This window comes from Halichoeres trimaculatus, unplaced genomic scaffold (assembly GCF_033239565.1).
Source record: "Halichoeres trimaculatus isolate MK-OKI-2021-1 unplaced genomic scaffold, fHalTri1.1 fHalTri1_scaffold_7, whole genome shotgun sequence".
Classification (NCBI taxonomy): domain Eukaryota; kingdom Metazoa; phylum Chordata; class Actinopteri; order Labriformes; family Labridae; genus Halichoeres; species Halichoeres trimaculatus.
Genome location: NW_027437185.1, coordinates 37,621,812 through 37,693,900, shown reverse-complemented (window position 1 = coordinate 37,693,900; position 72,089 = coordinate 37,621,812). Strand labels below are relative to the sequence as shown.

Below are 72,089 nucleotides of genomic sequence, written 5' to 3'. Positions count from 1 at the left end.
ACCTATACTGCAGCCAGCCACCAGGGGGAGCAGTTTTTGAGCCGACCTCACTTCAAGCCGAGCAAGATGACGTCCATTTCTTTAACAGTCCATGATTCCAACATCTCTTCACCTTCAGTTTTGCACTATGGGTGTGTGTTGAAGTTGATGTGTGTGTGTGTGTGTGTGTGTGTGTGTGTGTGTGTGTGTGTGTGTGTGTGTGTGTGTGTGTGTGTGTGTGTGTGTTTTTTTTTTTTTTTTTTTTTTGGGGGGGGGGGGGGGGGGGTCTATTTAGTGAGATCATTTTCTGTTTTTTAAGCTCTTTATGTCACTTTATGTGCATGAAAAGTGGTCTTTCCATAAAGTCTGATTAACACAGTGTCTTCTTTGTTCAATGGTCTCCTTCGCCTTACTGCCCTCTACTGGTGTGGTGGTACTTTGCAATTACGTTTAATTTCTCTCCATACATAACTGGCCTGATTTTGGCCTGTGGAAGAAACACAAACAAACAATTGGCCACAGGATCCGTGTAGTTCCTGAGGAGTAAAATCACCTTCACTTTAAATCTTAACGTCCCAGTAAAGTTATCGTCCTTATCTTTTCTGAAACGATTTCCTCTCATTTGATTTAAGATTTTTAAATTTCAGATACAACATTTATTTGATTGAACCTTTGCTTATAAAAGCCAATTTGCGATAACAACACAAAGCATTTACTGTCAGTGAAATTTAATTCATTTTTAACTGGTGAAACTTTTGTGTCAGTGAATGAGGAAGTTAACAGGAGATGCCGTTAATGTCCGGTCATCCTTCGTCCTCGTTAAGTTTAGTGTTCTCTCCTGAATTAAAGGCTGAAATTGGAAAGCAGAGTGTGTAAGCATGCGTGTTGTTTCCCTTAAACTAATTTAGCACAAATGACCCCGGAAAGGATCAGGACGTCCGTGGTGCTGGTGTGGACTGACGGGAACCAGAGCCCAGCTGTAATGTGATTTACTGCTCTTTATCTGTGCGGCTGAACACTAAGGATTGTGGGAGGAAGAGTTTCTGCCTTACAGTAAGAGAGCAGAGAGCTTCCGATTCATCATTTTGTGTCACATTCCTGTGCACTCTCCGTGTGAGCACCTTCCAGCGAGCGTGGTTCCTTACGCCTGGCTGTGTTTTATTCATGGCCGCCCGCTCTGCACCATTAAGCAGCCGCGCCGCCGCCGCGCTGGGAGGACGTGTTGGGAGAGGAGGTGAGCAGGTACAGAGAGGAGGAGCGTCACACTGCCGGGGAGCAGGAGTAGATCATGTCAGGGATCGTTTTATTCACCTGTAGATCTCTGAGGAACCATCACATCCGAGGCTCAAGGTCAACAGCTAGTTCATGACCGAGGAATCTGATTGGACGGATCCGAACAGCTGTTGTTATGTTTACCTTCATAGCCAGACACGGTTGTTTACAAAATATCCTGACGTAAATCATTTTCTTATTACCTTATTCCCTTCATATACAAAGTCCACTACTATCATCTTCCTACAGAAAAGTACAGGAACCTCTCCTCACCCCATTGGCAGATTGTTTTACTCTTTGCAACAACTCAGGCATCATTACCATCTTTTAATAACTTGGAATAAAACATTTTACAGACTGGTCGGGTGAATGTGGCTCATCTCAAGTCCAATAAGACGCTTTCTACTCCCTTACACTTGCACAGAGTTCAGTTCTTGAGTGCAGACAAGGTTTGGGTACCTTTCACATTTGAAACAACACGACACCGATGCCCCATACCTGGCAATCGGTACCAGTACTCAATGGTACCAATTTTCGGTACTTTTTTGTGCTTATCTGGTAATAAATATCAATTTTTCAACATTTAACATATTTATTCTTCAACATTTTACCTTGCAATGCTGTGTTCATGTCCAGCATGGGAAACCTCCAACTCTTCCACTCCCTCACAGTCACAAGGATGGGTTTAGGTACCTAAACATGGTACCTTTCCGTTTTACATGAATTGATACCGGTACTTTTGACAGAATTTGGTTGGTACCTAAAAAACTACCTCATTCGGTACCCATGTCCAGACAGTAGCTGCGTTTCCATGCAGTCAATTTTTGGGTTAAGGTCAATATTCTCGTTTCTGAAGCATCCAGAATAACTCGTTAACATGTGTGAGTGAACAGAGTTATTCCTCTTTATATGTTCCCAGGGATGGGAACTGAATTAGGTACTTTTATAGGTACCTACCAAATTCTGTCTGTAGTACAGAGTACCAGTTCATGTAAAAACCAACAGTGCCATGTTTAGGTATCTAAATGCATCCTTGTTACTGTGAGGGAGTAAAGAGTATTTTCCACGCTGGACATGAACACAGCATCGCAAGTTTATAAATTGAGAAATAAATATGTTAAATAGAAAAACTTTACAAATTTGTATTTATTACCACGTGAACACACAGAAAAGTACCGTAAATTGGTACCACTCAGTACCAATACTGACGGCCAGGAACCAGATATCTGTACCGTATCATTTTAAATGTGAAAGATACCTGTCCCTAACAGCAACACATGGAGAACATCATGACACAGTGCTGTCATTACCACTTCTTCTTCCTGTATCCATAGCAACAACAACAACAACAACATCAGCAGCACGGTGGACTTCCTGTACTCCAAAGACCAAGATCCCTTGCGAGCAGAACACAGATAAAGTGTTCTTTGGATGGAGATAACCTGATAGGCGAATACATGACCATATATTCAAGTGAGGGAAGGAGGAACCCAGGGGGATTTTCAGGTTTTAATAAACCAGGATATGAGCACATTCCAGTTTTTGAAAAGAGCTATTTGTTGGCCGTGCTCAACCAGGTTATTGCTAATATTCCCAATATGAAAGGTTTAATGACCGCATGTTAACATAGTGAGTGTCTATGCAGTGATTTCCTCTACAGAGTCATGTCACAAAAATCACAACCATCCTGTTTTGTTTTCAGCTTTGTTCTTGTACGGCGTTTTCTCTGGACTCTCAGACTCTTTCCATAAAACAAATTCTGACATTGAACTATTTGCTCACACAGTCTCTCACAGGTACGTTAACCTCTTCTCTTCTTTACCTTGTCCTCTCCAGGAGCGTCTTTTACTTTTTCAGTTATCTGGCTTTTTTTGTGCTGGAATAAGACACTGGATGAATCGGGAAACAGGCTGGACTCAAACCTGGGCCACCCGTTCGAGGTCGAACCCCATGTGGCGCCAGGTCATCAGCGCTCTGAGGAACATCTTTACACCTTTTGCTGAGAAACTGAGTAAGTACGCAGATGCTCCTCCAGGTATTCAAACTTTTGTTCTGTTTTCCTTAATTGTGTTGCTGACATCAGCATGAAATGAGAATAACTTCTCCATCAAACGACTCGGTGATTCAGTTTCAGCGTTTAATTTGCTGACTTTGCTCTGCTTTCAGTAAATAAAGGCTTTGAATGATTACACAGCACTCCTCCTTTTTGGAGGTATCCCCCAGCGGCCTCATGAAGTCTGTGTTTTTCATCTTTGGTTTGATGAAGACTGAGCTCTAAACTTGTTTCGTGAAGAATCAGAAACAAGTGGAGGATCCAGTTATTGGACTCTAAAAGTCTGCCTCTGGAAAGTTTAGCAACTTTTTAAAGGAAGCGCTGAAATGATGGTTGAAGGGCTCAGAGTTCTGAGCTGCGTTCTGTTAAACCGTCACTCGTCAGAAAGAAACCTGCTCCAAATTGGCAGCTAGAAATCCCGCTCTTTGAGAAAGTGCAGAGACTTTCTCCGCCGTGTGTCATAATATTGCTTTCTCCTTCTATTACACCTCACCCTTTCCACAGAGCTGCAATCTGAAACTACCCACCAGCACAGAAAGTTCTCATCGTCTGGGCGCTGAAGGAAATCAGCCGATGAGATTATTTCTGCTTGAGCAGCTGAGAAATGTTCCTGATTGTGAACTCACAGGCTGCGGCTTACAGCTGCCCACTTTTCCCATGAATCTCCCCCTGATCACTTTATGACTGGACTCATGTTTCTGTTAATGTCCTGCTACAAGACTGTTTATGAGATGTTTTGATTTGCTGAGTGAACGTGTGGAGGAGGAAGACGGGAAAAGGCAGAAATACACTGTAAATGTCTGCAGATTTAAAGTAAAAATATGTAGTTTTAGAGAAAAATACTGTTATTGAACAGATTTTCAAACCCCTTCAATATAGTGACAATGCAAAGAGTTTTGCAGAAAATTACAGTTATTTTACAGCAAAATACTTTTTGTTGTGATGGTGTTTTGAAACCGTGAGTGAGGAGGGCACACAGAGGATATAAGACTCTGCTGAACATTAAAGTATTGCATTGTGGGAAAACGCTGCCTGTGCAACACTGCATGGACTGGTTGTGTAATTCAAATATTATTGTTAATAAAAATTTACCAACAGAGCAAAGACCATCAACACATCTCGTTTATCAAAAACAAAACACAGTGTAAAAAACACTGAGTACAGGGTCTGCACAATGGAGCACAGACGGCTAGTCCACTCCATGGAGCACAGACAGCCGGTCCACTCCATGGAGCACAGACAGCCGGTCCGCCCCCTGGGACTCATATCCATAGTGTGTCCTCCTCACTCACGGTTACAAGCACTGTCACAATAAAAATGACTTAATTGTGAAATAATTGGAAAATAGTAGATGAATGAGAGGAAAGTGTTTTTAGGAGAAAGGCAGTGTGTTCTTTAAGGCGTTTTTTTTAATTGTCTCTGATCAAAAACAATTAATTCCTGTATTTTTACAGTTTTTTTTTTTTCACGCAAGTCTATGTTACAGCGTTTGACTGTAATTTTACGGTATTTGTCTAGAAAATTTGCTGCCAGTTCTTTTACCGTTTTTTTTTTTTGTTTGTTAACAGAATTTTATTATACAGTGATGTCCTGCATTTTTACAGTTATTTCATGTGGTTCCATGTTTTTACAGTGTTTGACTGTACATTCACCGTATTTGTCTGGAAAGTTTTGCTGCCTGTGCATTTACTGTTTTTTAACACTTTGTTTTGTTTTCTACAGTGTATTCCTGTATTTTTATCTATAAATTTATCTTACAATATTCTACATTTTTTTACAGTGTGACTGTAATTTTACAGTATGTGTCTGGAAACTTTGTTGCCAGTGCTTTTACCGTTTTTTTTTTGCCATTTTTTTTTATACCAGTAAATTGCAACCGTGAGTGAGGAGGGACGTCCAGGATGTCATTTTACAGGTATTTTCTGTAATTTTACAGTTTTGTGTAATGTTTTTGAAAAACAGATAAATAAACAGGACAAAATGACAAGGGATGCATGAGAGGAAAGTGTTTTTAGAAGAAAGGCAGTATGTTCTGTTTGGAGTAATTTTATTTATTTATTTAATTATTTTTTAATTTGTCTCTGATCAGAAACAATTGATTCCTGTATTTTACAGTTTTTTCACCTCGTTCTATGTTACAAAAAATATATATATTTGTCTGGAACTTTTACATTTTTTTTATTATTATTACTTTTTTATTTGTATTGTTTTCTACAGTCTAGTCCTGTATTTTTTACAGTTATTTTACGTTGTTCTACATTTTTTACAGTGTTTGACTATAATTTTATGGTATGTGTCTTGAAACTTTGCTGCCAGTGCTTCAAATGTTTTTTTTGAACCATTTTTTTTTATCAGTAAATTGCAACCGTGAGTGAGGAGGGATGTCCAGGATGTCATGATACAGGTATTTTTTTTTGTAATTTTACAGTTTTGTGTAATGTTTTTGAAAAAACAGAAATATAAACAGGACAAAATGACCAGGGATGCTTGAGCGAAAAGTGTTTTTAGAAGAAGGGCAGTATGTTCTGTTTGTTTTTTTTTCTTTTATTTGTCTCTGATCAAAAACAATTGATTCCTGTATATTTATTGTTTTTTTCAGCTAGTTCTATGTTACAGGAAAAATGTAATTTCACAGTCTTTGTCTGGAAACTTTAACTGTTTTTTTTTATTATTTTTTTTTTTTATTTGTTTTGTTTTCTACAGTCTAGTCCTGTATTGTTACAGTTATTGTACGTTGTTCTACATTTTTTACAGTGTTTGACTGTAATTTTACGGTATGTGTCTGGAAACTTTGCTGCAAGTGCTTTTACCGTTTTTTATTTTTTTTTTTAATTTTTAATTTTTTTTTTAAATCAGTAAATTGCAACCATGAGTGAGGACGGTACAGGATTCTGCTGGTATAATACTAAAACAAAAACATTCACGATGTCATTTTACAGATATTTTCTGTAGTTTAACAGTTTTGTGTAATGTTTTTGAAAAACAGATAAAATACTCTAAAAAATGACGGGTTAATAACCGTAAAATTCTGATTTTCTTTTTCTGACTGTGTAAAATGACTGAAATATCTGTAAATCTACCAGCATTTTGTTGTTTTGTAAGAAAACAGGGAGAAATCTGTTAGAAATTACAGAACATTTCCTGTAATATTATTATTTTTTAACAGTGTAGGTTTTAAAGGGAGAGAAAAGAAGGATGGAAGAGACAAAGACGCCTGCACTGCCTGCACGGCGAGCACAGCTGAGGATCTGTCTCATGACTGAAACATTCAGGGGGATCAAACGTGCCCACGCTGCAGGGATTCTTTTCCCAGAAAAACTTGCAGCTTCAGCAGCAGAGGGGCGTGCATCAATGGGGTATTGTATCGGCGTGTTGTGCTGCCTCACGGAGCCGCAGTAATCACGCTGGAATAATGGAGAAAGTGGTAAAACAATACCTTTGATTCTCTGCGTATAATGAGCGTCTGCATACCATGAGCCACCGTGATTCACAGGAAGAAGAAAAGCCCGCGGCTCCTCTCACAGATGTGCATTTCTTCACTGTCAGATTAGGAGGATTCCTGTAAAATAGATCCCTCTGCATGTTTCTGGCTCTGCTGCTCTCAGCTTACAATCAGTGGAAATGCTTCAGATACCTGACTCGAGTGTTGTCAGAGGAACGCTAACGCTGGTCTGACAGAGTCGGTGGGATCATGAAGAACAGGAGAGACTGGATTCTGTTGTTTGGTCAAACAGAAAAGAAAATAACTTCAATCAACTGAAGTTTTTGATAAGAAACAATAATACTCGCAGCAGCTTTTTGTCCTTGAAGTCTGTCACTGCTTCCCTTTCAGGAAGAGACAAACAGGAGTGTTTCATTTCTTGGCTAAATATTTGGATTTCTTCAGGATAATTCATTTATTGAGACAGGAGCCCGACCACAGGTGCAGCAAAAGCCGTCTTAAAACTTACTGATTGATCTTCTTCTTCTTCTTTTTCATGCCACTTTAATCCTAAATTACGTAGAGAATATGTTTTTAGATCTAATCTGAGCCACATTGACCTGACCAGTCCAGAAAAAATCTTTTATCTCAAGTTATTTAAAGACAAAAATGAACTCTGAATTGGTAAGAAAAAAAAATGTTAGTGAAACGAGAGAAATGTGCTCGTCAAGTTTCTTAAAATTAGAAAGAAACTTTTCTCTAAGCCCATTAGCAGATTTCCTTTTACTTGTTATAGCAATTCAGACCTCATTTTGTCTTTAAAAAACTTCAAATCAGACATTTTTCTGGACCGGTCAGGTCAATGTGGCTCAGATTAAGTATAATAAAATAATTTTTACTTAAAATAAAATAAAAACACTTGATAAGAGTTCAGTTTTTTGCAATGCACCAAATTCAGTCATGGCAAAAAATTTATGAATCTGGTGTTTTTGTGCCAACATGGGCTCCCCAGCGCCTATTATGGGAGAAAAATGCAGATCCCAAGGTATGAAATCTTTAATCTGTTACCAGTAATTTGATTTAATGAAAATCCTCCTTTTAACAGTTTTGATAATTCTCCTGTTTTTCGTCACTATCATCTCTTCCTTATTTCTCTCCTCTAGTTATTGAGCATCTTACGATGTGTGAAACAGCGCCCTCCTAAATGTTCTGTGGCGAATGCGTGGTGAAAATACCATATTGGACTCTGTTGTCCGCAAGGAGGCCAAGCCGAGTCGGCGTCCCTTGGTAAAAGAAACAAATATGATTAACCAATCAGATGAGACTGCGGTCATGACACTGCTCATCTGTGATTGGCCAAGACTGTGTCAAAGGAAGCCACAGTATTGTCGTCATCAAGCTACTGAATGAAATCAGGGAGATTAGCACGTTAGCAGAGTGCATGAAGCGGCTGGTTGTGTGTTTGAGTCGGAGGTTGAGTAAATTAACAACATATTCAAGATAAGTCAAGAGGACGATGTACGTGTGTGAATGAGTGACTGAGGGTGGGAGAGTGAAAGGGTGTGTGTCATACAGATAAGAGACTTTGTCTCTTGGCTTCCTCAAAAAAAAAAACAAAGAAAAAACAAAAAAAAAACATGCCACTGTCTGTTGCGTCCAACTATCTGTTGTACAAGCAAGTTAGCTTAGCCCCTATGAGATTTAAACGAAACTCCCTTAGTGCAAATAATAAAATCTAATCAATTTTTAGTTTTGTTTTGATCTTCTTTTTTAGCTCAAATTTTCTTCTCGTACATGATATGAGCCACATCCAACTGACCAGTCCAGAAAAATATCTTATTTCTAGATAATACAAGACAAAAACTAAGTCTGAACTGGTTGTAGCAATTTAAAAAAAAATCAGTCAATCAGGTTAGAGAAATGTGCTCGTCAAGTCTCTTGAAATAAGAAAAATGTCTTAATATAAGTAACTTTTTTCTTGTTCCATTGGCAGATTTTTTGTTGTTTCACTTGTTACAGCAATTCAGACCTCATTTTGTCTTTAAACAAGCTGAAACAAGACATTTTTCTGGACTTCTCAAGATGCCACTGCAAAAAAATGAAATCTTACCGAGTGTTTTTGTCTTATTTTGAGTAAGAAATTGTCTTATTAGACTTAATCTGAGCCACATTCACCTGACCAGTCCAAAAAAATGTCTTATTTCGAGTAAGTTAAAGGCAAAAATGAAGTCTGAACATTTTTTTTTTTAAAATCTTTAATTGAAAAAGAAAAAAATGCTTGAAAAAGGATAATTTCTTAATGCAACTTTTCTCTAACCCCATTACCAGACTTCTTTTAGCTTGTTACAGCAATTCAGACCAAATTTTGTCTTTAAATTACTTGAGATAAGATATTTTGCTGGACTGGTCAGGGGAATGTGGCTCAGATTCAGTATAATCAGACATGTACAACTAATAATAAGACAAAAACTCTTGATAAGATTTCAGTTTTTGCAGAGGCATCTTTGACTACTCAAGGATGACGCTGGATATTTACACATTAAGACAAAAAACATTTGGTCTTTAGTGTCCGTGCGAAGCATCAACAGCCAAATGTCCCAGCGTTGACTTGTTGTGTGATCATATTGTTTCTGTCGTCTCTTTACCATAAAGGATTTTATCACTGGTGTTTTGGGGTCTGGACCAATCAGAATCCAGTTTCTCCCACAGCCAGGTCGTGGTCTCAGTGAGCTCCAGTGCAGAACTTTCAGACTCATCTGGACTCAGCTGTTGTTGTGTGAGAGCCGAGGACCTGCAGTTTGACTCCCAGAGGCTGCTTCACTCTACATGAGACGCTCAGAGGACGCTGCTCTGATGGTCCGACTGTTCTTCCCTCTGGACACGGACACATCATCACGTTTGACTCACTGCGGCGTTGAAGTCATTTTTACCAAAGCAGGGGTTGGTACAGTGTCTAAAGGAGGCGTGGGACAGTACGTCAGACAGCGCTCGCCTGCTGCTGCAAACACTGGACAGAAACTGGAATGCAGCGAAGGTCAGATTCCTCCAGAGCCCACTTACACAAGCCGGGGTGGGTGGGAGGGCACAGAGGACGGCTTTCACCCGCCCGCCTCGCCAACTTCACAAGCACCACAAATTCCTCAAGGGTATTTATCTGTAGCCAGGTGATTTCCAGAGCCCACATCATCAGATCGAGCTTCGAGGGGAAGGAGAGGCACGTAGAGGGAAGGAAAGGAGAGAAGGATGAATGGAGGAGAGGAGAGGAGATTATCTGCACACAGGTGATCCTCAGTTTAACCTCAGAGCAGAGAAAAGTTCCTGTGAAGTGTTTCTCGTTTTTAGGAAACTTACAGGAGGTACTAAACCAAGATACTGACCAAGAACCAGGAAGAGGAGAGTTTATCTGAGCTCAGGATGGAGGAGAAGAAAGAGCTGGATCGTTATCAGCTCTAAGATAAATCTGAAGATAAAAATACAGAAAGAGTTCAATAACAGTGAGTGTAATCAAATATCCAAGCCTCAAAATTCACTTTTCTAATAAATGAAGCTAAGCTACAACAGTTTTCAGAAGTTAATGAAGTTCTTTTTGATAACAGGGGGAGGTCTGAAGAGGTCTGATAAAGTTTGTGAAAGTTTAACCAAGATCCACTCAAAGAGGGAAAAGTCGCTCAGTGAAATGTAGTTTGTATTTATCAAGGTGCTACGCTAACTAGGAGGAAGGAAAGGAAACAAGACAGGAAGGGAAATGGAAGGATAACTAGAGGAGAAGGGGAGGATATAAGGAAAGGATGTGTTAGAGAAGGGGAGGAAATAAGGAGTTAGGATTTATGAGAGAAGAGAAGGAGAGAAATAAGGAAAGGATATGATAAGAAGGGAAGGAATTAGGGAAGGATATCTGTAAGAGAAAGAAAGGCAATGAGGAAAGGATACATGAAGGAGGGGAAGGAAATACATGGAGGATGTATGACAAACAGGGAGGAAATAAGGGAAAGATTTGTAAGGAAAGGGAAGGAAACAAGGAAATTATATATTAGGAAAGGGGAGGGAATAAGTAGGAAGTAATTGTAAGGAAAGGGAACAAAACAAGGAAAGGATATATCAGGAAAGGGAAGGGAAATAAGTAGGAAGGATTTGCAAAGATAGGGAAGGAAAGGATATGATTAGAAGGGAAGGTATTAGGAAAGGATATGTGTTAGAGAAAGAAAGGCAATAAGGAAAGGATATATGAAGGAGGGGAAGGAAACATGTGGAGGATGTATGACAAACAGCTAGGAAATAAGGGAAGAATATATGAGTAAAGGGAAGGGAATAAGGAAAGGATTTATCAGGAAAGGGGAGGAAACAAGTAGGACGGATTTGTACGGAGAGGAAAGGGAACAAGGAAAGGATATTTAAAGGAGGAGAAGGTAAATTTGTAGGATATGACAGAGAGAAAGGAAACAAGGGAAGGATATATCAGAAAAGGGGGGAAATTAATAGGAAGGATACATGAAAGAAGGGAAGGAAATAGGAGTGAAGATCTTTAAGAGAGGTAAAGGAAGTAAGGTAAGACTGTACAAGAGAAAGGAAGGAAACAGGAGAAGGATATATGACAGAAGGGAAGGAAATAAGTGAAGGTCATCAGTGAAGGATCAATGAGAGAAAGTGGGAAAATAGAAAAAGATATGTCAGAGAAGTGAGGGGAATAAGGAGTGAGGATCTATAACAGAAGGGAACAAGGAAAGGATACATAAGAGAGAAGGAAAAAGGAAAAGATAAATGAGAGAAAGGAAGGGGAAAAGGAAAGGAAACAAAGACGGAAAGAGGAGGAAAGAAAAGGAGTGATAGGACAAGGGAAGGAAAAGGAAGGAGTGAGTGATTTACAAACCCAATGAAAAATAAAAATGTTTCCTCAGATTAAAAAATAAACGAGTAAACAGCCTCAGAAACTCAGGAAGGAAACCAAAACATGCTGCAGATTCAGGGGATTCACAGGTAAGGGTTGAAAAGAAAGAGATGAAAGGAGGAAAAATGCAGGTGAAGGAAACATGGGACGGGTTAAAGGAGACAGAAATGTGTTGATGTGTTTTTTTTTCATCTGAACGAAGGACATAAAGGAAGGAAAGGAAGCAAGGAAAAGGGAATGGACACAATTATATGCTCAATAAACCATAACGCATTTCAGCCCAATCATAAACCTCACCCTGACCTGCACACACACACACACACACACACACACACACACACACACACACACACACACACACACACACACACACACACACACACACAGGCTGTCACTCCCTGCTCTGTCCTTGTGTCAGAGGATACAATGCTATCTCTGATGTCTAATCCACAGCAGCGCCGGGGCCGTGCTGCTACTGGAGGCTCATGACACAAATTGAACATTTCTACACGGAGCAAGGACCGGACTTAGCCTATCAGAAATCTAAATGACGCGTCCTTTGTGCCAATTCCAGTGTAAGTTCAGGAAATGGGACATGGGATTGTGGGAGACATCTATTTTATGTTGTAAACCCTTCAATAAAACTCGGGCTCCTTTTATCCCCCCCCACCATCCAAACCACGGCGATAACAAAGGAGCGTCTCTGTTTGTGGAGCCGACTGCGCCTCCAGTTTGATGCATTGAGACATTAGCATTTAGATAACCCCTCTGAATATGGGACGTGAGGGAATTGAAAACAGGAAGCGAATAAATACTGTGAATAATCAGAAGTTACATTTTGAATTAACATAACTTTGTTTTTATCCTTTAGAATAAGAGGAGAGCAGAAACAACAGCTGGAACATCTGCTTTGTTTTGCTCTCGTGCTGCTTTCCTTTCACAGCGTATAGAAAGAAACGCTGCAGGGGAAGCTAACCCAAACAACGGGTGTTTGGTTAGCTGCAGGAACACTGACCGACGCTTCAGGTTCAGATGTGCTTTTAGAGAATCACAAAAGATCTGCAGACCTTCTCCATCATACTAATAAAAGACTTCAGAAACCAAAGTTATAAAACTGGAGCATGAGTGGGTGTGTCATATACAAAATGGTGCATGCTAACTGCTAAGGTCTAAATAAAAACAACCTCCATGCTTCATATTTAGACACTCTGGGATCATGTTCATATGTTTTTTTTTGGATCACTCCAATGTCCCCAATCTGCCTCCAGTGCTGTGCCATTTGTGTATGAATGGGTGAATGTGTAATGTCACAGTGCTTAGTGAGGTCTAGTGACCAGCTACACTAGGGGTCTGCAACCTGTACTTTGATAGGAGCCATTTGGCCTCAGCTCAAGTGGATTGGAGTCATTCAGGAGCCACAAAATCTTCTTTATATTCACAATAAAAACAATAAAGTGCTACAAATTTTATACAAAGTTAAAATATAGCCATTATTAATCAAAACCAGACGTTATTTTAGAACTTATGAATCTGTACATGTGATGTCTTGATTTTTTTATTTGTAAAAATTTGAAAAAATTAATAAAGATTTTTTTTTTAAATGTATTAAAAAAAATTAACAAAAACTTTAAATAAATAAATAAAAAAATAAAAATAAAAAATACGTAGAATACAATAATAAAAAATAAACAAAAAAAGTTATAAATAAATAAATAGAAAATAAAAAAACTCAAAATGGATACAATAAAATAAATAAAAAATAATAAGGAATAAAGAATAAAATACAATTTAAATAAAATAAATAAAAAAATGTTAAAAAATAATAAAATGGAAATTAAATGAAATACATTTAATAAATTTAAAAAATTAAATAAAATAAAAAGGTAAATAAACAAATAAAATTACAAATAAATAAATAAAAAATAAAAAACACTAAAAATGAATACAATAAAAATTAATAAAAAATCATAAAGAATAAAGAATAAAATACAATTTAAATAAAATAAATAAAAAAAAATGTTAAAAAATAATAAAACGGAAATTAAATGAAATACATTTAATAAATTAAAAAATTTAAATAGAATAAAAAGGTAAATAAACAAATAAAATTAAATAAAGTTGAATAAAATAAAATAAATGACTCAAAAAATTTGCGAAAGATTACAAAAATTAAAAAAAATACCGGATTATCTCTACCCTTCTCACCAACTTCCTGTTCCAGGGTTTAGAATGAAGCATTCTGGGAGTACACTCTCTTTCAAATAACTGTTGCATGGCTCTAAAGTGAAGCTGTGCAGATTGGCAGACCGGTGATGGAGCTGAGAGGTATTGCAGCACTCCCTGTGTGTATTAAAATTAAGTTTTCTTTTTTTATTGATTTCTCATGAACTAAGAAAAAAAAATCCTCAACTAGTGATTAAAGCCTTTTTTAAATGTCAGTGAAACATCTGGCGAGGGGTTGGTGTCAGACTTCACAGGCCTCATGAAGCATTTTCCCAAAACTCTTCAGTAAAGATTCTTTTACAGTGATACGTTTGAGTATTAAAGAAAGCATGATGAGATATGGGATAAAATCAACAAAAACTGCTTTGTCCACAGGGGGCGCCAAAACTGTCACAGACAGAAGTTCTTCATTGGAGCTTTAATCAAACCATCTAATCCGCTTCTTTCTAACTCCTAAACAGTCAAAGAATGATTGATTGGTTGTTGATTTTAAAATAATCCTGAAATCTTCTTTAAAACCTCATTTTCTCCACACATCTGTTAGCTTGGTCAAATCTCTAAAAAGAGACATGAAGCTAACATCCAAACTTCAGGAAACTCCAGTGATGAGGACCCCAACGTCTGTAAAAGAAGTTTGGGAACCCATTGTGCTCGCCGATCTCACGGGTCTGTGAGTTCTGCTCTGATTCATCACTCATGATTCTCCCCCTGCGCTCATACATTATTTTCACATCCAGGCCCTTTATTTGATTTGAGCCGCCAATCAGGGTGTGATGAAAATGGCTGGAGCCTCACTGAGATCAATTGTAGCTTCACGCTGAGAGAGACATGGTCAGAATTTTCTCTCGAAGGGGCAAAGCGCTGATGTCTGCTCCGAGGATGTTATTCAGCTCCGACGATGAAGCAGGAAGCAGGGCCTCTGAGCTTTATCAATTAAAACCTGGAAACATGGAGGTGATGCTTCTTTTCTTTTGATCACTCTGAGTTTTTCCTCTTTAGGAGAGAAACTCACATTTCATCTGATCCGCGGAGGAGAAGAGAGCGTGTGCTGCAGGGAGACCCCGAGGCGATCAGTATTCCAGTCACCTGCTGCACAACATAAAGAGCATGCTAGCAAGCTGTGGACAAAGACAGCCAAACACACAGCCCACCAGTGCATGTCAAGCCACACACACACACTCACACACACACACACATGCTTTCAAAAAAGCTTCATTGAAATAAATTGCAGCCTCCTCTGCAAGCTGCACCTACAGCACTTTGTCGGCTTCTGCTGCCCGCCCGCTGCAGGGGGAGGTGGGGGAAGATTTGGAGATCCAGCAACAGATGATTAAAGCTCACCAAAAGGTGAGGAGACGTGACGACGAGCCTGCGAGTCAATCAGCAGGGCGCAATACGAGCACCTCGCCTGGATTCCAGGTAATAGAGAAGAGGAGCGAAGAGGAGGAGGAGGAGGGATGAAAACACGATCAACTTTCAGGATCCTCTTTGAAGTCCAAATTTACTCCCCCTGAAAAAAAAAAAAAAAAAAAAAAAAAAAAGCAGAGGGTGTTTTGGACAACACTAAATGGTGCTCTCCCCCGGAGCGCTTGAATAACAACAAACCAAATCAAGCGTTGGAAACGAGCCGGGGTAGAAGCTCCGAGGATCGCAGGGCCTGTAGCGATGGCAGGTGGTAGTTAACATTTCAAAGTGTAAAACCCTCTGAATTCCTCTGATATCCTCCTGTTTTTGGAGGAGGAGAAACAAAGAGAAGACTCCAGGTAGACAAAGACTTCACCTGAATGGAAGGTGGCGTTGTGGTTGTGGTTGTGGTTGTGGTTGTGACGGCGAAAACAGCTCATGGTGTCATCACAAGGACGTGTTGTCATTGACGCATCCGCCACCGCTGGATGTATTAGTCAAGAGCCGGCGATTACCGTTGATAATTGATGGCCTGTAGGTGTGTGTGTGTGCAGATGTGAAGCTGAATATGTGTGTGCATTCACTCATCTGTGTGTGTGTGTGTGTGTGTGTGTGTGCTCACACCTCCTCCCCAACCCCCTCCCTCAGCCTGTCAGAGCTATGGGCCTCTGATTGGGGGCCCTGGGCTCAGTCGCCACGGAAACTGCACCAAAGCAAACAAAGGGGTGGAACGGAGCCGAGGGAATACAGTGACACAAAGGGGGCTACCTCCTCGCTCGCTCGCTCGCACAGTGGAAGATTTCAGGAGAGCCACACAAAGAGCGGAGCGCCGAGAAGTCCACGTCTCCTCTTCTTCTTCTAACGTCGTCTTTAACAACAAAACATCTCAACACAATCTGCCTCCAGACTCCAAATCCTCCTTCCTGCTTCATTAACATATGCAAATGACAAGGTCGGAGACGTGATTAGTCAAACTGCACAAATTCTCCTTCCGTTCTTATCACGACAGCAGCGCCTGACTTTACGGCGATAACGCTTTGATACCGCGCTAAAAAACCCCGTTGAGGCTCTGAAGGAAAGATGCATTATCACCAGAGGATGAATTCACAGCAACCGTCACAAAAACAAGCAAATAATAAGGTGATTAAGATTAGCTTTTGTTGACAACAATAACCCGATTATGTGGCATTAAACTCCCAGACGGAAATAAAATCCATCAACAGGATGAAGGGTTAAATATTAAACATGTCAGTCAATGATTCAACGTTTCCTGCGTCAGAGCGGTAATGCTGCTGTTCTGGGATAAAACCAGACAGGAAGTCATTGTGCTAAAGCAGGGGATTACATTTTCTTAGAGGTCTGTGGTTGGTCCTGTCCGCTGAGACTCATTAAGACCGGCCTTGACATTAAGGGCCCGCTCTCTTTCAACCTGTTTTCGGCCACGATGCGAAGATCAAACGCAGAGCTATAGGTGAGGGCGCTCTCAATGGCCTCAAGCTGGTCATTCATCCTTTTTAAAGACAGGAAATCAGGCTAAATGGAGCCCGCGGCTCCTCCCTCTGCCCTGCTAAAGAGGCTTCACAGGCTGCAGAGGGTTCGCAGTAAAAGAATTTCAAGTGGCCACGGGCCTTTGAGGTGGAGCGCAGAACCAATAAAACCCAGGATTACTTGTGTCAAAGAAACACACCTGCACTTCAGACATTGTCAGAGCCGCTTCCTAATCACTAACTCCAGGCTAGACCGAATGAAATTCCCTTTCTCGCAGAGGAAATTCAACCCCAAACAACATATTTTTAGCAGATTTCTCCACCTGTTTTCACTTGTCTCGTATGCATTTTCCAGTGTTTACGCCCGTGTGGTTTGAATACCACGAGGGGAATAAAGCCCTTTTGTCTGACTGAGCTGACACATCTTTGACTGCTCAGTCTGAGAATCTGAGCGCTGTGGTTTTCCTCGCGTCCTTCTGCTCCTCTCTGCTCATGAAGGAAGGTTAACTTACAGAATAAAAGGCTTCAGAGCTACAGGATGTTACCACGTCTCTATATTAATATCTGTGAGTTCAGTGAACGCATCATGAGAAGACGTAGTCGTTAGATTAACTGCTAACTGTGCCATTATGAATAAAAATATGTATTAGTTTGAGTTTTAGCTGCTGTATTGTGGTCTTTAGTATAAGTTATGTAACAATTTTCCACAAACACAAATTTTCCATGCAGAGCCATGGCTCAGGTATCAGCCAATCAGCAGTCAGAGCTGTGCATGCACAGGGCTCACACACCGCGGAGAGGAGAAAAGGTTTTACTGATGCTCCAAGGAGCAGTAGCATGTTTTGATGTCAAGTTTAGGCCACACACTCTCCTGAAATTGTATCGAAAATCCCAGTCCCAGTTTTTTAATTTTTTTATTTAACTTGATGAGATAGCTGCTGAGCTTGGGAGCTGTTTGATAAACACACACTTAAAGGCGTTTCAATAAGGTTAGGTTTTGGAGTTCATATTATTCAAAACACTGACTCCAATATTTTAACTTTTACAGCAAATGAAAATCAGCTCTAGTATCCGCCCTGAAAAAAACATATCGGTTTATCTCTGGTGTGTACACAGCTACTCTACTTTTCTGCTCTTATCATCTCTGTTTTTCATACAAGTATCTTGAAGGCGAAATATTATACTTTCAAAAAAACTTACAAGTCAATTGATTTAGAAATTTGATGTCCCAAAATCATGTATGCATATCCCCCAAAAAACAATATAATCATTTCTCAGCAGCTGTTTCATCCTCTTGGACAGAATATGCAAATGAGCTCAGGTTTACCTCGCCCCTGCAGGAAGTAACCTGCTACCTAAGTGTTCCGTTACCGTGGTAACTTTACTGCAAACTGATAGCATCATTCCGTTCCTGAGAGATTCATATTAGGTGGTATTTTAAACACCTGATGACATATTTCTGTCAGTAAACCTTATAAAGGTTGTTTGCTAGGCGCCGCCCTGTTGGCTATGGCTGCCTATTACAGCAGCTCTCTCTTCTTTGTCTGTTTCTTCTTGTAATTAGTTCATCTCTTTTTCGTCATCTTTGTATTTGGAGTGGATCATTGCTTTTTATGGTTCATTGTTGGTCATGGACACCAAACTTTTTGTGGCTTCAGTGATATTTTTACTACTTTTTCTCCTGTGTTTGTCTGGAGATCCTACATGTAACCATGGCTGCATTGTTTACATGTGAACTCAGCTGTTAGCAGCCTGTAGCATGTCAGTGCTAACTAGTGCTAGGCCAGATGTTTCCCCATAAGCGGGGCGATATCAGCGGTGGCTCATTTACATATGAAGGCCACGCCCACTAAATCAGAGCTTTCTGAACAGAGGGGCTATGAGAGCCTGGAAACAATGCTGCTGTGCTTGATTTATTGGCTTTTTGGACCAAAACATGTTACTACCATTTCATGAAGACATCAATGATCCAGATTAAACTGCAGGAAAGGAGCAGGAGATGGGACCTTTACACTGTAAGATCTGTGATCCATTGCACCTCTTTTTGACGATGTAGCTCATACATTAACATTACTATAAAGCTACTGATGTAGTAAAATATTTGTTTGAGACTTTTCAGCCATTTAAGACTAGAAGTTTATTTGCAAATCGGTCACATTTTTTGTAAATACTTTTAACATGTGCAAATCTCTGTGTGCAGACGTTTGCACACCTTTCAGTTTGACACAGTGCAGATCAGAGGGCAGGTTCAGACAGACTGTAACATGAAAATTCAGAGGAATCTGAAACAAAGGGGTGTTAAAGTATCCAAATGCAGACGAGCTTAAGTCAACATGAGTCAGAGAAAATTCCTGCAGCTACACTGACCGTCAGTGAAGAGATCCACGTTTGCTGCTTCATGTGAAAATAAACAGAGAAACTATGAAGAGGATCTGAAGAGATGCAGGATGATGATATCAGACTGTGAGACTACATTAAAGATTTAGACAAAATTGCTTCTTATTAAGGACGACCACTGATCCAATCTGCGTTTCTCTGAACTCAGAGACAGAGCTGGATGAAACTTTAATGAAACAGCATCGCCGTCCTTAAATTAAAGCCTTGTTGCCGACGCTGTAGCAGCTCTGCAGATACAGCCTCACAGAAAGACGTCTCCGTATCCAGCCTCAGGCTCAGATATGGTTCAGTCACCCTCGCCCCCCTCCCCTGCCTCCCCCCTCCTCGCCCTCTCAGTGACAGATGTGTGATTGATACCCGTAGTGCTGCGCGATATGCTGTGTCTAATTTTAGCCTGCCTCACTTGGGGACTCTTGCAGCAACAGGTAAATTGGGCGCAGGAGCCGGAGTCCATCTGTGCTGTAAATAGGCACTGATAAATGATTTTCCATGACAGCCGTAGATATGAATGATGTAGAGTGTGCAGCTCACAGAGTGGCACATGCAATCTATAAACATGCTCATGTAACAGAGCGTGGCTGTGCTTGTGTGCACACTTCTTTAAAATATTCATGAGTACATAAGCCTTGGTTAGGAAAAAAATAAACACAACCAATCAATATTCAAGGATTTCCCTCTCTGCATCGATATGTTTGTGTTTAATGAGAGTCAAACAAGGTGAGGCTGTGTATCCTGCAGCCATTCTGCAGGGAATGAGCGCAGCTTAATAACCACATTTCATGGCAGCAGAAATAATCCTGCATCAGAAATTACAACATTACCCCGACAGCGAAACAGCGTTAGCCTGATGCTAAGAAACGCATGTTTACAGAGGAGAGCTGCACTATGGGTCAAAGTTTGAGCTAAGAATAAAACACTTCATTACTCAGAAGCTTATAAACTCCACATGACGCAGAGTGCTTTCATATATTATAAATACACGTTGTTTAAAGATTGTTTTCCTCTTTCTATGAACACACGACGTCAGTAAATTGGAGCCTTTACAGCTACACCTTACCAATAAGGCGTCTCAGCACTGATTACAGAGGGAGGAAATTACCCAAAGTGCAACTGTGTGTGGTATGTTTCTGAGCTGGACTGAAAATAGACATTTTCTCTATAGATCCTGCATTAATATGAGACTAATGTCGCAATAAAAAAGTACGTAAGGCTGCTTCATTAAAGAACAGTGTTAGCCTAGTAGCATGATTGTGTTAATCATATATTTTAAATATTTAAATTATGATTATGTGAGCCTTATAACATGATTGCCTAAGTCAAAAAAATAAAAACAATATATAAAAAAAATAAAAATGACAATAATAATATAGATAATATAAACATAATTTTTAAAGCAGTGATAAAAATAATAAAGATACATAAAAAATGTTTTTTTTTCTTATTTTCTGAAACAAAAAAACAAGACTAGCAAAAAAAAAAAAAAAAAAGCAAATGACTTCTTAATAATACTACTGGTATCTTTAAGCTATGAGGAGCTCTGATTTGCTAGATAAGGGGCTGTGAGGATGAGCCATTTGGCGTTGATTACAGTGACACCTGTGGTCGGAATTGGAAGTGTTTTCTTTTTTTTTCTTTCTTCTTTTCTGGGATAAAGACTCGCACATGTTGGTGAAGATGTGACTCTTACAAAGGCGTGCATTTGTTTTGGAGAGCGCATCTTTTAACTCTACTTTTCTTTGCTCAAGACATCTTTTCCCAGGATGCAAAGCAACAAGGTCGTGTTTTTTTTTCAAAATGTTTCAACAGTGGAACTCTGTAACCTCAGTTTGTAGTTTTTTGTCCTGAAGCTGAGCAGACTCCCTGTTAGTGTTCCCAAAAGCCCGGTAAAGTGTGGATTAGGATCAGGCAAATATAATTGGATCGCCTCACCATGACCTTTGGCGATTTGTCTGTTTTTTAGACAACTTTTTACCGTTTACAGAGGTGAGGTATTTATCCACAGTGACGCAGCGCTATGGTTTGAAACGTGACATCAAGCAAATGTAGTAGCCAGCTTTATGTAGTGCTATCGGCAGCCTGGAGCTCTGACGTATCTGTAGGCTAATGTGACAACAAGCTAACTTTGTCAGTTTGTACCATAGTTTAGCAGCTGCTATATTTCTCTCTCCTCACAGCCCGGTGCTCTGAGACGTGTCTGTAACGTGTAACGTTAGTGAATCCTGGTTCTGTCCTACCAGAGCTCATCTACCAACTCCAACCTCACCAAGCAGAGCTAACGTAACCTGGCTCTTCATTTTATTGATAGACTCTCAAGTTTGATCAGACCACTGCAGAATAACTGCTGACTGTGGGTTGGAGACAACATTAGCACAAACAGTTTAGCTCTTTTAGCCTTTAGCTCATGCTCTATCTCTCTCCTGTTTCTCTTTCTTCTGCTCTTCTGTCCTTTTTCTGTCTGACAGTTAGGCTCCAGTGTCCACCATCACTACAAAATTAATCACAGAAATCCCTGTCTCAGAGAAAAAGGACAGATGTTGCTCCTCACTGTTAAACTTTGGCCACAGAAACTGAGAAACAGGAAAATATTAAAAAGTGAGACTGTTTCAGGAGCATTAATAAAGTCCTCACAGGGTTTTTAACATTACAAGTAGTTTGATGCCAAAACCTGAGCTTAACATGTAATAAATAAATGATATTAGGATATCAAGATTTTACAGCAATTGTAGGAAGTGCCTTTGGATCAGGTCATAAAGAGTAATACAGGACGATTAATGATTGTTTGTTTTTATTTTGTGGTTTTATCTTATTTTATCTTGATTACATTGGTTTTGTTTTTACTGTTTCATTTTATTGCTTGACTTATTTATTTGTTCTTACTGCCTGTTGTTCATTTTATTTATCTATTTATTTATTTTTTGTTTTTACCTTTTTTACTCTCTGCTGTTCATTTTTTTAATTATTTATTTATTTATTTATTTATTTATTTATTTTACATTTTTTTACCATCTACTGTTCATTTGATTATTTACTTATCTATTTATTTTTTACCTGTTTTTACTGTCTGATGTTCATTTATTTATTTATTTATTTATTTATTTATTTATTTATTTATTTATTTATTTATTTATTTATTTATTCATTTTTACCTGTTTTTTTTTTACTGTTTATTGTAAAGCACTTTACCTGTATTGAAACTTGCTATATAGATGAGGAATTATTATTATTATTATCAGTATTATTATTATCATAATTGTGCATAATCATTATTTTTTGTATTATTATTAGATTCTTTAATAAAAACAAAATTAAGGGCGTGATGATTTTCTGCACCTAGACGCTGAAGTTTCTCGACAAATCAGTGTAATTTTCCAAAATTAAACTTGTGCAGCTGTTTTATTTTCCTTAATCAGCAGCTGGATATTTGTGCTTAGTAACACAAGCTTTGGTGAATAATTTCTCATGTGTTTTATGAGTTAAAATAAGGCCTCAGCCCTTGTCAATAATGAGCTTCAGCTTGAGCAGCTTTTGAGTTTCTAGTCTCGTTCGTTCACATCTCATCAGTCACACGTGAAACGAGGCGTTGAATCAAATATTCTTACCCCTGAAAATCAAACGCCACGTAAGATGACCTTAAACTGGAGCCACACACAGCGGCCCCTCCTGAGTCTTTTTTAGATTTCACTTTCTAAAAATGTAATTTCCCTTTTGAAAGCAGACTTCTCCGTGTGTGTCTGAGTGTGTTCAGGAGGAAAGTGGGTCATTTTAATCATTCCAATCTCATAAAGTAACCAGGCCAGCCATCCAGCAGGTACATGTAGGTCAGAGTCCATCTTGGCTCCCGTGTGGTTTCTGACCGCCGCTTTCCCTCGACTGTCACTCGTGATTAATCTGCTTAATGTCTGCATGCAAATTCTCCAAATAGGCCTCCACAGTGTGACTGTACAACTAATGGGTGTCAGCGGAGACTGTTTCGCCGTGTCATGCATATGTATGAGCTTGTATATTTAGCAGCCAAGTTGCTTTTGATCACCGCGTGCAGAGCGAGTGGGCTGAGATGGATGGTGGTCCAAAGCTGGGGCACATTAGCAGCTGACCACCTGCCCGTCCTCCCAGGCAGAAACAACAGATGGGCCGGGCAGACTGCAACACGTCTCCAACACGTCTCCAACACGCTGCAACGCAGGATGCTGATCGCTGGACGCTTCATTAAGTGATGGACGCTTCACGGTAAAAAAACTCAGTGGAATGACATTCAGGAGAAAATGAAAAGGTCACACACAATATCTCAGTTATTTATGGTTCTCCAACACAGCTGCACAGTTTAATGAAAAAAGGAAAACATCATTTCTTTTTTATTAATGTGAAAACGCTCACAATAGCTGACCTAGAAAATCCAATGCACCGTCTGTGTAGATTGAAGAAAGCATCCAGAGCTGAGGGCTGAATCAGAGAGGTCAGAAAGTGTTTCCATCTCTGCAGGGCTGCTTCTCCATCTCAGGCTCTCAGGATCTTCAATATGAGTTCCCCTCATACAGGATTATCTGATCTGCTATCACAGTGTCTGACCACTTAGGTACAAACACTGGTGTGCCACTGAAGTAAACACTCTAGAGCCTAAACGCACGCTAAAGTGTCCTCTTGGAAGCCAAATACGTGCTGAAGTTCCCTCTGGGAGCCAACACGCTGTAAGAGTGCCCTCGTTGGGCAGTCATAACATGATGAAGTGCCCTGTTAGGAGTCACTACAAGCACTAAAGTTCCCTCCTTAAACATCCAACACAGCCAAATGTGTGCTAAAGTGCCCTCTAAAGCCACCAAACTGCCTTTTTGGGTGGTAAAAAAACATTTTCTATAGTTCCCTCTGGGGAGCCAAAATATGCTTGATTGCCTCTTGGGAATAAAAACGCCACTATAGTGCATTCTTGGGTGGAAAAACAGACATTTGCAAAAGTGCTCTCTTTAAAATTGCAAATTACGGTGCATTCTTAGGAATTAAAAAAACAAACACAACAAGCTGGTAAAAAACATGTTAAAACATGCTCTTAGGAAGCCAAAACACTGTAAGAGTGCCCTCTTTGACAAAACACATTTGGCCTGTTAAAACATTAAAAAGTGGGAGCCACTTTTTGCGCTAAAGTTCCCCCCATGAATGTTAAACACTCCCTGGAAGCCAAATGTTTGCTAAAACCCCACAGTTGGCTGGTTAAAACAGGCTAAATTTCTCTCTTTGAGGGGCCAAAGTACATGCTAAAGTGCCCTTTCTAGAGCTAACACATGCTAAAGTGCCCTATCAGGCTCAAAAATGCACACTAAAGTGCACTCATTGGAGTGAAAAGCCACTGAAGTGCCTTTTTGGGTGGTAAAACACATTTTCTAAAGTGCCCTCTTGGGGGCCAAAACATGCTCGATTGCCCTCTTAGGAATAAAAACGCCAGTGAAGTTCATTTTTGGGTGGGAAAACAAACATTTGCTAAATTGCTCTTTTTAGAGCCAAAATACATGCTACAGTGCCCTCTTGGGAGTAAAAATTACACACACCTTGCTGGTTTAAACACGCTACAAAATGCTCTTTGGAAGCCAAAACACAGTAAGAGTGCCCCACTCGGTGGACGAAACAGTGTCCAGCAGGGAGCCACTTTTTGTGCTAAAGTTCCCTCCTTGAACGTAAAACACTCCCTGGAAGCCAAATGTTTGCTAACACCCCGCAGTTGGCTAGTTAAAACAGGCTAAATTTTATTTTTTGAGGGGCCAAAGTACATGCTAAAGTGCCCTTTCTAGAGCTAACACATGCTAAAGTGCCCTATCAGGCTCAAAAATGCACACTAAAGTGCACTCATTGGAGTGAAAAGCCACTCAAGTGCCTTTTTGGGTGGTAAAACACATTTTCTAAAGTGCCCTCTTGGGGGCCAAAACATGCTCGATTGCCCTCTTAGGAATAAAAACGCCAGTGAAGTTCATTTTTGGGTGGGAAAACAAACATTTGCTAAATTGCTCTTTTTAGAGCCAAAATACATGCTACAGTGCCCTCTTGGGAGTAAAAATTACACACACCTTGCTGGTTTAAACACGCTACAAAATGCTCTTTGGAAGCCAAAACACAGTAAGAGTGCCCCACTCGGTGGACGAAACAGTGTCCAGCAGGGAGCCACTTTTTGTGCTAAAGTTCCCTCCTTGAACGTAAAACACTCCCTGGAAGCCAAATGTTTGCTAACACCCCGCAGTTGGCTAGTTAAAACAGGCTAAATTTTATTTTTTGAGGGGCCAAAGTACATGCTAAAGCACCCTTTCTAGAGCCAAAACATGCTAAAGTGCCCCTCGGGAATAAAAATGCCACTAGAGTACATTCTTGGGTTAAAAAAAAGACATTTGCAAAACTTCTCTCTTTAAAGCCAAAACGCACGCCAAAGTGCTCTCTTAGGAGTTAAAAAAAACCCCACACCTAGCTGGTTAAAACATGCTAACGCTATCTGTAGATGCAAAAACGCTGTAAGAGTGCCCTCCTTGGTGGACAAAACACACTTGGCCTGTTAAAGCATCATAAAGTGTCCTGTTAGGAGCCACTTTTTGCGCCAAAGTTCCCTCCTTGAATGTTAAACACTCCCTGGAAGCAAAATGTGTGCTAAAACCCCACGGTTGGCTGGTTAAACCAGGATAAATTTTCTTCTTGAGGGATAAAATGCATGCAAGCGCACTCTCTAGAGCCAAAACATGATGGAGAGGCCTCTCGGGAGAAGAAATGCACACTAAAGTTTAAAAAAGCCCCCAAGTGCCTTTTTGGGTGGTAAAAACAAAACAAAACAAAACAAAAAAACAGGCTTATGGGAATGCTAAAGGAAGCAAAATTGTCCCAAAATGCACTCTTCGGATTAAAAAAGCCACTGAAGTGCCTTCTTGGGTGGAAAAGAACTTACGCTAAAGTGTCCTCTCTAGAGCCAAAACACACATTAAAGTGCCCTCTCAAGGGCCAAAGCAGGCTTAGACGTCCTGTCTAGAGCCAAACGGTGCCTAATTTCTCTCTTGGGAGCCAAGTATGTGTTAAAGTGCTCTCTACGGAGTAAAAAAGTCACACCTAACTGGTTAAATCATGCTAAAGTGCCCTGTTGGGAGCCCAAACTTACAAAGAGTGCCTTCTGGCTTGAAGATAACACAATTAGCTGGTTAAAACATGATGACGTGTCGTGCTGGGAGTCACTACGTGAGCTGAAGTTCCCTCCTTAAGAGTAAAACACACGCTAAAGTGCCCTTTGGCTGGAAAAACACACTACGATGCCCTCTTGGGAGGCAAAAAAATGTGCGCTAAAGTGCACTGGAAGACACTGGATTTAGAGCTCTCTTTGACAAGACCACGCTGAACGTGCCCCTTGTTTCTCTCCCCCTGCCCTTAAAAAGTCTGTGCACGCCACTGGGTCCCAACATGATGCGACTGAAGAGAAACAGACCCAGCTGCTGTTCTCCTGACGGTGACCTTCGGAGGTCGTGTTAATCACGACTCCTGCCACTCGCAGAGAACGCTGGAAGTGAAATTGTAAAAGTGGCTCGGAGAGGAAAACACAAGGTCAGGGAGGTGAGTCTCATGAGTTTGTGAAAGCTCGTCACTTGTTGAACTTTTTCACAAAGAACTTCAACTGTTTCTTTATTTTGACGATGCTCCTGAACTCTGACTGGAAACTAAATCAAAACCTGACCGTAGCAGCAGCAAACCAACACTCCTGACACACTCATTATGATGTTGGAGGGCACTGACACAAACAGATCCACAGCTCTGTTTACTCACTTCCAGCCCCATTTTAAGACGTTATTGTGCAATTCAAAGCCTCCAGAAAAGTGAGAGCGATGGGAGACGTGCCACAAAGTTCTGCCACAAAGTTCTGCCACAAAGTTGTGCAGGCTGAAAACAGACCTGGAAATAATTGACAGCTTAGAAAACAACTCAGCTTGTGCAGCTGCTTCTGAAAGAGCGAAGGTTTAAAATGTGTCCAAAGAGTTTTAGAGTGAGTTTAACTCAGTTTGTTACGTCCAGATCATCACCGCGTCCTCTCTGCTCGGTGTTATTATGGTTATTATGGGAAATGTGTGATACTGACGATATCTCTACACTTTAAATGATTTCTGTGAACAGGATTTCACTGTAACTTCTCCAGGAACACTCTGCCATATATATCATTAGCTAATTACTGTATGTTGCTGTAATTAGCAAAAGAAGCTCCCACGCACTGAAACATCCTGCTTCATCAGCTTGATGTGAAAATACAGCTGCTGCTTTATGGTGAAGACGTGTGGTTAACACATTCATGTCGCTCTGAGAGGATTTCAGGAAATCATCTGAATTATTATGTTCATTCATTCATTCATTCATTCATTCATTCATTCATTCATTCATTTTCCAAACCATTTATCCTATTCAGGGTCGCAGGTCGCTGCTGACTTTTATAATGTTGACATGTTAAACCACTGAGTGTGAGTATTTTATTTCAGAGACATTCTCCAGGACAGAAAATAAGAAACGTGTAACCACTATAAAAAATAATAAGTAAATAAATAAATAATTAAATGAATAAATAAATGAAACAAAATAGATTACACACATGCAAATTTTATTTTTACAGGAGAAATAGATAAAATTTAATAAAAATAAAATAAATAAATAAATAAACGTACACACATGCAATTTTTTTTTCAAAAAATAAATTTTAAAAGATACATGAAAAATAAATAAATAAATAAATAAATAAATAAATAAATAAATAAATAAATAAATAAATGTACACACATGCAAAAATGTGTTAACATAATTAATAAATAAAAATACATAAAATTAAAATTAATAAATAAATGTACACACATGCAAACTTTAAACAAAATAAATAAATAAACATAGAAATAAATTAATGCAAATACATGTAAAAAAAATTTCAAAAATCAACATATAAAATAAAAATGAATACAAAAACACTAATAAAAAATAAAATAAATAAATGTTGATAAATGCAAACTTTTTTTTTCCAAAAATAAATAAATGGGAATAAAATTAATAAAAATAAAATAAATAAATGAACTTTTTTTCCACAAATAATGAACTAATAAATTGAAAAAAAAGAAAAGAAATGAACATAAAAGCAAACATTTTTCACCAGAAAATAAATACAATAAATAAATAAATACATAATAAAAAAAATATCTCCATTACTGAAAAAGGAGTAGTCTGAAGCTGAGGCCTATTTTTTGCCTATTCTGTAATTTTTTAATATTTTTTTTATTTTTATTTTTTTAATTTTTGGACGTGATAAGTGCTTCAGTCATTGATGTTTATTGGGTAAAAATTAGGTTTTGAATGACTTTACCAAACCATATCACTTTTATGCTGTTGTTAAAGTCTCACAAAATATAAAAGTGCTCTCAATATGGTAATAAAGCTTCAATGAAAACACAGTTATGATACTGGAAATGAAAATATAGCAACAAACTATGATGAAAACAATGAGAATGTTTAATAACATGCTGTAATGAAAATGAAGTGACACACTGTGAATGAAAATCCATTAATCAAACAGTAAATGAAATAAATAAAATAAGATCCAGATTAATATGTCTTCAACTGGACCTTACATAAACTCACTGTCAGTCACACAGAGCTACGGTATGAATACACATCCTACATGACATTGTTCGGCGTACCCACAGTGACAGGCTAAAATTTGGTCTTTCTGATTAGTTTTAACTTAATTTTATTTTGTGCATCTTTGAAACTTATCACACCATTTTTTGAATCCACTTCCTGAGATGATGTGTTTACCATCGCTCTGTGCGGCAGATCAGCTCTCAGAAAAGGCCGTGAAGTTAGCCTGAGCATAAAGAAACTGATTTTTTCACCATGAACGCATCTGCACATTCATTAACTTCAAATTAAAATTCAGAGCATATCCTCCTTTTCCTCTGTGCGAGTGTGAGCAGGAATAATCTGGAGTGTGTCTGTGGATGCCGGGACACATCTGGTGCTGCTGCGAGCCCGGTTTGGTATTTAGTCGATCGTACCAATGAAGAAATCTTTCGATTAGAACTCGGAAATTGCTTCTGTCAAGACCACTCAGCGGGGGAAGATAGCTGGTGCTTGAATTGGTCTTAGTTTGAAATAGAGGAGTAATCTAATGTGGCATCTTGATCACATTTTTTATGGAGAAGAAAGGGAGGAAATATCCTGCTGCTAGAAAATTTGGCGTTCTTCATTTCCCCGAGACGTGCAGGCGAAGTGTGGAGCGCGTTTTGAAGCTGTTGATGAAACCTTCTGTGGTTCCATTGTTCCTGATTACACAAAGAAATGTATTCTCCTGCTTTTAAAAAGGAATCAAAGCGTGCTCGGCCTCGTCGTTCGGGGAGAAAGTAATTATGGGAGTACAGCCTGCACATGCTCCGACACTCTGTAAATGTTTAATAAGCACAATCAACGTGCAGAATGAAATCTGCAACACAGGCTTCAAGCTGCGCCGGAGGAGCTGTTCCTCACTCTGTGGGTCACCTTTACCTTACACAGAAGAAAAAACGCCTTTTGTGCAGGACCCAGGCATTCCTTTTGTAACCGTTTTAATGGGCAATGCCTCCTGGTCAAGAGGTGGTCGCTGAATGGACTAATTCTGCAGGATTAGCCCTGTGTGCCGGTGATCCAGCCAGCCAAACAAATGTGACCTTACGGTGCAGAATCTGTGCACGCACTACTATACGTTGACCACATAGGAAGGGGCCGTTCAGTCAGGGGATTAGCGGGAATCAAGCGCAGAGGAAAACCCTGCCGTTTTCAGATTCCTTTTCCCGACTTTGAAAGACTTGTTTAACAAAAATGACATCACAGGAGGGGGGACTGCTGGCACAACAAGAGAAATACCAGCCCACGGACGCGAGAGGGGAAGAAACCAGGGCAGAGGAAGGTAAGCCTATAGACAAGAGGCCTCAGCAAACTCATAACATCCAGAGTTTGTGCTGCGGGGCTGTTTTTCCAGCCTCTGAAGGCCTTTAAGACCTTAAAGCAAGGGTCTTCAACCTGTGGCTCCGGAGCCTCATGCGACCCTTTGACTCCTCTGCAGTGGCTCCTTGTAGCTTTAAAAAATGTTATCAAGATAAGAATTTTTATTTTCTTACAGAGGGTATTGATGATAAAACAACTGACACTAAATAAAATCAAGCATTAACATTTAATTAAACAAAATATGCATCACCTCTAGCAATAATGCTTATACATTTTGGGTACATTTTTGCAATTTTTTTGAATTGAAGTTTTTTAAAATATCATTCAAATTTAGAGAAAACGTTTTCAAATTTTTTGAGGATTTTGGCAATTTCTACAATATTTGTAAATTCTTTTTTTTATCCCTTCATTTTTTTGCTAATTATTTGAGTTCCATTTTTTAAGAAATGTTGAAAGTTTTTTTTTAATAAAATTTTAGTTTATTTAAAAAAAAAAAATCAAACTTGCCATTACATTTTTTCAAAAGAAATTCAAGCAATTTTTTTAATCAAAAAGATTTTAAGAGAATTAAGTTTTTTTTTTTTTTTTTTTTTTTGATTTTTTGAAATATCATTCAAATTTAGAGAAAAAGTTTTCAAATTTTTTGAGGATTTGGGAATTTTCTAAAATATTTGTCAATTCTTTTTTTATCCCTTCATTTTTTGCTAAATATTTGGGTTCTATTTTCAAAGCAATGTTAAAAGTTTTCGAAATATTAGGTTTTTTTTTAAAAAACTTATCAAATATTTGATATTACATTTTTTTAAAGAAATTCAAGCAATTTTTTTAAACAAAAAGATTTTAAAAGAATTTAGCAAATTTTTTTAATTGGATTTTTTTGAAATATTCAAATTTAGAGAAAAAGTTTTCAAATTTTTTGAGGATTTTGGCAATTTCTACAATATTTGTAAATTCTTTTTTTTGACCCCTTCAATTTTTGCTAGTTATTTAAGTTCCATTTTTTAAGAAATGTTAAAAGTTTTTGAAAATTTTAGTTTTTAAAAAAAAAATTATCAAATATTTGACATTACATTTTTGGGATTTTTTTAAAGAAATTCAAGCAATTTTTTTTAATCAAAAAGATTTTAAAAGAATTTAGCAATTTTTTTAATTGTTTTTTTTTAACTCATTCAAATTAAGACAAAAAAAAAATTATAAACATTCAGCAATTAACTTAAATATTTCCAAAATCTATTTTTGAATTCCTGCATTTCTACCTACCATTTAAATTCCTCCTTTAAAATATGTTGAATTTCTTTTATTATTTTACTTTTTTTTTGAAAGCTTTGCAAATTTGTGAAGCCACATTCTTTTATCTTTTGCAAATTCATGAAATTCAAGCAAATCTCTATACCCCAAATTTTTTTTAAAGAATTTTGCCAATTTTTCAAAAATTTTTCAACTTATTAAAATGTCATACGTTTTGCAAATTCATGATATTACAAATTCAATTTAAAAAAATGCAACTTTATTTTAAACAAGAAACTAAGACATCACATTTGCAATTTTATAAACACAAAAACATTGTGTTTAGAGAACTATTCACTAGATTTTACTATATTAACATTTTTTACACTTTTTGTCTTTATTGTAAAGATAACGTAGATTTTCTGGCTCTTGAATGATTTTAATCCAGCTGACCTGAGGCGAAATGGCTCCTACAAAACTGGAGGTTGCAGACTGCTGCCTTAAAGAGAGTGCTGTGGGGATAAAACCACAAAGAGGAGGACACGCAAGAGCTGGGATACACAAAACACGGGCTTCAACGTGTGTCAGGTGACCTTTTGTTCCCAACAGGGCTCAGTTCTGCAGGCTGCACAGCCAAATAAACAGAGAATGTTCCAGAGGACGGTCCGGGCCGCAGGCTTAAGTAGCATCTGACAGACGATACTCAGGGGAAAGTAATGTAGCCGCGGCGTGAAGAAAGACTTTTATGCTCTGCTGCTCCTGCTGTGTCACCGGCTAATGTAACATGATGGTGATTCACCTGTGTCCGCTGTATAAAAGCTTTTATATTAGCTTTTTCTAAACACCATCTGGAAAACAATCCCCTCAGCAGAGAGGACGAGAGCTTTATGATGCATTGGACATTTCTTACAGGAACCGAAACGCTTGCACTTTTTATACGCTGCAGCGTAAAACGGCAGTGATTGGAGAAAGTGAAACTTCATTGATTTTGACGTTTCTGCGCGGTGCATGGCTTCACGTTGTACTTCCTTTCTGCAGAGGAGTGCGTTCTGTGGTTTTTACCTGAGCAGCTCACACAGAGGAGGAAAAAAAGTGTTTAAATGTAAACAAACCAATCAACCAATCAATAAACAGCGCCAGCCCCGAGGTGCTGCTGAGCGACTAATAAACAGAACAACAAAGAGCCAGGCAGACAGAATCAAACATGATTAACACAAACTCCACAGGAGGACGTCAGCACGCAGCTCCCACTGTTTGACGGATACCACCTCAGAAACAACCCAGCAAAGACGGAAACACAGGAGGAGGAATAATGTCTGAGAGAGGGAGAAAACATGACTCCAGCTCTTTGAGATTTCCCTCAGAAAGTGGTCTGTATCGTTTTAAACACTCACAGAAATGTTTAGCTCTCCAAACTGAATCTGTGTGATCTCAAAATATATTCACAAGCATTTGTGCGAGCGCTAATATTTGTCTATTTGATGCAACCCAATCGACAACTGTTTCATTCATATTTAATGCTCACATAACCAAAGTTTGGTGTTTACCTCTGTGCTGAAGTTTGCTGCTCTGCAGTACTCCTCCTAAACACATGAGGGCAGTATGGTCATCAGATCGCCTGTTTACAATCCTGCTGAGTTTCTGCTTCCAATGATGAATGAATTATGTTAACTTAAAGCCAAAACTTTTAGACACTAGTTTCCGTTTCTGTTACATCTTACGCTTAGTGAAGGACACGGCTGCGAACTCAGTGGTTAGCTTGAAGCTAAAGGAGCTACAGATGTAGCGGCGTAAGCAGCATCAGGTTTTACAGGAAAAAGTTGAAACAGAGGAGGAGGAGGTTCGTGTGACTGGCCGTGCAAATTCATGGGTCAGGAACAGATGAAAAGCATTTTATTTTATTTCATTGAGGAAAACTGATTTGACATATGAGTAATTTGAGTTACAAGCTTAATCACGAAATAAATTAAACTCATAAGTCAAGACACCACTGTACAGTGGCGTTGTACATTTGTTGAAAATAAATTAATATATAAACAAAAATACTGTTTTTATAGATAACGATCTCAGAAAAACAGGACTCATGTCATTATAAACATTGAAACACATTTGAGCAACAGAAGCAGCGTTTAGCTCCATTCAGTCAAACCAGTTAGCGTCCTTTAAACCTTACATTAAAACTGTCGTCTGCATAAAAATGTCCAGTTAGTCTGTGTTCAACTCTCTCTGGAGCGGTTCGCAGCCCAGTGTGAAGCGGCTGGGATGAGAATCAGCACCTCCAAATCCGAGTCCATGGTCCTCAGCCGGAAAAGGGTGGAGTGCCCTCCCCAGGTCGGGGATGAGATCCTGCCCCAAGTGGAGGAGTTTAAGTTTCTCGGGGTCTTGTTCGCGAGTGAGGGAAGGATGGAGCGAAAGATCGGCAGGCGGATCGGTGCGGCGTCTGCAGTAATGCGGACTCTACATAGGTCTGTCGTGGTGAAGAGGGAGCTGAGCCGGAAGGCAAAGCTCTCTGTTTACCGGTCGATCTTTGTTCCCACCCTCTCCTATGGTCATGAGCTTTGGGTAGTGACCGAAAGAACAAGATCGCAGGTACAAGTGGCCGAAATGAGCTTCCTCTGTAGGGTGGCCGGGCTCTCCCTTAGAGATAGGGTGAGAAGCTCGGCTATCCGGGAGGAGCTCGGAGTTTTGCCCAATATTTTGCCCAATACCAATATCTGGCTGATAACAGATATTTACCGATATCAACATTGGTTAAAAAAAAAGAAAAAAGAAGAGAAAAAACAATCTGAGATGATGTGTCGAGGTAGTTCAGAGTAAAAGAGAAAAGACGACTGTAGAGAGGCTCAAAGGATGGAGCGTCTGGGATGAACGCCATCAAAAAAAGTTTGTTTTGTCCATTTTTTGGATCACAAACAGGAAGAGAGACGTAAAAGATGAGAGTCCACTCTTAGGGAGTTTTTGGTGTTTACATAGTCAGAGAAAACAAGATTATTTGGGTCTTGAAAGATCGTTCAAGAAGCTCTGAAAATCTCGGCAGCTAATGAGTAAATATCGTCCGATTCCGATATTGATACCAATATATCGTGCATCACTAGTAATGAGTGCAATTTTGGTGGTTACAGTCTCAAGTCACATGACTAACCATTAAAGCTTTTCACTAATTTCTGTTTTTATAAGATAGTAAAATATAAAGATGATTAGAAATATTTTTTTTGTTTGGCTATTACAGAGATTTTCAAGTGTTTTTCTTGTTTTTTTTTTTTTTCCGACTTGATCCAGTTTTCCTCGCTGATGATTTTCCCCCTTCAGATCTGTACAGAAGTCGTTTTTCTGCCTAAACCTGATATTTTTCTGTTTGCCTCTGACCCCGGCGTGTCATGTCTTTCTATCTGTGCTCAGACAGAAACACGTTGCTTTATATCAAACAGAAACTATAACAGGGAAGAATAACGAGGTGAAGTATGACCCCACTCAGACAACCAATCACAGGGCAGGAAATCCTTTTTGTTTAAACACTGAGTTACATTTGAGGAGAGGTTCACGCCCGCTAAGTCCACAGGAAAATGGAGGTGATGTTGTACGTTTAGACACATTAAGGAGGCCCAGAGTTTTCTGAAAGACTCTGGAAGTTGCTCAACTCCTGCTGCTCCCTGTGGGAAGGAGGTTGAGGGTAACTCTGCGCTGGCTCTGTTTGGAAGTTGTGGTCCTCCTCATTATTCTAAGTTAGAAGCTTCAGACAAAGGATTGTGTAAAGACGACCACAGCTGAGCTTCACCCCTGTGAGAAACGAGCCACAGAGGCTAATATCTGCAGCAGGAGAGAGCCAAACTGAGTCTGAGCTCTTCCATCAGCCGTCGCTGTCTCCTCCTCAGCTTCTGCTCCCCAACAGTCACACAGCTCCTCTCAGACAAACACAAAAACAAATCATCTATGAGCCAGCGTCGGCTCAGATTGACGTGCAGTTTGCTGGAGGAGGAGATAAAAGCTGTTATCCTGCAGAAAATGTGAAATTTGACTGAAAAATGGAAGAAAAACACAGAGAGGTAGGAGAATAAATATCAATTCAAGAGGCGTGAGTCGGCACCAGAATCAATATGAACAGTCTGGACCTGGAGTCTGGAGTCGATCCAGAAACCAAAGACTGTTTTTCTCTGGTCTAACGCTGTGGTACAGGTCTGAGATGCTCCTGCCGGACTGATTAACCCACCCTGACTGAACATGAGCACCTCCACTCTTCCTGTCTGCTTAACCTTTCCTGTCCCCCCGCCCTGACGAACCACGGGGGCCGTTAACATCATCGGCTTTATGACACTCCTGCTAAAGATCACCAGGATCCCTCTGAGCCTCAGGTCTGAGTCCTCCGGTCTATCCAGCGCTCCCTCCATTAGAGAGCATTTATGACTGAAATGTGCTCAACCAGTCTGTCATCGCCGCAGCTTTGTTAGCGACGGTTGAGCCGATCGAATGTGAAACGGCTCGCTGGGTGACCAAACCCCAACGGTGAACTTTGAGGCTGAGGGATTTGGTCCGGGTGGACAGGTGGTTCCTCTGGGGAGGCAGGATCTCAGTGCAGAGCCTTTGAAATCCCCTCAACTGGAAAATGGGGCCGCTTTTCAAACCAGGAGAGGTCCACGAATACTGGCCGAGTCTTTTTATCTGGACTAGGGTCTTATAAACCCTCTTAAAGCCCTCAGAGGGGCCCTACAGTAAAAACAAACAGATGTTATCACAATAAAGACGAATAAAAGCATGAAATAATGAAACCTGCTCCCTGGATGTTCCTGCATTCGTCAGTGTCACCGTAAAGTAGGTTACCGAGCACTGAGGGGGATTTTTTTAAACTAATGTGATAAAATGATGAAATCAGATGCAAAGTTTCATGTGATTCAGTTATTTGCTTCTCAGCACAATGGTCTGTTTGAGACCACAGGGGAATTTCCACTGGAGGAGGTTTCACAGTTTGGAGCTTGGAAAAACCTCACACAAGAAGAATAAATACGACATTCGTAACAGTTCACAGTGATTTACACCAGTTAGGTCACTGTGACGGCCTCTGAGCAAACTCAGTCAAACTCAGCAAAAAGTTTCACCACCAAAAACAGCAATTAAAGGTTGCTGTTTACACGTTTCACCCGAAAACATGAAAAAAAAAAATTTGCAAGACTGAAAATGCTGTAGCGTGCATGCCAGGCCTGTAGTTGGCGCTATAACTGTGTTATCTTTGGTAGCCCCCTGCTGAAGTTAAAGTCGGCTGATCATCTAATGTGTCTTCACTGGCTACGTTTACATGCAGGACAAGATCTCAACACACGGAGGACATCACAGCACAATGGGCGTCATTTCTGCTTCTTCTTCCTGTATCCATGGCAACAGCAGCAACAACAGCAGCAGCAGCACAGTGGACTTCCTGTATTCAAAAGACCAAGGCTGTGTCCGCAATGGCATACCAACGTACTACTCATACTAAGTGTGACGTCAAAAATAGTATGTAGTGCGTTCACATTAAATAGTATGAAAAGATTGTGTGCGCGAGAAATACCCGGATGTATACTATATCGGTAAAAATTTTAAGTATGGGAGGTGGGCATACTAGTCGCACTGACACGCCCCATAATGCATTGCAAGCCCCATATTTATAAACCTAAAAAGAGAATGAGATGACAAGATGAGAAGCGACTAAAATGGACTTAGCTCTACAGGGAAACCTAAACGTAAGGACAAAGAAATAAAGTGCCTGAGGCGACGGACGGATCGTCTTCGGTGTCTGCGAGCAGTAAACATTTTTTAATTTTTTGAAGAGAGATGAATTCGTCTTGAGACCGGTGTTAGCTAAAAATCATCCACGAGCGAACTTCCCGTTTTCAAAATAAAAGCATCTTTTATTATCTCCTTTAAGTTCTTTAACGCTTTTGTAAATTGGGCTCTTGTTTTGGAGCGGACCGGAAGTTTCTTCGACAGCATATTGGCGCTCTTAACAGAATGTCCGAAATGTATAAATTAAATTTGTATCCGTGCGTTTTGTGGCCCAAATGACCACATTTTGGTTTTCTACGTGATGACTTTCTCGCCTAAAATGTTCTTAAAACTTTCAAATGTGGTGAATCAACTGAGATATTTGATAGCCTGGTGTGCTTCCATAGACCTATGTGTGCTTCCAATTTTTGTCGTCAGAGGTTTTGAAATGCATCATGGGAAATCGAGTAGTATACTACAGTGTAAACGGTTGGCACTCTAATCATACTTATAGTATGTAGTATACAGTATATACACAACGACCATGTAGTATGTAGAATAGAATAGAATAGAATAGAATAGAATAGAAAATACTTTATTTATCTCCGAGGGGAAATTCAGGAGTCACCGCAGCATTTAAGAAAACAAAAGTAAGAAAGAGTATAGAAAGTGCAAAAATGTCCATAAGAAATTAGATGACGACATCCCGTCCACCACTCGTCCACCACTCTCCAGCCCAGCCAGTCTCCACCTCCACAGGGTCCAGGACTGAGCCTCCCCAGCAGTCTGTTCAGTCTCTGTCTCCTGGATCCTGTCTGCTCACAGCAGGTGAAGCTCCTCCGATGTGTCGCGGCGTCCGATGTCTGCTCCGTCAGCCACGTCCATGAACAGCACGATGCCGCTGGGCTAGCACAGCTAGCTCGTCCATCCCCCGGGGCTAGGTCCCACGTTCCCAACAACGATGGATGGAAGGACAGGTCCACGTCGTCACCTCCCAGCTCACATCCGAGAACCAGCACGTCGTCCTCACCTCCTCCTCTTCAGCTCGAGGGAAATCGTCAAGCCCTACACTAGTTAGCATCGACATGCTACAGGCTGCTAACAGCTAATTTCGCATGTAAACAATGCAGCCATGGTTACATGTAGGATCTCCAGACAAACACAGGAGAAAAAGTAGTAAAAAATACCGCAGAAGCCACAAAAGTTTGGTGTCCGTGACCGACAATGAACCATACAAAGTGATGATCCACTCCAAATACAAAGATGACGAAAAAGAGACGAAGAAATTACAAGAAACGGACAAAGACGAGAGAGCTGCTGCAACAGGCAGCTACTTGGGTAGCGCCTAGCAACGGAAATGTAGTATGTTAGTATGCCATTTCGGACACAGCCCAAGATTCTTTGCAAAAAGGAGTAACCCAGGGGAGATTTCTGTGTTTTTAAAAAACAGAATATGAGCTTATTCTGGTTTTTAAAAAGGGTTATTGGTGTTTACATGTAGCCACTGATAGCAGAAGCTGAGCAACAGATGTACATTTTGTTGGCGGCAGATTCAGCAGCACAAGCACAACACAGTAGTCCTCCATTGTTACTGTTGATGTTGACCAGTTTGCACATGAAATTGCGACACATCCTGTCAGGTCTCGATGCAGCTGAGGTGACCTTCGTACCACCAACACACACACCAACGGTTCTATCAAATACACTTTGTCCCAATATATTGGTCAGAGGGTGAACTTATTGTATCTGTTCACACCATGGTCTGGATGAATACTCGATACTGATTGGCTGCTGGGTGTCTGTTAAAAAGTGTTGTAGGACACCTAGGTTAAATAGCCTGACTGTTTTAAATTACTGTGAAGGCTGTCACGGTCAGGGTCCACAAACCGTTGCATTTAATTTTAAATAGTCTGTTGCCTGTCTTCCTGCCTTCTTAACCAATAATACTTTGTAAAGGTCTAATATAACAGCTGCAGGTTATGTGGCCAGAGCTGGTTACCTTGGCCTACCAAACTGTTTACACGGTGGCTGTGGCGTACCAGAAAAATTGCACTCTGTAGGCTGTTTGCAAAAGTTTCCATGTTCGGTTGGCTAAAACGCCATTTCCGTGTAAACGAGGGGATGAAACCGCAATAATGCTTTTGAGTTTCATCCTTAAACCATTGTTGCGTAAACGTCCTTTAAGTCTTGTTTTTGCAAACATGTCTCTAAGGTCTCATAACCTCGTCCTGAAACCAGCTTGTGTAATAACTACACAAAGTAAATAAGGGGTTTAGAATTTCTGTCGTTAATATCACCAAGCTTCCTTTCAGATTTGGGGTCCAAAACATCTGGCGCAATTTTCTTTAAATGGCATTTAAAATAAGGAAACACCAGATATCTCAATGATAAATGACTGTGTAGCATAACAACAGCGGAGGAGGCTTATGGAATGCTTTAAAGGGTCTTAAAGAGATGGTGGCTTAATCTAACCACTGAGGCTGGATGCAGAAATCACATTTAACAGCTTGTAGCCACAGACGTTGCTGGTGTTTCAGTGTAAAATGTGACCCTGTTAACTGGTGACTCTTAGCTGACTCATTCAGCTGGAGGTCCCCAGTTAGCACGGTCACTCTTTGCACCAGAACACCAGTTGTCCTGACACATGGGATCCTGTCAGGAGTCAGCCGGACGTGAGAAGAAGAACCAGACATTTTTATCCTGCTCAGAGTTTGAATTCAGAGTTTAAAGAACGATAACGTCTGAATAAATGTTGAGCTGAGTTTACTCTCCTTCACTTTATCACAGCAGAGCTTTGTGAATAAGGAAACAGCTGTTACAGAGTTATCTCACAGAAAAACACATTTTCTTCACCACACATTTCATTTTGTTGTGTTAGATGGAGAAGAGTTAATCTGTGACCCGGCAGCTGCAGACGTATCCTTCTCCTTCTCCATCGACGGTTTATGGATTTGATTGGAGCGGCTCGCATCCCGCTCCCCTCAGCGTCCGCCTCGACTGAACCGTCAGTGATCTGACATTCACTCCTCCATGACGGCTGACAGGTGAGGGCAGAGTACGCGGGGGCGGCTGGGTATCTTCCTGAGGAAATGTCAGGTAAATTTAACTGACCTCTGAGCGTCACATGGATCAGTGCACACGGATATTATCCTCCCTGTACACCCACAGAAATATAACTAACACTCCTCTATTCATGGGGCCTCACACACACACACACACACACTCACACACAAATCAATCTTCTGACTCTAATGATGTTGTTGACATTAATGAGGAAGGGGACATGCTCACGGAGGCAGCTAACGATGCTAATCATGGAGATATCACACTGATACGGCAGCAACAAGCCGTCGAGTTGGTGAATGAGCTTCCATCTCACAAACTTTCTTTGTTCGAGCACTTCCTGTTTCAAGCCCAGCGAGTCGCAGAATAAAAACACCAACGTATGGAGGGCTGATAAAGTTATTTATCAGCAAATACTACTTAGTCCACAGGGGGCGCCAAAAATCAACACAAACTGAAAGCTCCTGATTTAAAGAGGCAGTGTTTAATATTTAAAGCAGGCCAGGCAGATGTTGAATCAAGTATTCATTAGTAAAGTATTTTAAAATTATTGTTTAATTATCCAAATAGAAGCATAAAAATGTAGAGTTTAGTTTGAATTTAAACTTTTTTTCAGATTTGGAAATAGCAGAACTGCCCCAAATTCATCAACTTATTGTTGGATGAAAGTATCGAGTACCAGTTCATGTAAAATCAAACGGTACCATGTTTTAGTCCCTAAATGCATCTTTGTGACTGTGAGGGAGTGGAAGAGTTGGAGACTTTCCATGCTGAACATGAACACAGCATTGCAAGGTTATAAACTGAGGAATAAATATGTCAAATTGAAAAAAATATTTACTTTACTATTAAACAAACTGAGGATTTTGAACCAAATTAACACAAAAAAAGTACTGAAAATTTGGTACCCTGTAGTACCAGTATGGATTGCCAGGTAAGGGGCATCTGTACCGTATCGTTTCTAATGTGAAAGGCACCCATCCCCAGACGAGTGACAAGATTCATGTTGCCGTGGTAGTCATGCACAGAAAAACTGAGTTTGTATCCCAAGATTAAAGAAAAAAAAAATAAAGAAGAAGACGAAGAAGAAGAAGCACAGGTTTTTGATTGTGAAATGTTGAAAAACTGAGATTCTTTGCTTTGATTTTTGTGTTTGGAGAAGACTGAAGCTTTTGTAATTTCACAGAGAAATAAGAGGGATGAGAAATATTCTCCCTTTAATACAGCAAATCTATTAATTGGAATGTAGATGAAATGTTTTTAATATATGGACAAAAAGATGGACATGACAAGGATAAACAGATTTATTAGACCACCAAGCTACAAAGTAACTTTTTCTGTTGTTTTTACTATTTTTTTTGTATTGCTTTTTCTTAAATGTATTTTGATTATTTGATAAGTGACCTTAAGTGTTAAAAAAGGCACTTAGAAAATAAAAAAATAAATAATAATAATAAAAAATGAATAAATAAATAAATAGCATAGGGCGTTTCCCACTCCTGTCTGAGTTAGTGCTCTTCATGATGCTGGATGGTTTCCTTCTTTCTACGACAGGTGGGCTAATTCATTTGAATAGGTAATGAATATTTATCAAGAAAGTCTAAATATAACAGAGGAAGTGGGAGACAAACAGGAAGCCTGAAACTACTGATTGAAATATGAATTTGTCTTTGTTTGTTTGTTTGTTTGTGTGTTTGACTCTGCTTCAGCTTCCCCTGGAGTTACTCCTCTTGGTGTCGGCGGTTTATTTCCTGTCTGAGCTAAAACACACTTAAACAAAACAGACTGAACACACTCTGACTGAATCTTTCTTTGGATACGTTAAAAAAACATCAAAACATTCAGGATGAACACAACTGCTTTACTTAGAACAACATTAAACCTGATTAAGTATTTCACCTGTCTCCTCAGGGTGTTGATTTTCCCTCATAACATGTGACAGCTGCTGCTACAATCCACATGAAATAATCCAACACACAAAAAACTCTGGATTGTGTCTGCGCAGATTTTATCCAGTATCTTAAACTTTTGTTTCATTTATCCAAACTTTCAGTCAGTATAAACTGAATTTATTCCAATTATTCAACTTCTATTCTTTAACTCATCCACAAGCTGCCATTCAATTCACTCAGGCACCGTAATGTGATACAGCACGGACTGTAAGTTCCTGCCAGGACTGTAATATCAGCAATATCTATGGATTTATGTATTTCTCACACTTTCAAAGAAACACTGTGGATTCTAAAATAAGTCTGCTACTGAGTTAGATTCATCAGGATTTGAGATTTGCAGACTGTGTCTTTGAGAACATTTGAAAAACTTTTTCAAGTTACAAATAAAAGTTTTTGCTCTTGTCTCCAACATTTGTTAGATTGGGAAATTGTGAAGTTCTTTTCAGACTTTTATAAGAGCTTCAAAATGTGAAATAATCAGAGAAAAAAACATAAAATTACAACAGACCAGGGCAAGGGTCTTCATCCTGTGGCTCTGATGCTTTATGCAGAAAAAAATATTGAAATAAAGAAATTGTAAATTTTCTTACAAAGGATATTGATGATTAAAGACACTGACACTAAATGAAATCCTGTGTTAACATTTAGTTGAACTAAATCTTCATTCCATCTGTCAATAAAGCCTGCCACCGCTCTACTTCACCTCCTACAACATCAACAGCCCACCAACTTTCCATGCACCTGTGGCTAACCTCAAGTTTTACAGCCCTGGGAAGATAACTACATCTACAAAAAGACTCATCTGGAAGAAAATACTGATTTTAATTCTGTGTGGATGGATTCATTTAACTAACAACGTGCTGGATTAATATACATGATTGATATGAGGCAACACATGAAAGCAGACAAACAAAAAAAGGTGTTTTAAGCAATATTATCAATATATGTAATTAAATTTAAGTACTATTTTGCAAAATTTCCAAATTGTTCTATATTTATAAAAATTTTAAAACATTTTTGAATAATCAAGATTTTTTGAAATTGTTGCATATGTCTGACATTTTAAAATTTTCAAAATTTTCAAATCTATTTTGAAATTTCTGAAAATTGTTATTTTTTGAAAATATTTTAAAATTTGATTTTGGAACTTTTTTTGCGAATTAAATTGTTATTTTGAAAATTTTGAAATTTTCACATTTTTTGATTTTTTTAATTATTTTATTTCATGTTTTTTGGAAATTTTTGAAAATTCATTTTTTAAACTTTTGTGCAAATTTGATTGATTTGAGATTTTTTTCGATATTTTGTTTTTTTTTGTGACGTTTAAGAATTTCAATAATTCTGTGAATTTTTTTTGACAATTTTTGTAAATTTATGAAAATTCATTTTTTGATTTATTTTTTTGCAAATTGAATTGAATTTTTTTAATTTTTTGAAAATTTCACATTTGTTTTACATTTTTTAAATCTTTTTTTTAATTTTGGAATTTTTTTAATATTCCTTTTTTTTCTTTTTTTTTTTTTTTACTTTTTTGCAAATTTGAGTGTTTGGGTATTTTTTTTTCATTTTTTTGTGAAGTTTTGGAATTTCAATAATTTTGTGATTTTTTTGGCATTTTTTTTTATTTTTGAAATAACATATCAGAATATTGTGAAATTTTGCAAAATTTAAAATTTTTGACAATTTTTTTTATATTATTTTTAGAAATAAGCTAAGACTACACATGTACAATTTTAAAAACAATAAAAAAAGCTTTTAAATTATTATTATTATTATATAAATTTATTAGATTTTACTATCTATAAAATCTATGCACTTTTCTGTCTTTACTGTGTAGATAAAGTTGATTTTATGGCTCAGGTGAGCTGAGGAAAAATGGCTCCTATGAAATTAAAGGTTGCAGAGCCCTGGATTAGGGAACGTAACCAAGAAAATCACATTTTGTTATTTTCTTTTCTTGTGTATTAAGACTTCTGGTGTCCTGTCAGACAGAAAACAGATAAAACACCAGATTAAACCAGGAGCTGTATTATTAACTCAGCAAAGCAGACATATACACAAAAAATAAAAACAAAACTGTAAAAGAGCAATCATGACAAAAGCTGCAAACACGCAGCTTAAAGTGTGTGATGAGAGGAGCTAAAGAAAACAGGAGCATGTCAGTTTCTCCAAACACCGTCCTCTGAAGGTTGACTGAGTCAAAGTTGTGAATCTTTTTAAAGATCTCCCATTACAGCGCTCGCTTCGTTGAGTATCCTACAAACACATTTCCGCCCTGAATGCTGCACATCTCTTTTCCAAATCCACCGGCATTAATCTGCTGCTGTAACAGCCTTCAATTTTCTGATTCCAGGCTTTCCGCGTGATTCTGCAGCCGGGCTGCAGGGATTCACTCAACCCTCCAGTAACCACAGGAGCATTAGTGAGATCCAGCGCTGATGTTTGCCGATAAAACCTGGCTCTCGGTCAGCCTTCAAGTTCAGCGCAGAGTTGTTGTGTGGGTGGAAAGTGAAGGCACTCAGCAGGCCTGGAGGAAACTAGTGTCTGAGCTGTCACTGAGCTGTGAGCTGGTTCCCTTCCTGATCAGAGCCCAGGACTCCTGCCTGCTGATGGATGAATCCATTTATCAGAACGTGTGAGGCTGAACAATTTAAGAAAAACATACATTCATATGCGAGAGGGAGACAAATGTTAATTGGAGAAGCGTGAAACTTATTTGCATTGCAGCCTTTGCTTCTGGGCTCTTTGTCAGCCTAAAATATCATTTACCATCCTCCAGCCGACTGCAGATCAGGGCTCCACTCTCCCTCCTGTATCTAAATATTAATAGTCTCCATTACACCAAAATTACTTTCATCTCCGACTCACATGGAGGGATTAGATTTTAATCAAGGCATTAAATATGACTTTCTATTCCTGCAGATGGGAGGGGCTGGCAGGCAGTCAATTAGCATGGAGCTGTGTTTGCGGTCTCTCAGTGAAGCCTGATGAAGTCTTTGTTAGCGCTCAGGCTGCACGACGACAAACAGAAAGACAGAGAGACGCAGAGGAAGGAGGCAGCATAGTGATGAGCTTCTGTCAAGGATCAATGGATCAGTTTACAAACGTTATTTTTATATTTAGAGTTATATTCACAGTTTGAGGATCAGGTTTAAACTTGGAGGTGTTTTTCTCTTTTTTCTAACCTCCACATTAGATTAAGGCCGACTGGCTGTTGGCCACGGTGCAGCTGACACGAAGCTGGGACAGAACTCCAGCACCAGTCATATGACTCAGAAACCAGGCCAGGATCAGGCTGGGTTCACACAGTGTGTACGCTGTCTGAGACGCTCTCTCCTAACTCCAGTTTCAGTCCAACTGTAAACAAAGACCGTCATGAAACTGGAGTCTTGGCTGGAGGTCCTTTCACCCTCGTGAACGTTCGCCATCGCTGCCAGGAGTGATGTCATCACCAGGCAGTGACTAACAGGTTCACAGATCAGATCTTTCAAACAGCCTGAGGCTCAGCGCGGCACCTGTCGCTTATAAAAGTAAATCACAGAGCTCTTTACATCACAGGTACATCATTTTTTAAAGATTTAATGTAAATAATAAAGTTATTTATTCAATATTCTGTTCCTGAATTATTTCAGCAGCATGACTTTATTTGGTATCTAGGCTACAAATAACATCACCTAGGCTAAAAGCCAAAACACAGGCTTCAACATGAGCCAAAGGCTTACACACGAGCTCATAGTTAAAACAAAAGCAAAAGGCTAAAAAATGAGCTAAAGGCCAGAACATAAGCTTCAAGCTAAAACGCAGGCTAAGACTGAAACACACACTAACAAAGGCTAAAACATGACCTAAAGGCTAAAACACAGGCTTAAAGCTAAAACACACTCTAATGGCTAAAAAAAAAAAAGGCTAAAAAATGAGCTAAAGGCCAGAACATAAGCTTAAGCTAAAACGCAGGCTAAGACTGAAACATAGGCCTAAACATGAGCTAATGGTTAAAACAAAAGCTTAAAGCTAGTGCTACATATTTAAACACACGCTAATGGCTAAAACATGAGCCAAAGGCTTGAACATAAGCTAAAAGCTTGAACACAACTAAAAGCTAAATACCACGCCAAAGGCTTAGGCATGAGTTAAAGGCTGAAACATGAACTAAATTTTAAAACAAAAGCAAACAGCTAAACCACAGGCAAAAGACTTAAACATGAGCTAAAGGCTAAAATACAAGCTTAAAGCTAAAACAGGGGATAAAGGATAAAATACAAGGTAAAGCTTGAAACACAAGCTAAAGGCTCCAACACATGCTAATAGCTAAAACATTGACCAATTGAATAAACATGCGGTAAAAGCTAAAGTACGGGCTAAAGGCTAGAATATTAGCCAAAGGCTAAAACAAAAACTAAAAGCTGAAACAGAGGCTGAGTCTATAACACAAACTAAAGGCTTAAATGTAAGCTTAAAGCTAAAACACACACTAAAGGCTTAAACATGAGCTAAAGGCTAAAACATAAGCTAAGCTCTAAAACAGGAGCTTACAGCTAAAAAACAGGCAAAAGACATGAACATAAGCTAAAGTAAAATACAAGCTTAAAGCTAAAATAGGGGATAAAGGCTTAAATACAAGGTAGAGCTTAAAACACAAGCTAAAGGCTCCAACACATGCTAATAGCTAAAACATGGACTAATGGAAAAAACATGAGATAAAAGCTAAAATACAGGCTTTATGCTAGAACATTAGCATAAGGCAAAAAAACAAACTGAAAGCCGAAACACAGGCTTATGTCTATAAAACAAGCTAAAGGCTTAAGCATGAGCTAAAGGCTAAAACATGAGACAAATTCTAAAACATGAGCTAAAGGCTAAAATACAAGCCTAAAGCTAAAACAAGGGATAAAGGCTTAAATACAAAGTAAAGCTTGAAACACAAGGTAAAGGCTCCAACACATGCTAATAGCTTAAACACGGACTAGTGAAATAAACACGAGATAAAAAGTAAAATACAGGCTTAAGGCTAAAACAAGAGCTGAAGGTTAAAATACAAGGTAAAGCTTAAAAAGGGGCTAAAGGCTACAATACAGAGTAAAGACTTAAACATGAGCTATAGGCTAAAATACAGGCTAAAAGTTTAAACGGGGCTAAAGGCTAGAACACAAGCTAAAAGCTAAAACGCAAGCAAATGCTAAAATACTAGCCAACGGCTTAAACATAAGTTAAAGGCTGAAATATTAGGCAACAGCTAATACAGGGGCTAAAGGCTTCACCAAGAGCTTCAGGCTAACTTCAGGCGCTAACTGTTATAAAACATTGATGATGTGGGGACGAATGGGAGCTAAAGGTGGATGCTGGGAGATGGAGGCGCTGAAATTTTTGGCACAGCAGCAGAAACCCTGATGGAGGATTGATGTCAGGAGGTGGAGAATGAAGCATCTCCAGCTTTTAGTTTCAGTTAGCTCAAGTTTATTTAAAATCTCTTTCTCTACTTGAAAAACTATTTTTTTTAAGCTTGATTTTCTGTAGGTGGTGAGAAAATCACAGAGTCTGAAGCTTAGTGGTCTGATGTGGTCAGATGTGGTCTGGTGTGGTCTGGTTGTGAACATGGACCCTTTGTCCCCCCCGTCTCCTCTGTCTCCTCTGTCTCCTCTGTCTCTGATGTAAAGTGTCTGTGTCATTTGCTGAATCCTCTGTGATCTGCGTGGACTCAGAGCTTATCCCAGGTGAGATCAATCAGCCTGATTGGTTTGGTGACTCGCAGCAGGTGTGCTGCCTCAGCCTCTTTTTCTGGGGTCTGATCCTCAGCAGGCGCCTGGAGTGTGTTGGCGGTGCGTGGTGCTCTGTGATTCGGCATGGCTCGGTTTATCCTTTTCATTTTAATGCTAATGACGCCCGCTGCGCTGGCTAGAAATTATTTTAGAAAGAAGTCGGGTTGTTACCGGCCGGTGCCCAGGAAGCTGGACTTTGGTGTGAAGTGAGTGGAAAGGGTTCAGGTTTTTCTTCTTTAATGACTTCGCTCTGAACAGCAGCGAAACGTTCTCACCAGATCTTTTTTTATCAGATAATTCAGCTCTGAAATGAGGTTTCTGGCCTCTGAAGAGATTTCACTACTTTAATTTTATCTCCAGCTTTGGTAATTGTACTTTTTTTTTCTGTTGCCTGTTTCGGCGTGGCTAAATCATTCTCATTTGACTGAGTCATATAAGGAAAAAGTTTCCAATCTTTCTGTTTATGGATATCTGGGGTCACGCTTTGCTTCCCTAAAATAAATCTCATCTATTTAAAACTCTGGCTTCTTGCAGATTTGGTCCAATTTGAACAATTAATCCCGCGGACAAAACAAGAAGGCGAGTTTAGAAATGAAGTCATGCATATCAAACGTCCGTGAAGTGCTTATTTTGGTCCGGGCCTGCCTGGGGCCTGGTTCGCTCATGGCGTTAACCGTCTTTGTCAGATGTCTGACTTCATTTAAAGGCCTCATTCAGGAGTTAACAGGAATGAGTCGTGACCACATTCCTCGGCCTCTCCTGGTCTGTGATCGTACCTGCTGTGATTTTGGCTTTTCCTGAGGTGTGTGTTAGAAACCCCCTGAGAGTCAGAGTCACCGTGAACCTGCTGCCCTCCGCGCTCTTTGTGTTTGTAAAATGACTGAGAACTAAAGTCTTTTGTCCGTCACAGGACCGCCGCTCGTCCTCATGAACTCCTGAACCTGGCTGCGCTGCCAAAGTCCTGGGACTGGAGGAATGTCAACGGCACAAACTTCGCCAGCACCACTCGCAACCAGCACATCCCTCAGTACTGCGGCTCCTGCTGGGCCCACGGCAGCACCAGTGCCATGGCAGGTCAGAGTTTTCACAGCTAATGGCATTTGAATGACATTAAAAACCCAAGCCCACACCAGAAAAAGTGGTTTGTGTGGGTAGTAGAAAGGACACGCAGCAAGCTCTCTGAAGATACTGTTATAAAACACAAAGACCGGTTTGGTTAAAGGTCTCCAGGTAAGAAAATCTGTTACTGGGACATTTGATTCATTCACTCACAGATGAATGATTGAGAAGAAAACCTTTTTACAAATTTATGTTGTGAACTCATTTTTTTGGGGGAAATCATATGGAGCTAAAAGTTTTGTAAATTTAAAAAAGAGAGAGAGAAAAAAGACAAAAGAAACTGAAAATTTAAATTTTGATCCTTAATTAAAAAAAAACAAACAAAACAAAACTTGAGTTGTAGTCCACATTTGAGCAGAAAAAAAAAAAACACCAGTGAACTGAAGACAAAAGTTACAACTGTACACTAAAGGGGCAACAACGCAACAGCCGCTAATAGCATTCAGCTAATTCATGCAAACCATTAACATTCTTGATGCATTGACAAATAAAAACGTCTTTTTGACTGTTTATTTTTTAAAGTTCACATTCCAGTCAAAAAGTGGGAAAGCATCTATCTATCTATCTATCTGTCTATCTATCTATCTATCTATCTATCTATCTATCGATCTATCTATCTATCTATCTATCTATCTATCTATCTATCTATCTATCTATTTATCTATCTATAATTATATATATAGATAGATAGCCGATTACAGTAAAAGTCTAAAATATTTCATGGAACTTATAGAGGGATAGTTGCCAAGGGTGGTCTTAAACAGCCATTGAAACCTCACTTTGACCCAAGAATCTATTTAAAAAAAAAAAATAAAGTGAAAGAAAATTTTAAACCCAAAAATATTTTAATTTGGAAAAGGAGAAAAAAAAAAGAATCTGAAAAAAATACTAATTCTTCAAATGTAAAAAAAATGTAATAAAAAGTGAATTCTGAAAATAAAAATAGATTCAAAAAAATGAGAGGCCAGAATCAAAACTATTTTTTGCTTGACAAATAATAGCTTATGCTTTTTTTTTTTCCTTTCATTTTTTTTTTAATTTTTTTTTTCAGGATTAAACTTTAAACTTTTTTTAATGATATTTTGTTGTTGTTATTCAGGATCTAACTTTAATTTTTTGGTTTATTTTATTTTTCTAATTTTTTTTATTCAGGGTCAAACTTCAAATTTTTGGTTTCTTTTTTATTTTATCTATTTTTTTTAATTGTTATTTAGGATCAAACTTTAATTTTTTTGTTTTCCTTTTTTATTTTTGGTTTTCAGGATCAAACTTCAAGTTTTGGGTTTTTTTGTAACTTAATTTTTATTTAACACATTCACATACACAAATATTAAGGAGATGCTAGGGTTTTTTTATGATTTTTTTTTTTTTTGGGGGGGGGGGGTTCAAATTGTAATTTTTTTTTTTTTTTTGTTTAGATCAAAATTTAATTTTTTGGTTTCTTTTTAATTTGTTTTGTTTTTCAGGATCAAACTTTAGAGTTTTGGTTTCCTTTATTTTTTTTTCCCCCAAATTTACAAAACATTTTGGCTTTAATTTTGCTCCATATAATCAAATATTTTAAGCAACAGTAAGTTTTCCAAAAAAACGGCATCATTGCCTGCAAAGTGAAACTGAGCATCTTCTCAAACTTGTGTTTTATTGTAGCAGAGAGTTTGGAGTTATTGGAATATTTGAAATGGAAACATGTGGCATTGATTCAACATGACTGGCACAACATGCTGCCTGAACACGGCTAAAGCTGGACGCCTCGCTCAGACCCTGGCCTGTTCCCGTTGAACACGTGTTTCTGGTGAACTCTTCCCATCATGTGTTGACTGAGTCCACTCATTCACACGCTAACAAGCTGGAGAGAAGTGGATTTATGTTTGAGAACAGCACACAAATTAAACCCTGGGATGAAACGACAGATGGGATCCTCCACTTTTCCAGAAAACATTTTCTGTGCAACTTTGTTTTCTCCTCCACTTAATGTAGATCGTATCAACATCAAGCGTAAAGGAGCGTGGCCGTCTGCGTACCTTTCTGTCCAACACGTGGTCGACTGCTCCGGCTCGGGCACCTGTGACGGAGGCGACCATGGAGGGGTGTGGGAGTACGCCCACAAACATGGCATCCCTGATGAGACCTGCAACAACTACCAGGCCATCGACCAAAGTAGGAACTCTGAACCATGTCTGATACTTCCAGTTTCATCCTGTGAGGATTTCAGATCAACAAGTTCTCATTTTTCCCAGAATGCCAGCCGTTCAACGCCTGCGGGACTTGCACAGGTTTTGGAGTTTGTAACATTGTGCAGAACTACACTCTGTGGAAAGTCGGGGATTTTGGAGCCATTAGTGGACGCGATGCTATGATGGCAGAAATCTTCACTGGTGGGCCGATAAGGTCCTTAATGTTCTTCGTTTTTGGTCATTGGATTAATCTTAACAACTTTGAAGTTGACTCTGGACACCTTTCTTTCCTCAGCTGTGGGATCATGGCCACTGATAAACTGGACGCGTACACCGGGGGTCTGTACTCGGAGTACGTGGAGTCTCCTGAGATCAACCACATCGTGACGGTCTCTGGGTGGGGAGCAGAAAACGGCACCGAGTACTGGATCGTGCGTAACTCCTGGGGAGAGCCGTGGGTGAGTGATGCTAACCCGGGTAATGGTCTTTCTGGCAGGCCCACCTCAAACTTTTTAAACTTGGTTTTAAAAATATATTCTTTTGCACTTTACGCTTGCTTTTTGTCTTTCTAAAATGAGCCACTTTAAACTGGTTGGTAAAAAAAGTTATGACTCATTCAGCCTCATGTTAAACCGGTAGGACTAGAGAATAATTTGGGAAAGACTGTAGATTTGTGTCTTTTATTTAACTGTGGTTATTGAGTCACAGCTCAAACATTCGCTTCTGTGATAAAATGACAAATGTTGCATTAAGTCACCTGGTGGCTAAAGTTGACATCGGCTAAGAATAAAAACCTACCAATCATTTGTTCAAAGGAAAAAAGCTGAAAGTAATGAAACAATCTGAGCCGTCTGCTTTGTAAACTCAGTCTATGGTTTTAAGTAGCGCTGCCAGGTGATTGAAAAAATTAATCACATGATTTGTAATTAATCTAATTAATCGCATTTTAATGTCATATCTGCTTGAGGTCCTAAAATAAAGATTTTGAATTCTAGGACATTAAAATTACATTAAAAGACATAAGGTGGGAATATATACAGCACATTTTTAGGTACACATGAAAAAAAGTGTTATGGTTTTATCTTTACAAAATCTACACAGTCCTGCACCTAAAATAAGCTGATTTGATTTTTAGGATGGTTTTTCCTTCTGTCACATTTTTACTCACTGTGGACTCAATTGTCACTGCAATATGGAGTTATACACTTCTATACGTTTAAGAGAACCAGGGCTAAAGGCTAAAAACTCTAAGGAACACTTTATTCAAGTCTTGGATCAAAGAAAAGTGAAGTATTCTCAGTTTAACATGCTCTGAACACACAAACTGTTGCTGATTGGTGCAGAGCAGCCCCAAGCTGAAACATGACACCAGGAAGATGGAAGGAAATTTTCTAAGAATTCTTTAGATTTACATACAGGACATATATCGATCATTCAGGGCTTGTTTAAAGCAGTAAAGACTTTAAAATTATCTGTTTTTTACAGAATTGAGCTAGAGCAAACGGTTGATTTTCTGCAGATTTTCAAAAAACGTGTGAATTAATGGGATGTGGACGGCAGTCTCACAAAAATCACTCTTTCCCTCGGTTTAAAGTATGTTGCTGACGTCACGTGTGATATAAGTGATGTAGTGATAAGTACATCCGCTGATTTCTGTCTCCTGTATTGTTTTTTTAGGGTGAGAGGGGCTGGCTCAGGATCGTGACGAGCGCCTACAAAGGAGGAAGTGGAAGCCACTACAATCTTGCTTTGGAGGAAGACTGTATGTACGGAGACGTGATCGTACCCTCAACTTACACATAACCACAAATCTGACCCTGAGCACGAACTGTTTCTGCTCTGAGCCGACATGAAGACAGATTTTCAAATGCAACCTTTAATATCAAGAGAAATAAACAGCATTGTCCAGATTTACAGCTTGTGTTTTATTTCTAAAGGGTGAACTTCTCCAACAGATTCTTTGTTTTTGCATCAAACGTTTGCTTTTTGAAGCACACGAGCCAAATCCTGTTGCGTTGTATCCAGTAAAAAGTCGTCTTTAAAGAAAATTTGTTCCAATCTGATCTCGACAGTGTGCGGAGACTCCAGGCCAGAAGGTGGCGCTGCAGTCACATTAAAACAGATCCTCCTCACAGCAGCTTAAATGACGTTTAAATGGCAAACTGCCGGGCATACACTGTGCGATTGTTGGCTCATTTTGAGCTGATTTGCCCTCAGCATAATGCTTCCACCTCCATATTTAACAGTAGGAACTGTGTTTTGGTTTGTAGGCTTCACCCTTTTTCCTCCAGAGGAAAGCCTCATCTCTGTGCCCAAAAAAATTGATTTTTGTTTCGTCTGACCACCGAACAGATGACCAGAAGCTTTTGTCTTCAAGTAAGTCTTTGCAGAGGTCAGACGAGCTTTCACATGCTTTGGTTGAAGCAGGGGAGTCTGGGTCGACATCCATAGAGGCTGTTTTGGTGCAGTACCCGCTGGAGTGTCTACCTTGATGGAGTCACTCCACTTGAACTCAGTTCCTTCAGGACAGCCTTGGTGGTAGTTCTTGGCTTGTTTTCAACATCTCGCTTGATCTTTCTGGCAAGCTGAGGTGACACTATAGACTTCCGACCACGTCCTTTGAGGTTTTTGACTGTGTGATATTTTTTGTACTTTTGGATGAAACTTTGAACCGTTGCTACTGGCACCTGAAATTATTTGGTAATTTTTATTTATTTTTTGTATCCTTTCCCTTCCTTTTTGACATTTACAATGCGTGTTCTAAAGTCCTAACTGAGCTCTTTGGTCTTCGCCATGGCAAGTCTTGTGCTGACTCGAAAATGACTGAAATGTCACAAGCAAGTCGTCTTTTATTGCCCGAAAAACTGGTTAGAAACCAAAATTCAAAATTCAGAAACATTGAAAACAATAAACACTTTAGATTCTTAGAGATGATGGTTTGTTTGAACATCCTGTGGCTATTGGTCGTAGTATCTCTGGGGTATGAGTAATTTTTGACATCATGACTTTTTGTCAAAGTTTTATTTAACACCTTTTACAGTGTTACCTCACGTTGCTAGGCGCTGCCCAAGTAGCTGCCTGTTGCAGCAGCTCTCTCGTCTTTGTCTGTTTCTTGTAATTTTCTTTCGTCTCTTTTTCGTCATCTTTGTATTTGGAGTGGGTCATCACTTTGTTTGGTTCATTTGTTGGTCATGGACACCAAACTTTTTGTGTCTTCAGTGATATTTTTACTACTTTTCTCCTGTGTTTGTCTGGAGATCCTACATGTAACCATGGCTGCATTGTTTACATGTGAAATTAGCTGTTAGCAACCTGTAGCATGTCAGTGCTAACTGGTGCTAGGCCAGATGTTTCCCACAAGGTGAGGAGAGGAGGTCAGGACTGGTTCTCAGGTGTGAGCTAAGAAGTGAGGACATGGACCTGTCCTTCCATCCATCGTTATTGGGAACGTAAGATCTATCTCCAATAAGATGGACGAGCTAGCTGTGCTAACCCAGCAACAGAGGGAATACCAGAAGGCAGAGTAGCATCATGCTATTCACAGACATGGCTAACAGAGCTAACAGCAGACACCAAGGCCACATGTGAAGAGCTTCACCTGCTGTGAGCAGACAGGATCCAGCAGACAGAGACTGAACAGACTGCTTTTTGACAGTCAGACCTTTTTGCACTTTCTATACTCTTTCTTACTTTTGTTTTCTTAAATTCTGCGGTGACTCCTGAATTTCCCCTCGGGGATAAATTAAGTATTTTCTATTCTATTCTATTCTATTCTAAAACAACTGGTCATGGTTCCAGACTTGACCGCATATACTATTTATGTCCAATCTGGGGTGAAATAAAAATTTGTAACTGAAAAAAATAAGGAATCCCTTAAATTTGCCAGGAGTATGAATAATTTTGGGCTTAAGTGTATATACTTTTAATTATTTTCCCACTGCCAGCAGCCTGGATTTCTCATTCATTATCTATCTATTGTTGCACTTCCTGTTCTGACCACAGATAAGCACTGTGTTACATTGGGAGTAGCGTGGCGCTAGTTAGGGCTGAACGATTTCAAGAAAAGATTGAATTGCGGTTTTTCTGGCAGATATTGTGATTTCAATTCGATTCACGATTTTCTTCAAATCAAGCTTTGGGATATTCACATGTAGGGCTGAATGATTTTAGGAAACGATCTAATTTTTCTGGCAGATATTGCAATTCACGATTTTTTAATCATCAATAGTGATGATAAATAATCTGTTTTCATCAACTTCTGCTCCTAAACAGAGGCTTTTTGTTGTTGACCTGCTTACCAGCACTTTTAACATATAGATTGTCTACAAATTTGTAAAACAGAATGTGTATAATACTTGACACAACAGATCCTGAGTCAGTCAGGAGCCCTGCAAAAAATTGCTGCTTTGGCGATCTCAAAATTGTGATTTCGATCTGAAAACGACAAATTGTTCAGCCCTAGCGCTAGTCCTGTTAGCTCAAATCTGGAAGTCCAGGACCAGAGAATGAGACGATGCAGGGTCAGGGCAAGAGAAAGTTTAAAAATATTTTTTACAGAAATGGATCCCACAGCAGTCAGAAAGTCGCTGTTTTCAAAGAGTATAAACTTTATAAGTTAATATAAATACAGAAGTCATTCATAGGGACAAAAAAAATAATGCAGGTTTCCCGTTTGATAAATATGTTCCTCATTTTAAAAGGATGGAAAAGGCACTAGTTAAGCTTCATAGGAGCATGCTGTGTCCATGAAAAGTGTTTCCATTTTTAAATTTACTTGAGTATTTATTTTGCACAATTCGTTTTTGGCCCTTCACTGAGAAAGATTTGGCCCCTTGCTCTAGAAGAAGGGCGTACCATCCCAGCTTAGCCTCAGACTGTTTGACTCACTGCTGTATGTATTAAGGTAATCAGAATATGAAGTTGATTGATTAACTTGGATTCCCTGAGGGATAACTCAAACGTCTCCTCCACTTACTCCACCAGCTCTGATTCAGAAATGAACATTTTCTTTGCAGCTATGCAGAAAATCAAGCTGCGTAATTTGCCTCCTGCAGATTTCTGCACCAAGGTCAGGTTGTTAGACGTCCCTGCATACACAAACGCTCTCCACTGATGGTATTTCCTGGATGATTGGCACACAACAACAACTCCTTATCGTTAACTTGGAGCTTCAGGGTCACAGGACTAAAAAGAGGCGCTCTGCCGCCGAAGCCTCGTGACATTTATTTGTTCTACATCTCTGGGCTTGATAAACAGACCTACCTCCTTTATTGACTGACATGCTTTATTAGTTTCAATTCTGTCATGCTTCTGGAGTAACATTCAGTTTAATCACCAGTTATCTGCAGCTGCACACACAGCAGCACAATGCCGTCCTTTGAGTTTATGTGCAATTACAAAGAGCCCATTTTCTTCCCGTTCCACTGGGGAACAAAAGAAAAACTGAGCACTTAGATATTTGGTTCAGGGGACGCAACAATAATAAAAATGCATAAACACAGGCTGCTATGCTTTGCTGCTGATATGGAAATGTTTCCCATTAGCTGCAGTTTCCATTCAGCATCTCTGGGGAGAACAAAGCATAATCAAACCTCGCGCGGCGCCGTTAACTTCAAGCCTCCAAAGCGCTGCGAACCTTAAGCCTATAAAGCTGTGGCGTGTCCGAGTGGAGGCCCACTGTGAAAACAAATATTGAACATAATTTGGTTGCTCAATATTACGTGATCGGGCTCCCCCCACCCCTCCACCCACCCTCGAGCAATCTTTCACGTGAAATCAAATTTGCGCTCTGATTAAATTTCCTGCATGTTTCCTCATTTGCATAATCACAAACAGAGCTCTAATGGCTGCGAATGAAAACACACGCTAATCTTTGGGTTTGGAGTCAGACACAAACGCACGCCAGCCATTTTCATACTTAGCAATTCAGCATTCATCTTCATTACTCTAATCGATATGACAAAATGGATTTTTCAGCAATTCCTGCAAAGCCATTATGCATTGTTTCAGAGATCGATACCAGGCTCTGCAAACACGCACGCTGAGGGGGTGGTGTTTATGAAAGCGGTATTAGAGAGAGGCCTTTTGGTGCTGCTGAGGCCTGGATTATCATCTTAAACAGTGTTGGAGGGGAAATCCTCTCCTAAAGTATCTTTGAGCAAGGCATCGTAATGATTTATCCAGGAAGCCGCCTGGAGGAGCTGTGTAGGAATATGCAGAACGCCTCGCTGTGTGCTGGAGTAATCCTTCCTTATGGTTTCTTCAAGGCCGCTGCTCAAACTTCGCTCATGAAATAAGCAACAGAGCGCGAGAGGGGCTCCAGGCAGCGAGAAAACCAACTTTTATTCCTCCACAAATTCTCTGGGAAGATAACGAGTGCTCCATCTGATGCTAAAGATTTTTACTGTGTTAAATAGTTGATTCTGATTGGTCCAAATCCCAGCTATGGAGATCAAACTGATCATAATTCATATCAGATTAATCATCTGCAAAGAGTCTGGGATATTTCACCACAGTCTGTGAAAACCGGCTAAAACCTGAGGCCATGTCCACACGTAGCTGGTATCTGTGAAACCAAAGATATTTTTACACATTTAGGCCTGTTGTCCACTCAAAACTGCTGTGGACACAAATATTTTCAAAAACAAATGAGGGGAGTGTATTAGTCTTTGGAAATACCCAGCTACCTGTAAACAGGGCCTCAGTTAGGGTTTTTATAAGTCACTTCCAAGTTAAAGTTCAATCGAAGTTAATAGTTAGCATGTGTCCTGTGTAGGAGGGTTTCGACCTTTGACCTTTGGACAGAGACTTTGAACATGGTGTGGTTGTTGGTCTGAGGCTACAATTCACACAGCAACACCAAAACTGGACAATAGAAGATTGGAGAAACGTTGCCTGGTCTGATGAGTCTGGATTTCTGCTCCACATTCAGATGGTAGGGTCAGGATTTTGGAGCATGGGTCCATCCTACCTCGGATCAACGCTTCAGCTGCTGCTGCTGCTGTAACGGTGTGGACCCTTTAGTCCCACTTGAGCCTGGTCTAAAGTCCACAGCCTGCCTGAGTCTTGTTGCTGACTCTGTCCATCCTTTTAGGATAACACTCCATGTCACAAAGCTCAGATCATCTCACTGCTTTCATCAAGTTCCCTGGACTCTTACGGACTCCACAGTCCCCAGATCTCAGTCCAATAGAGCACCTTTGGGATGTGGTGGAACGGGAGATTCTCATCATGGATGTTCAGACCACAAATCTGCAGCAACTGTGTGATGCTATCATGTCAATATGGAGCAAAACTCTTAAGGTTGGATCAGTGTCACAAGGAATTAAGGTGGTTCTGAAGGCAAAAGGGGGTCTGACCTGGAACTGGCATGGTGGAACAGCATTAAACAGTCATGTGTGCAATTATACTTCTTAGTGGAAAAAATAATAATAACAAAATAAATAACAAAATAAAAGATTAATAAATAAAACATCAAAATAAAATAAAAGTAAAGTACCACATGATTGGAATAAGATAAAAATAAAATAGAATAAAAATAAAAAAAGGAAATTAAATTTTAAATAAATTTAAATAAATTAATAAATAAAATATTAAATAAATAAATATAATATTAAACGGATAAAATAATAGTTAATAAATAAAATACTAAAAACATTAAATAAAAGTTAATAAATAAAATTCGAAATAAATAAAATAAAAATAAAATAGAATAAAACTAAAATTTAAATAAATAAAATAAAAATAAAATAAAAGTAAATAAAATTTAAATAAATAAATAAATAAAACACTAACTGAATAAAATAAAAGTAAAATAAAAATAAATAAATAAAATACTAAATAAATAAAATAAAAGTAAATAAAATTCTAAATAAATACAAATAAATAAAATAAAAGTAAATAAAATTCTAAATAAATACAAATAAATAAATTAATAAATAAATTACAAAATAAATTAAATATAAAAATAAAATAAATTAATCAAAAATAAAATTAATTAATAAATAATCAATTAAATTAGAATAATAATAAAACAAAACATACTATTTAAAAAAGTATACTACTTTTGCCTTTTTGATTTGGAAGCTCGAGATAAACTAAGCTTCAGTGGAATAACAGTGAAATGGATTATATGAAATAACAATCCCCTCCTGTGTTATGCACTAACATTCATCTATTGTGTCAAATAAAGCTGAGTTTTCTTTTTTAGCCACAAACAAAACAAATGCTGTTCCTGCTGAAACAAAAGTCCCAATCACAGCACAGGAAGTCTTATTTCATAATGCATGAAGCAGATCAGCTCCATAAATCACTCATTATCAGAGCGCTAACTTCAGCAGAAGGCACATCTGAGCTTATTTACGCTGCGTAATGACACAAACAGTGAAAACGCAGAGACGTAAGCTGTGTGTCGTAATGATTTGATCATTAAAAACAAAGTGTCTCTCTCAGCCAGACAGCCGTTCTCCTGATGATCAGTGTTTCTCCATCTGCTGTGAAAAAAAAAACACTTACACAACAATCACTTAGTCGGTGTGATTCCTAATCGATTTACAGCCGAGGCCACCCTGCTGATGCTGTGCATCATTCTGCTGCTAATCTCACTTCCTGTCCAACACGCTCATGTGACCTGAAGGCGGCGGCAGAATTAGCTTCAGATAATGGATGAGTATTAATCCCTCTAAGTCACAACAAAATTAAGGAATGATACAGCCATGAATATTTCAGCTACACTGCAGCAACACTGGATCTGCCTGCACCGGCTTGCAAAAAAGGAATTGGCGCTGGCATCCATTATTAATGCTTCATCATAAAATTCATATTTTACAGCAGAGACTCAGCAGTGGAAACCAATGAGCGGTCAATACAATCTCAAACTAAGTTGCTGAACACACAGAACAGAGAGAAATGGCCTCTAAAAACATCAGAGCGCACCGGAGCGTGCTTTTGTTCAGCTTTTATCACGCCGTCTCTGAAGGTAGCGCATTCTTATTAGATCCTTAAAAATAGATGTGAGCCTTCCCAGCCAGCGCGCTCTCGCAGCCTCCCCCTGGAAGTTTTAATTAGAGCAGCAGTCACTCGTGTTATCGTTGTTTCAAGAGGCCCGCTTCCACATTCCTGAGCTGCCCACTTCACCGGAGGATCAGCAGAGAGCCCGCTGTCAGGATGACTGGCTCATTTTCGCTCTGCGTCTTTCCCCGAGATCACTTCTGTTCTCAACACGCTGCAAATGTGCTGTGACGTAACACGCAGGTTTAATGTACGGACATAAATCCTGCTCTTATAGACTCGTCATGGGCTTCTTACAGCTGAAACAAGAGCAGTGGATCATACACGTCTCTCTGTGAGATGAACTGTCACTATCAACAGAACAAGAGACGTCAAATGAAGAGCTTTAAGGGCAGACGAACACTCACCAGCTGCGTACTCGAGGTCTACAGCCATGAAAAGATAGTGAGAGGTTATTCTCTGTTGTTTTTTATGAGACGAGGAATTGATTTCAAACTCCAAACCACAGTTTTGTTCCCTTTTTGCTGAAGGCAACATCTGGGACTGAACAGCCCAACAGATCAGACTTTTTTATGAAGCAAGAAAACAACAAAGATGGGAAAAAGCTCAGGATCAGAGCAGAATCTATTCAGTGTCCTGATGTGATTGGAAGTGTCGAAACTTAAGATGAAACTCTTATTTCTCAGGAACTCTTATCTGAGCTACTTTTGGCTCAATGTTGAAAAATCAGTGTCTCTAATCTCTCAGAGGTTATGACAAATAATCTGATTCTGCTTTCTTTTGATACTTATCAGTCCCTGAGATAATCCAAGAAAACTGAAGTCTGTTTCTGTTGCATGAAGTAAATTTCTTTGTCTGTATCTCTGATGGTCTCTTTATGCTTTGCTTTATGAGCATGCACCCCATGTAAAGAAAAGAAAGTCTTCCTGCACCCGGCTGTGGGTAGAGATAAATATAGCCGGCTACTAAACTACGGTACAAACTGACAACGTTTGCTTGTTGTCACATTTCAGACAGCAGCGCTATGTACCTGTCCTGATAAAAACCCTACCTCGTGGAGTTGTATCTGGTAAAAAGTTGACTTAAACAAAGAAAATTTGTTCCAAAATAAACACACGCCTGGATAAAGTCACGTCTTTAGGACAGTGTGCCTGAGACTCCAGGCCAGAAGGTGGCACTGCAGTCACATTAAAACAAATCCTCCTCATAGCATCTTAAAAAAAATCTTCACATGAGCCTGAGTTCCCAAGAGACCTAAAAATATCAGCATGTAAAACACTTCCCATGCTTAAATCTGTGTAAACTTGTGCCAAAGTCTGCTATCTAAGATAAAATATCTTTCCCTTTGATTGGAAATCAAATGTTGGGCTCTTGATTTTCCTCTCTTTCTGCTGGCTTTGTTTGGTCCTCTAGGACTTAATGCAACTTGTGATGCATTACAGATATCATCTCAATTTGTCAAGCGTTTATGATGAAAAACACCCAGTACAGAGTTCAGTACAGATTCTTAGGCTCATCACAACCAGTCTTCTTTTTATTTGTGTTCCAACGTGTGCATTTCATGCACCCTCTCACAAGATACAAAAAAAAAAATTCAAATTTTTGCAATTATTATTATTATTTTTTACTTCAAAATTCTTTGGAATTTTTTGCTAATTGTTGAAATCTTGAAATATTTTGATTATTTTTCACAACTTTTTTTTTTCTCAATATTTGCATTTTTTTTTCAAATTTAAACACTTTTGCATTTTTTTTCAATCTTTTGGAAATCTTTTGGAAATTTTTGTAATTTCTATTGTTTTATCTTGACATTGTTTTATTTTTGGAATATTTTTTCAACTTCTGCAATTTTTCATATTTAAAAATAATTTTTCAAGTTTTGCATTTTTTTTTGTAATGAAAAAAAAATAAAATTGAACTATGTATAGAATCTTTATACACTGTATTGTCTATTTTGAAAATTAAATAATAATAATAATAATAATAATAATAATAATAATAATAATAATAATAATAATAATAATCATAATAATAATAATAATAATGATAACAATAATAAAATTATTTTCTAAAATTTCAACATTGTTTAGAATCCTTGCTCATTGTTCAAATTTTCAAATAACATTGATTATTTTTTCCAACTTAATTTTTTTCAATATTTGCGTTTTTTTTAATTTTTTTTTTTATTTTTTATTTTTACATTTTTTTAATGTTTTTGAATTTTTTTTTGCAAATTTTGGAAATTTCTTTTGTTTTATCTTAGCATTTTTTATATTTTAAAGTATTATGTTGAGTTTTGCATTTTTTTATATTTTTGATAATTTATTAAAAATCATAAACAGAGACGTCACATAAATTTCTTTATTTTTTCATTTTCATAAATCGAAAAAAAATTTGGGGGGGGATTTGAACTATGAATAGAATCTTTATATACAGTATTGTCTTAATTGTGAAGAGAAAGTAAAACAAAAAAAGAATAATTATTATAATTATTAAAATTATTATAATTATCATAATTATTATTTCATATATTTTTTTATTTTTTTTTATCTTATTTTTTTAATTATATTTCTGGACACTCAAGGTCACTATATAGGTAAAATAGTAAATTAAAAATAAAAAATCAATAAAGAGACAATCACATTAGAAATGAATGAAACCACCAGACAAACAAAGGTGACATTAAATTAAAATGAATCAGAGATTGAAAAATGCAGTGGATTCTGAATGACTTTAATCCAGGTGAGGCAGAAATTTAGATCCACCAAAACACAAAGATGCTCACCTCCATTGTGTTACCTGGAGATTAAAGTCTCCATCCATTGTTTTTATTACCAAAGAAGTTCAAAAAACCCAGCACTTCCTGTGACGCCTTCCACAGATGTTAAACAAAGTCTTCATACTGTATTTAAGTAGACAGGTCTCATAAATCTGAATAATGTGTTTTCATGATGTAATTTGTGACTCCTGTACCTGCAGAGAGGCCTGCAGCTGAACCACCCGCACATGTCACTCTGCAGCTTTCTCCTGTGGATTCTCATTAATTGTGCACATGCACGCTGATATAATTTGGGCTTAATGTCCTGATTCCATTGGCTGGGTCTGTGCGGCGTGGCTGTGCGCTCCTCTCCTCCTCTCTCCCTGTGACCTTTTACTGCCTCGGTGGAATCTAAATATATGAGCGACATCTGGCCGCTGGAGCATCATGGGTGACTTTCATCTGCAGCCAGTGGCCGTCGTTACTGTAGGTTTTGTTTGGAGCTCTCATTCATTTTCAGAGGGGAGGATGGAGGCAGAGAGGGAGGGAGGTGTGACCTGGAGCTGCACTCTGCTGCCCCCTGTTGACTTTCTGTGCTACATGTTGTGTTTACATCCTGGCTGCATGGACTGCCATGTGCTTTGTGTAGGTTTTATGACACAGTGGTTGAGCTGAGCAGAGATCTCTTAAAATCTTTGTTTACTCTGATTATTCTCACAAAACTGAGGCGTAAACAGATTCCTCCCTCCAGTTTGTGTGCACAAATCAAACTTTTTAACACAGAGTGATGATAAAATGACATGTTTCATGTGTATCTCCACTCCTCACTGTATGTGGAAACGTGATATCCTTGTTTTAATCACTCCCAGCAGGCAGAGTGTGATGCCTGTAAGGAGAAAAGTACATTTTGTAACCCGAGCTCCTTGTTTTGCTCTGCTGTGTGTGCCTGCTGGAGCTGGGAGCCTCCTCAGAGAGAGGAAACAGCAACATGAGGGTTAACTTTCTCCAGTTTAGCCTCCATTCTGCACCAGCTCAGTGATAGTAAGAGCTGCTGTACGGAACAAAGGGCCTCTGCACCCTCCTGGCGCACAGGGGGTTAAAGTGTGTGAACGCCCGAGTTGTCTTGATGGTCGTGGCGCACAATGATTAACGATATTGATTCAGAAAAGCTGCAGAATTGTAATGTGTCACTGGCAAAGCGGGAACAAAGAGCGGGGCTTGTTCAGCTCTAATTGATCTGCGCTGAAATGACGAAACCAAGTCCAGCGCGGAGTGACTCCGCTGCGCACTAACCCGGATCATTAACTGTGAGGCAGGTCTTTATGAAAACGTCTAAATCCTTGAATGCCAGAGTGATGATTGATGCGAACAAAGCGCCAGCCCGCAGGAAAACAAGCCCGTCCAAATGTGGCTTTGAAGAGAAGGAGCCTCCTTTCAACCTGATCAGAAACTTGGTTTTGAAGGGAGAGCGCCCCGCCCTCCTCCTCCTTATAACCAGAAAGCCTGTTTGCTGGACGCTCAAACACAACAGGAACACTGGAGACCACGTCGCCGTGCATGTTCCGCTCCTGGAGACCGACTCTGGCTACAAAGACTTTACGGATTACTCTGCTGGTTTCACCTTTTGACCGCGAGCGAACGACCAGAGGCGGCCATGGATTTTCTCAATCACAACTATTTGAACGCGCGCAGCCCTTACGACTACACTTTCAATTTCTGGAACGACTATCTCGGGCTGACGACGTTGGTGACGAAGAATAACAAGCTCAGCATGCCCCAGAACCCGAACTCCATCACAGAGTCCCTAAAGGCGACCCTGGGCTTGGACGATTCTCCGGCGTGTCCGTGCGTAATCGCGGGCGGCGTTGTTGGAGAGAGCGGGCACATGGACTGCTGCTGCCCGTCCGGGAGCCCTCCTCCGGCCTCCATCCTGGACTTGAAGGAGCGTTTCTCGATACTCAGCCCCTTCCAGAGCCAGCTCGGGGTGCAGCCGGAGCGGGAGGTGGGCTTTGGAGGGAGCTTCGCGGGGTTCGACCTGTTCGGCATGGAGAGGAAGATGCGTAAACCCGCGGCGCGGAGCAAGCAGGAGCCCAAAATCTGCGTCTTCTGCAGAAATAACGGAGCGCCGGAGGAGGTGTACGGCTCCCACGTCCTGAAGACCCCGGATGGAAGGGTTGTGTGCCCGATTCTGAGGGCTTACACCTGCCCGCTCTGCAGTGCCAACGGGGACAATGCCCACACGATAAAATACTGTCCTCTGTCGAAAGACCAGCCATCCCAGCGACCGCTGAAGGGAGGCAGGGCTGTGGGTGGTAAGAGGATGAAAATCTTCTAAACAGACCTGACTTTAAAGTTAAACCAATTGCACTGAACAATTTCCAGATGACTGTTTTGATTTAGCCTTTATCCCAGTTACATAAACATATTGATTTTATCTTTTTCCTCTAAGATCTCTTATATTTTTATAGTTCTTTTATCCACATAGAATAATTTTATGCTTTATACATTGGAGTTATTTTTCTTGCTAGTTTGTAGTCATTTGAGCGTGTGCATATAAATATACATGTATCAATAATAATCACAAAGTGTGAATAAATCTAAAGAAAGTATTTTGGTCACGTAGGGAAACACACTGACATTGGCAAAGGGGATGAATGTCATATTTCTACCAAGTATTTTTGTATGGGGAGCCAAGCTCGCCACGATTTTTTTCTCGTCTTAGAAACCAAAGTTATGTTTGCCATTAAAGAAGCTCAAGAATGTGTCATTACTGAGTGCTTGTGTGCGTCTGCCTGAGGAGGAGGAGGAGGAGGAGAAGGAGGAGGAGGAGGAGGAGGAGGCTCTCTTTGATCCCATCTGCCCGCCTGAAAAACTCCACAGCATATTTTCCAACTTGCTCTAAAGTTGACATTCAATCTGCGAGGCAGGAAGAAAAAAAAGAAAAAGACAATGTGGCCTCTGTGTGGAGCTCAGATCCTCCAGGGGGGAGCGTTGTAATCAATTGTTGCCAAGCCAAACCTCTTTCCAATCTCATGTTGTCTGACTTTACAGCAGTTGGAGACAAAAGCCTTCATTTCTTTATGTTTACATTCCCAAATAAGGGCGACACACTGGATTTCTCCTCTCTGCCGGGCCTCCTTTCTCTCCTTTCTGCCCTGACAATGTATCCACCAGAGAGGCCGAAGGGGCAGCGTCCCCTTCCCCTCTCGCTCTGAGAGCAAATGAATGTTAGCAAACAACAACAACCTGTTAAACCCTGTCGTTTCTTTTTCCTGAAGAATCCAAAAAAAAAGATGCAAACGTGTGGTGAATGTAGGATGGAGAGCGTCACTTGCAGGACTGCACATTTCTGACAGTTTTGTTTACCAAAGGAAAACACTAGCGGTGAAGAGACGGAGGAAGGAAGGAGAGAGATTTGCTGTATTGTACATAAAGTGATGTTTATTCAGTATTTTAACATTACAAGTGACTTCAGAGGGCGCTACCTCAACAGGATTTTGTACTTAACATGTAAAATGTCAACAGCAGTTTATTGATATAGTGCTGCCATTTATAATAAGGGTTTTTGATAGTATTTTTGATCTTTGTATAACATAATTGTATTTTCATTTTGTTGCATTTTAACATGATGGAAGTGAATTTCCAAGAAGCTATAAGCATTGCTCACCACAAAGGTGATTGTGTGTAAATACGGATTATTCCCATACTTTGGAAACTTTAGTTGTTCAATGTTACATTCTTCTTGGGAGTGTGTGCCAGAGAGTGCATCTTTGAAAAAGGCTGATAATAAAAAAATGTGCCACTTTTAACAGAGGTTGTTTTTTGGATTAAATGAATAATAGAAAAAAAAGAAACACTGTTGAACTTTGTTATTTATATTTTACCACAATTTCCTGTATGCTGCTGTGCAGAATAACAACATATGAATCCACTAGAGAAATAAAAACTTATCAAATATTTGCATCTATGTGGTCGTGCTGTTTTCTTTGGTTTTACATCTGCATGATTTGGAAATTTAAACCCTCTAATATTTCTCTACTACACTGTAAAAAACTGAAATCTTATCAAGTTTTTTTTGTCTTATTTAAAGTAGAAAACAGACCATTTTCAAGCAAATTTTTCTTGAAATCAGACGTTTTTCTGGACTGCTCAGGTGAATGTGGCTCAGATTAAGTCCAATAAGACAAAATTCTACTAAAAAAGACAAAAACACTTGATAAGGTTTCATTTTTTTGCAGTGTAGCCATTTCTGCAAGTCAATCAGTACACTGCAAAAAGTGAAATCTTATCAAGTTTTTTTTGTCTTGAAACGAGTTAAAAAAAAAAATTAATAAAACAAAAGAAAAGCTTTTTGTATAAGGACATTATTCTAGTTTTGAGCAAATTTTCGAGCATTTTTTTCCATTTGTAGATTTTTTTTTTACTTGTTACAACAGTTTAGACCTCATTTTGCCCTAAATCACTTTGAAATAAGGTATTTTTTCTGGACTGGTCAAAATTAATAAGACTATATTTGTTTAAAATAAGACAAAAACAACTTAACAGGACTCTCATTTTTTGCAGTGTTGCCATTTCTGTAAACATGTTTATAGTTGGTTTTTCTGCAAGTCACTCAGTACACTGCAAAAAATGAAAGACTATCAAGAGTCTTTGTCTTGTTTTCAGTCAAAAATAGAGAAAAGTTACTTGTATAAGGATATTATTCTAGTTTCAGGCAATTTTTTTCTCAATTTTTTCTTGTTACATTGGCAGATTTTTTGCAATTTCACTTGTTAAAACCAATTCAGACCTCATATTTTGTCCTCAAATTACTTGAAATCAGACATTTTTCTGGCCTGATCGGGTAATTGTGGTTCAAATGAAGCCTAAAAAGACATTTTCTACTCAAAAAAAGACAAAAACACTTGATACATTTCATATTTTGCAGTGTAGCCGTTCCTGCAAGTCACTCAGTACACTGCAAAAAGTGAAACATTTTCAAGTGTTTTGGTCTTGAAACAAGTAAAAAAAAATCTTGTAATAAAACAAAAGAAAAGTTTTTTTTTGTATAAGGACATTATTCTAGTTTTGAGCAAATTTTTGAGCATTTTTTTCCCATTTGTAGATTTTTTTTTTTTACTTGTTACAACAGTTTAGACCTCATTTTGCCGATAATCGTCTTGAAATAAGATATTTTTCTGGACTAGTCAACATTAATAAGACAGTTTTCGCTTATTATAAAACAAAAAAACTTAATAGGACTTTAGTTTTTTGCAGTGCAGCCATTGCTGTAACAAGTTTTTAGTTGGCAATCCTGCAAGTCACTCAGTACACTGCAAAAAATGAAATCCTATCAAGACTCTTTGTCTTGTTTTCAGTCAAATATACAGAAAAGTTACTTATATTAGGACATTATTCTAGTTTCAAGCAATTTATTGTAACATATTTCTATTCTTCCATTGGCAGATTTTTTTTATTTCACTTGTTAAAACCAATTCAGACCTCATATTTTGTCCTCAAGTTACTTGAAATCAGACATTTTTCTGGCCTGATCGGGTAATTGTGGTTCAAATGAAGCCTCAAAAGACATTTTCTATTCAAAAAAAAAGACAAAAACACTTGATACATTTCATATTTTGCAGTGTAGCCGTTCCTGCAAGTCACTCAGTACACTGCAAAAAGTGAAACATTTTCAAGTGTTTTGGTCTTGAAACAAGTAAAAAAAAATCTTGTAATAAAACAAAAGAAAAGTTTTTTTTTGTATAAGGACATTATTCTAGTTTTGAGCAAATTTTTGAGCATTTTTTTCCCATTTGTAGATTTTTTTTTTTTACTTGTTACAACAGTTTAGACCTCATTTTGCCGATAATCGTCTTGAAATAAGATATTTTTCTGGACTAGTCAACATTAATAAGACAGTTTTTGCTAATTATAAGACAAAAAAACTTAATAGGACTTTAGTTTTTTGCAGTGCAGCCATTGCTGTAACAAGTTTTTAGTTGGCAATCCTGCAAGTCACTCAGTACACTGCAAAAAATGAAATACTATCAAGACTCTTTGTCTTGTTTTCAGTCAAATATAGAGAAAAGTTACTTATATTAGGACATTATTCTAGTTTCAAGCAATTTATTGTAACATATTTCTCTTGTTACATTGGCAGATTTTTTTCAATTTCACTTGTTAAAACCAATTCAGACCTCATATTTTGTCCTCAAGTTACTTGAAATCAGACATTTTTCTGGCCTGATCAGGTAATTGTGGTTCATATGAAGCCTAAAAAGACATTTTCTATTCAAAAAAAAAGACAAAAACACTTGATACATTTCATTTTTTTGCAGTGTAGCCGTTCCTGCAAGTCACTCAGTACACTGCAAAAAGTGAAACGTTTTCAAGTGTTTTTGTCGTGGAACAAGTAGAAAAAACTTCCAATGAAACAAGAGAAAAGTTTCTTGTATTCAGACATTATTCTAGTTTATGGCAATTTTTTCTTGGTTTAATGGCAGATTTTTTTTTCTTGTAATAAACAATCTAGACCTCATTTTTGTCTTCAATAACTTTTAACAAGTGTAATCAGACAACATTTGCTTAAAATAAGACAAAAAATACTTGATAGGACTTAATTTTTTTGCAGTGTAGCCATTTCTGTGAACATGTTTATAGTTGGGATTCCTGCAAGTCACTCAGTACACTGCAAAAAATGAAATACTATCAAGAGTCTTTGTTTTGTTTTCCAAAGAAAACAAAGAAAAGTGACTTGTATAAGGACATTATTTTTGTTACTTTTTTCATAAATTTCTTTTGTTCCATTGGCAGATTTTATTTGAACTTGTTGAAAACAATTCAGACCTCATTTTGTGTCTTCAAATTACTTGAAATAAAACATTTTTTCTGGACTGCTCAGGTGAATGTGGCTCATGTTCAGCCCCAAAAGACACTTTTCAACTAAAAATAAGACAAAAAAAACTTGATAACATTTCATTTTTTGCAGTGTAGCTGTTCCTGCAAGTCACTCAGCACACTGCAAAAAGTGAAATCTGATCAAGTGTTTTTTGTTGTGTGAAACAAGTAAAAGAAAAATCCTTTCATGAAACAAAAGAAAAGTTTCTCCATCCATCCATCTTCTTCCGCTTATCCGGGGTCGGGTCGCGGGGGCAGCAGCTTAAGCAGGGAAGCCCAGACTTCCCTCTCCTTAGCCACTTCGTCCAGCTCTTCCGGGGGGATCCCAAGACGTTCCCAGGCCAGCCGAGAGACGTAGTCTCCCCAGCGTGTCCTGGGTCTGCCCCGGGGTCTCCTCCCGGTGGGACGTGCCCTGAACACCTCACCAGGGAGGCGTCCGGGAGGCATCCGTACCAGATGCCCAAGCCACCTCATCTGGCTCCTCTCAACGCGGAGGAGCAGCGGCTCTACTCCAAGCTCCTCCCGAATAGCCGAGCTTCTCACCCTATCTCTAAGGGAGAGCCCGGCCACCCTACGAAGGAAGCTCATTTCGGCCGCTTGAACCCGCGATCTTGTTCTTTCGGTCACTACCCAAAGCTCATGACCATTGGTGAGGGTGGGAACGAAGATCGACCGGTAAACAGAGAGCTTTGCCTTCCGGCTCAGCTCCCTCTTCACCACGACAGACCTGTGCAGAGTCCGCATTACTGCAGACGCCGCACCGATCCACCTGCCGATCTCTCGCTCCATCCTTCCCTCACTCGCGAACAAGACCCCGAGATACTTAAACTCCTCCACTTGGGGCAGGATCTCGTCCCCGACCTGAAGAGGGCACTCCACCCTTTTCCGGCTGAGGACCATGGACTCGGATTTGGAGGTGCTGATTCTCATCCCAGCCGCTTCACACTGGGCTGCGAACCGATCCAGAGAGAGTTGGAGGTCACGGCTTGATGGAGCCAACAGGACCACATCATCTGCAAAAAGCAGTGATCCAATCCTGAGGTCACCAAACTGGACCCCCTCGACACCCTGGCTGCGCCTAGAAATTCTGTCCATAAAAGTTATGAACAGAATCGGTGACAAAGGGCAGCCCTGGCGGAGTCCAACTCTCACTGGAAACGAGTCCGACTTACTGCCAGCGATGCGGACCAAGCTCTGGCACCGGTCGTACAGGGAACGGACGGCTCGTAACAAGCAGCCCGACACCCCATACTCCCGGAGAACCCCCCACAGGACTCCCCGAGGGACACGGTCGAATGCCTTCTCCAAGTCCACAAAACACATGTGGACAGGTTGGGCAAACTCCCATGCACCCTCGAGGACCCTGCTGAGGGTATAGAGCTGGTCCACAGTTCCACGGCCAGGACGAAAACCACATTGCTCCTCCTGAATCCGAGGCTCAACTAACCTACGGACCCTCCTCTCCAGTACCCCCGAATAGACCTTACCAGGGAGGCTGAGGAGTGTGATCCCCCTGTAGTTGGAACACACCCTCCGGTCCCCCTTCTTAAAAAGAGGGACCACCACCCCGGTCTGCCAATCCAGAGGCACTGCCCCCGATGTCCACGCGATGTTGCAAAGTCGTGTCAGCCACGACAGACCCACAACATCCAGGGCCTTAAGGAACTCTGGGCGGATCTCATCCACCCCCGGGGCCCTGCCACCGAGGAGCTTTTTAACCACCTCGGCGACTTCAACCCCAGAGATGGAAGAGCCCACCCCATCATTCCCAGACCCTGCTTCCTCCAAGGAAGACGTGCCGGTGGGATTGAGGAGGTCTTCGAAGTATTCCTTCCACCGATCCACAACATCCCGAGTCGAGGTCAGCAGCGCACCGTCCCCACTGAGCACAGTGTTTACAGTGCACTGCTTCCCCCTCCTGAGATGCCGGATGGTGGTCCAGAACCTCTTCGAAGCCGTCCGGAAGTCGTTTTCCATGGCCTCACCGAACTCCTCCCATGTCCGGGTTTTTGCCTCGGTGACCGCCGAAGCTGCATTCCGCTTGGCCTGTCGATACCTGTCTGCTGCCTCGGGAGTCCCACACGCCAAAAAGGCGCGATAGGACTCCTTCTTCAGCTGGACGGCATCCCTCACCACTGGTGTCCACCAGCGGGTTCGGGTGTTGCCGCCCCGACAGGCACCAACCACCTTACGGCCACAGCTCCGATCGGCCGCCTCAACAATGGAGGCACGGAACAAAGCCCATTCAGACTCAATGTCCCCTACCTCCCCCAGTTGAAGCTCTCCCGGAGGTGGGAGTTAAAGCTCTCTCTGACGGGAGACTCTGCCAGACGTTCCCAGCAGAC

At 39.4% G+C, this 72,089-nt stretch overlaps 2 protein-coding genes across 2 annotated transcripts; both read left to right on the top strand.

Annotated features, from left to right (window-relative positions):
- The first annotated feature begins 47,833 nt into the window (after window positions 1-47,833).
- LOC141793457 (cathepsin Z-like) lies at window positions 47,834-53,005 on the top strand. The gene is made up of 6 exons (XM_074674181.1): window positions 47,834-48,014; window positions 48,719-48,882; window positions 50,905-51,084; window positions 51,165-51,315; window positions 51,397-51,559; window positions 52,779-53,005. The coding sequence occupies exons 1-6, from the start codon at window positions 47,893-47,895 to the stop codon at window positions 52,902-52,904; spliced, it is 906 nt and encodes a 301-aa protein (XP_074530282.1). The 5' UTR covers window positions 47,834-47,892; the 3' UTR covers window positions 52,905-53,005.
- A 10,956-nt stretch (window positions 53,006-63,961) lies between these two features.
- nanos1 (nanos homolog 1) lies at window positions 63,962-66,802 on the top strand. The gene has a single exon (XM_074674831.1). It carries the CDS (start codon window positions 64,523-64,525, stop codon window positions 65,201-65,203), a length of 681 nt encoding a protein of 226 aa, XP_074530932.1. The 5' UTR covers window positions 63,962-64,522; the 3' UTR covers window positions 65,204-66,802.
- Window positions 66,803-72,089: the final 5,287 nt, after the last annotated feature.

Coding starts and splice junctions, on each gene's coding strand:
- nanos1 (XM_074674831.1), top strand. CDS start 64,523: ATGGATTTTCTCAATCACAACTATTTGAACGCGCGCAGCCCTTACGAC.
- LOC141793457 (XM_074674181.1), top strand. CDS start 47,893: ATGGCTCGGTTTATCCTTTTCATTTTAATGCTAATGACGCCCGCTGCG. Junction 51,316..51,396: donor TTCACTGGTGGGCCGATAAG/GTCCTTAATGTT, acceptor TTCTTTCCTCAG/CTGTGGGATCATGGCCACTG. Junction 51,560..52,778: donor ACTCCTGGGGAGAGCCGTGG/GTGAGTGATGCT, acceptor TTGTTTTTTTAG/GGTGAGAGGGGCTGGCTCAG.